General features: G+C 36.6%; 1 protein-coding gene across 1 annotated transcript; it reads left to right on the forward strand.

The window, feature by feature from the left end:
* Positions 1-9,504: 9,504 nt before the first annotated feature.
* On the forward strand, positions 9,505-60,612 carry NME8 (NME/NM23 family member 8). The gene is made up of 15 exons (XM_045827262.1): positions 9,505-9,537; positions 9,616-9,673; positions 9,868-9,974; positions 12,949-13,020; positions 17,157-17,273; positions 26,539-26,605; positions 28,086-28,159; positions 38,199-38,291; positions 39,389-39,576; positions 50,459-50,634; positions 55,986-56,130; positions 56,821-56,928; positions 58,864-59,015; positions 59,584-59,728; positions 60,375-60,612. Exons 1-15 carry the CDS (start codon positions 9,505-9,507, stop codon positions 60,610-60,612), a joined length of 1,773 nt encoding a protein of 590 aa, XP_045683218.1.
* Positions 60,613-60,948: the final 336 nt, after the last annotated feature.

Consider the following 60,948-nt stretch of genomic DNA (forward strand, 5'->3'; position numbering starts at 1 on the left):
GTAGCTGAATGGATAAGGAAGCAAGAGCCATATATATGCTATCTATAAGAGATCCACCTCAGAATGAAAGATACATGAAGGCTAAAAGTGAAGGGATAGAAAACAATATTTCATGCAAATGGAAATGAAAAAAAAAGCTAGGGTGGCAATACTTATATCTGACAAGATAGACTTTAAACAAAGGCTATAGTAAAATCAAAGAAGGATAATACATAATGATGATACAGACAGATCTGGTCAGATCACTGGAGAGGAGAAGGAAAGGAACATAGAAGGAAGTTGCCCAAGGAAATGGTAAACAGTTTAGAATAGGTTTGGCTGAGAAGCTAAATGAATGCCTCCAAGAGCGCATGGAATTAGGGGCCACAAGATATAAAATAAAAAAAAGGACAGAGATTGACTCTCAGGCTCTCTTCCTGGAGGATGCCTAGATGATTGTGCTGCAGCTGTTTGTGTTTCCTTAAGGATGGTATTTTGGATGGATTTTGGATTTTGGGAAAGAAACTCCAGGCATGGCCTAGGATTGTGCTGGCCTGCCAGAGCATGGCAGGGTTATTCTTCTTTCAATGTTCTAGAGGGGACAAGCTCTGAGGTAGAAGACTGCCATTCTTACAAAGTTGTATAGCTTTTGTATCTTATATTGTTTTACTTTGTAAACTAATCATATAGAAATATAATACTTAAAAATGAACATACAGAATAATAGGAGAACTCAGGTGTTAAAGGTTTTAGCCTTAATTGATAGGCTTAGTTATAGGGAACTGTTTCAAGTGGCATGGGGAATGTAGCCCAGCTCCTGACTCAGAAAATCCAATGGGGAGTGAGTCGACACACAGTACCCAAGCCCATGGATAGTTTTTCCCATGGGGAATCAGGCCTGCATTGTACCTAGGTTGCTATGAAGCTTGCTTTTGCTAAAAATCCCTTACTCTGGATTGAAGCAGCAAATATTTACTGCACATCTTTAAAGCAACTTCCTAAAATCTGTGCTGAACCTCCAAAGTATGGAGTGTAACCAGTTCAACCACTTTTCCCCTTGATCTGCAACATCCTTCTCTTTTAAGCAATTAGCAACATTCTTTCTTTTGTTATCTATAAAAGGTAACCACCTACAGCAAACCTGTGCATAGTAAATGAGGACCATCCTCCAGGTAATGTACCCAGAAAAGCAATAAAAGCCTGTCCAGGCAGGGGTTGGGGCCCTCTCTCTCACTTAGAGTGGCCATGCCATCCCTTTTTCTCCACAGGACTTCTGTAGTCTGTGTGAATTTGTTCATCACAGCCACAATACATGGACCCCACAGGCTGGAATCTGCATCACTTAGTGATTATAGGTGTAACTAAAGAGTTGGAGTTTAGCCTTAATTGATAGGCTTAAATGATTAAAGCTATAACTAAAGAGTTGAAGATTTTAGCTATAGATAAGTTTAAGCAATTAAAACTGTAAGTGACTAATACATGTGGAAAGCTCTTATTCCAAAATTGTGTAGCTTTTGAACAAAGACTCCTTTCCTTTATCACCAAATCTTTGCCTCCAGAATTTTGCCTAGAAGGTGGCAGTGGGCAGCAGGATCCCTCTTGTGCTGTTTGGTAACAATAACAGGAGCAATGTAACAAGAGGATATAACTTTGGGGAACATTTATATATCCAACATAGGAGTGCCTATATATGTAAAGTAAATCTTGATGGCTAAAAAACAGAGATTAACAGTAATATAGTTATAGTAGGTGATTTTAACACATCATTGATGTCAATGGATAGATCTTTCAGATATAAAATCAACAAGGAAACAGTGGCCTATTATGACACACTAAATCAGATGACTTCAGTTGATATCTTCAGAGCATTTCACCCCAAAGCAACAGGATATACATTCTTTTCAAGCATACATGGACATTTTTCAGAATCAACCACATATTAGGAGACAAAGCAAATTTCAATAAGTTTAAGAAGATTGAAATCATATAGAACATCTCCTTTAACTGTAATGATAAGAAACTAGAAATCAACCACAAGGATAACACTGAAAAACCTACAAACTCCTGGAGGCTAAATAATGTTCTACTAAATAATGAATGGGTTAACAATGAGATAAAGGAAGTAACAAAAATTTCCCTTGAAAAAAATAAAAGAGAACACAACCCAAAATCTATGGGACATAGTGAAAGGAACCCTAAGAGGGAAATTCATTGCATTACATGCCTCCCCTAGAAAACAAGGAAAAACTCAAACATTCAGCTCTATCTTTAACAAAGCTAGAAAAAAAAACCAACAACAAATTGGGTCCAGGGTGAGTAGAAGGAAGGAAATAATAAAGATCACAGCAGAACTAAACAAAATGAAGTCTAAAAAAATACGAAAGATCAATGAAACCAAGAGCTGACTCTTTGGAAAGATAAACAAGATTGATAAACCTTTAACAAGACTCATCAAGAAAAAAGAGAGAGAACCTAAATAAATAAAATCAGAAACGAAAGAGGAGAAGTAACAACTGACATCAAAGAAACACAAAGGATTTCAAGAAATGAACAACTACATGCCAACAAATTGGACAATTTTGGCAAAGTGGATAAATTCCTAGAAACATACATTCTTCCAAAACTGAATCAGGAAGAATCAGAGAATCTGAATAGATGGATTACAACTAGTGAAATTGAAGCAGTAAACAAAAAACTCCCAACAAATAAAATTCGTGGTATTGATTGCTTCACAGGTGAATTTTACCAAACATTGAAAGAACTAAAACCTATCCTTTTCAAACTATTCCAAAAAATTCAAGAAGACCCCCAAGCTCATTTTATAAGGCCAGCATTATCTTAATTCCAAAACACATAAAGACATTGCAAAGACAGAAAATTATAGGCCAATATCCCTGATGAACATAGATGCTAAAATTCTCAACAGAATATTAGCAAATCAGATCTAGCAATATATTGAAAAGATTGTACACCAATAGAGTGGGCTTTATTATGGGGTTGCAAGGTTCATACAATATTCACAAGTCAATAAACTTGATACATCATAAAAACAAAATAAAGAATGAAAATTATGTGATCATATGAATAGATGTAGAAAAAGCATTTGATGAAACTCAGCATCCATTCATGATAAAAAAACCTCTCCCCAAAGTGGAAATTGGCATAACATATCTCAACATAATGAGGGCTATATATGATAAGCCTACAGCCAATTTCACAGTCAATGAGCAAAAACTGAAAGTGTTTCCTGTAACAATCAGGAACAAGACAGGGATGTCTGCTTTCACCATTCCTATTCAACATAGTACTGCAAGTTCTAGCCACAAATAGCAATAAAACTAAAAGAAGAAATAAAAGGCATTTAAGTCAGAAAGGAGGAAGTAAAACTATTATTGTTCACAGATGTCATAATATGGTACATAGAACCCTAAAGACTCCACCAAAATGCTATCAGATCTATAAAGGAATTCAGTGAATTAGCAGGATACAAAACAATTATTCAGAAATCGGTGGCATTTTTATACACCAATAATGAACTATCAGAAAAAGAAACTAAAAAAAATTTCATTTACTATTATAACAATGAAAATAAGATACCTAGAAATAAATTTAACCAAAGAGATAAAAGACCTTTACTCAAAAAAAAAATTACAGGATACCAAAGAAAAAAAATGAGGAAGAAACAAATACATGGAAGCATATATCACGTTTATGGATCAGAAGAATTAGTATCATTAAAATGCCCATACTACCAAAAGCAATCTATAGATTCAACATAATTCCTATTAAAATATCAATGGCTATTTTACAGATCTGGAACAAATATTCCAAAAATTTACATGAATCCAAAAAAGAACCTGAATAGCCTCGTCATTCATGAGATAGAAGAACAAATTTAGAGGGATCACAATACCTAGTATCAAAGTATACTACAAGGTCATTTGACATACATTTATGAACTTTGACTTATAACTACTATCCGGCTATACTGTCAGGCTACTAGGAAGTCCTTCCACTCCTGAACAGAGACCTTTTTTAAAGCTGGGAACAACTGAGCTGCAGGATCACTTGGAAAGCTGTGAGTCCCAGACCTTTATGTATCTTACAAATGGGGGGTGTCATTTTGGAACTATGGTGGAAGATGATTGAGAAAAGACAATTCTTAGCCCTAGAATATGAGAGTATAGCTTTTTGTATCTTTATATATCTCTAGTTATTCTGCAGAGTATTAGTCCTCCAAATGGGCAGGGCAAGAGGGCTACAGAGGCTTGGCAACAAGATGTGGTCAGAGATGTTTGACTTCACAGTGAGCTGCTTCTCACCTGCCACCACAAAAATATAATCAGCCACCATATGGACTTTTTGATAAGTTGCACTTACACATTATTGCTTGTAAAATTCAAATAGTGCTGACAGTAAACAATGTCATGAGTTGTTTTTATAAATATGTGCAAAAAAATCAATTCACATAAAGGCCTCAGGCAGCATATATTTAAACAGAAAGTTTTGATTTAGATTTCACTAAAGATATTAAATAGTAGTAGCAAAAGAGAAAATTCTCAGAGCTCTTAAAATTTTTGGCATTTAGGAATTTGTCCTTTTCAAACTAGGATCCAAGAACATTTTATTAGAAAATTCAATTTCAGTTATTATACTATTTGTGACAACCAATTTTTTAAAAATTCTGTAGCTATTGTCAGGTTCTGTCTCAGAAGGGAAAAACCAAAGGAAGCAGAGGGAGAGAAGGTAAACAAATGTGCCAACCATGGACCACACTCTACATTAATTAGGCACTTTCTGTTATTTATGTTATTAATCTCATAAACATGTTACTATAATTCCCATTTGAAGATAGGTAAATTAAGGTTGGAAAGGTCATAGCAACTTGTTCTAGGTTAGACTAAGGATAAAGGGAATGGCCAGGGTTCAAACTAAATTTTTAGACTCCAAAGTCTATGCATGCTCAGACAGATCAAAGAGGGAGGAGAAAGTACTTTTCAAAGGTCACTAAGTTATCTAGTAAAGGTAAGAGGGTGGTATTAAGATGTTTCTGTAAAAATGGCTATTAATAATGGCCAAAAAAAAGATGTCTATGAAAAAATACCCATTGGCTTAAAAAAAGGGCAATATCCAGAAAATAAGTGAAATGCCACATTAAAGTAGTGAGGAAAACCAGATTAAGTGAAAATTAATCTTCATTATTAAAATAGTTGAAAGTACTTGAGAAAGAACCCAAGGACAATCAAAGAAAAACAACTATAAATATACTGGGAAAAGTGGATTTAAAAATATTTACTGCTTTTTCTGATTCTAAAATAAATATAATTGTGTAAATTATGGAAAATATAGAAAAAGTATAAAAAGTAAAAAAGATCAGAAGTAATTTTATCACTCAAGGATAAGTAGTAGTATCTTTTCAATGCATTCACTATATTCATCTGTAAGTATTAATCATCTTTAATATAATCTCATAATACTAATATGATTTGGGTCATTTATATTGCTTCCAATTTTCATTCTAATAAATAATCTTAAACATTAGCAATTATTTATTTAGAATTAATATATTTAATTATACAAGTTATACTTAATGCTTGACGATTTTCAGTGTCAGTATCCAAATATTGCAGATATATTTTATGGCTTATTCTATCTACCCTTTGTCACCACTCTATATAAAAGCTGCTGTAATCTGATATGTCTGTATTTTGGTATATTTGTATATATTTAAATGCACAAAACATCTATATTTTATAATAACTATTTAAAAAGGCAGGTTGCAGTTTCTGAAGAATTTTTATTTCATCTAAGTTTAAAAAATTGATAGCATAAAGCTGTTATAATATTTTATTATTGTCATTTTAATTGCTGTGAGATCACCAGTGATACCTCATCTTTTATTTGTGATGCTGGTAATTGCTGTTTACTCTATTGTTCTTGATCACTATAGTTCTGAATTTATCAATTTTACTGATCTTTAAAAAGAACTTTTGATTTTGTCAATATCACTTTATTTTTGGTTTTCTATTTAAAAGATTTTTTCTAGTCTTTTTTATTTTCTTTCCTCACCTTACTTTAATACATTCTTTTAGTTCTTAAGTTGTAACTTAAAGTTTCTTTAACCACTGAATTACCAACATCTAACAAATTTTGATATGTTGTGTTTTAATTATCATTCAATTTAAAATATATTCTAATTTCCCTTTTGATTTCTTGATTAATGGGTTATTTAGCAGAGTGTTGCTTAACTATTGGTTGTTTAATAATTTATCAAATATTTTATTGTTTTTGATTTCTAGTTTATTTCTATTGTGATTAGAGAAAATATGCTGAAAGATTCCAAGTTTTGAAATTTATTGTGCTTTTTAAAATTACCTACTATATGGCCCTGGGTGGTGTGGCTCAGTGGATTGAGTGCCATCCTGGGAACCAAAGGGTCACCCGTTTGATTCCCAGTCAGGGCACATCTCTGAGTTGTGGGCCAGGTGCCCAGTAGAGGGCATGAGAGAGGTAATCACACATTAATGTTTCTCTCCCTCTCTTCCTCCTTTACCCTCTCTCTAAAAATAAATAAATAAAACCTTTAAAAAACACAGGGTAAAAATTACCTACTATATGATTCATTGTAGAAAATATTCCAACTACGCTTGAAGAGAAGGTATATTTTGCAGCTGTCAGTAAATGTCAATTAGGTCAAGATGATTGATAAGTTTGTTTACATCTTCAAAAAGCTTCGTGATTTGTGTATACTTATTCTATAATTTACTGGGAAAGGGATGTTAGAATCTCTAATTATGATTGTGGATTTGTCTATTTTTTCATTTAATTCAGGCAATTTTTTTTACTCTATGTATTTTTGAGCTCTGTTGTTAAGTATATACACTTCAAAATATTTGTCTTCCTGATAAAACTTTTTATTATCAGGAAATGTCTATCTGTGAAAATACTCTTGTACTGAAGTCACTTTGTCTGATATTAATATGGTCATGTCAACTTTCTATACTTATTATTTATATTATATCTTTTTTATCATTGACTTTCAACTTATCTATATTTTTATTAGATGCTGCACATCATGGGGTATTTTAACTTTGCATTTTGAGTCCAGAGAAGAAAGTTAATCACCTGCTAGAACATTTAAATAGCAATGTTTAAAATAATACAAGAGCCCTGGCTGGTGTGGCTCAGTGGATTGACTACTGGCCTGTGAGCCAGAGGGTCAATGGTTCGATTCCCAATCAGGGTACATGCCTGGGTTGCCAGCCAGGTTCCCAGTAGGGGACACGTGAGAAGCAACTGCATATTCATGTTTCTCTCCTCTTCCTCCCTCCCTCCCTCCCCCTCTCTAAAAATAAATAAATAAAATCTTAAAAAAATAATACAAGAGAACTCAGCCAGTGTCTTTACAAGGCTAACATTATTATCCATAATGCCCAGTTTTTGACTAAAACTTACTAGATATGCAAAGAAACAGAAAAGTATACCTTTTGCTCAGGAAGAAAAAGGGCAATTAATGGAAATTGATTCTGAGTGTGCCTAAATGTTATATTTAGCAAAGATTTCAAAGCAACTGAACAAAGAAAGAAAAAACATTTTTAAATTAATGAAAATGTGATATCAATGAATGTATCAGATGGGATATCTCAACAGAAAATGCTAACTATTAAAAAATAGTATTGTAAAGTTGAAAGATAAAATAACTGAAGTAAAGCATTAATTAGATGGACTCAACACATGAGAAATGGCAAAGAAAATATTCAGTAAATTTGAAAAAAGACAATTCCTTTTCTCTGGGTCTTCATACATATTATGTTTAGACAGAGGATGAGTGAATATACAAATGAGACAGGTGGCAATAAATCTATGACCCAAGAAAATAATTAAATACTATAAGTAGTGCTGTGCTAGGAGGAAAAATAGGCAGAGCAATGTACAAAAAAACCACTTTCAGCCCTGGCTGGCATAGCTCAGTGGATTGAGCGCGGCTGCGAACCAAAGCGCAGGTTTGATGCCCAGTCAGGGCACATGCCTGGATTGCAGGCCACGGCTCCCAGCAACCCACATTGATGTCTCTCTCTCTCTCTCTCTCTCTCTCTCTCTCTCTCTCTCTCTCTCTCTCTCTCTTTCTCCCTCCCTTCCCTCTTTAAAACAAACAAACAAACAAACAAACAAACAAAAACACTTTCAACAAATCTTGAAAGATAATGTCAAATATATGCAAGGAGCAAATATTCTATTAGATCTCTTCAGGAATAACATCTCTCATAAGCCACTTGGCATGTATAATTTATGCTTTGTTTTAATAAAATACAATTGCAGTTTCTTATAAATAACATTTCGGAGTGCACTTGTCCTTGAAGTCAATTCTAGGAAGACCCAAATCAAAATCTCATCAGGTTTATGTTTCAAAGCTTTAACATTCAAGCTTTTTGTAATCAATAGCAGCGATGTTTAAAAACCTAATTTCACCTATTGTCTTGCATGGAGGGACCGAGACAGAGAGGACACAGCTGAGGGAGACCAGGAAACAGGTCTTTGTAGTCCCTTCAGGGTAGGGGCACAGGAGGGCTTGATTTTCCTGGCCAAAGGCCAACCGCTCTAAACCGTCGAAGGTCGAGGCGCAGGCCGCACGGAGGGGCCTGAGTGCTGGTGCGCTAGCTGGAAACATTGGCTCCCACCCCCTTCCCAGGCCACCCGGGTCCCTCTTCCGGCTGTTTGCCCGAATTAGGGTAGAAAGCGAAGCAGAAGCCCAGCCACCCTGCGGTCTTGCCTGTGGGGCATTCAGGTACACCGACTTGCTGGAGCTCATCCCACAAAGGCCAGAAGCTTCGGCAAAGGGGCCGATTTTGATCCTGTGAGGGTGGTTCCTTCCTATTCTTTAAATGTCCCAATCGTGTTTAAAGGAGGCTGTGTTTTGTGTAAGGCTTTTTGCAGATTCCAACATGCTTTGTTGAGATGTAGTCTGGTTGTTGGTGGGCACACCTCTGTTCCACACTAGTGTCTGCTATCACACACACAGACCACACTTTCAATGTCCCTGCTGCCACTGCATAGGGCATTTGGGCCTCACTGATTTAACAGGTGTGACAGTTTATGTTGTCACACAGTTGACTAGTGGCCTTATTCTAAAAACTAAATCTCCTTGGAGAGGGACCCAGAAAAGATCCATGGGCATGTCCATAGACAGTTAACGTGTGAGATTGACAAATAGAGAACACTCCATAATACTTCAGGAAAACAAACACAACTGTTTTTAAGAAATTGTAACTCCTAACATACTTAGCTTCAGGAATCTTGGGAAAGTAAGAAGTGTGACTGTTGTAAGTAAGTAGGTTTTAAAACAGCATGAAGAGCACTTCAGGGACACTGGGGCCTCTTTTTCTAGAGATGGGGAAGCACATAGCTGATATTGAAGGAAAATTTCTATGGTACATTAAGATGCTGTTTGAATGAATAAACAACATTATTTAAATGTATCTGAAATATTTTCTATTTTGCTTCCCTTTTTCATGTGATAGTGGATAAATGGCAGGCAAAAAGCGTGAAGTCCAGTTGCAGGTGGGCATGATGTATCAATAATTCTTTACTTGGTATATTGGAGCTTGAAGACCTTTTACAGCACCTTCATTTTTGCAGGCAGTCATCAATAATCAAAGTCTATGGGGTGAGATGTTGCAGAACAAAGGCCTAACAGGTACTGGGGCTACCCCCTTGTCCAGTCACCTGTAGTTTGGCCCAGGACACCTCATGGCACCTCAGCACAGAGCGTGTCTCCCTACTTCCAGCATAGAGCCTTGCTATGTACTTTGCCTTTGCCCCTGGAGCAATAGCCCCTGCTATTATAGAATTTTTGACTATGTTCTTTTCATAAATACCATCATCCTCTAGTGATTGATGTTTACCAAGCCTGGTGTGGACCTTGCAAAGCAATGCAAACTTTATTCAGAAAATTGAAAAATGAGCTGAATGAAGATGAAATTCTGCATTTTGTTGTAGTAAGGATTTAATTTCTATTAAACTATTGTTTTCTTGTTATTTTCAGTATTGAAGCATGCTCTCTAAGGATTGTTAACTCTTCAAAATGTATACTGTTTACTTGGTAGTTTTGCTATATGTTTAGTTCTATCTGATCTGAGAACAAATGTGATTTTCATTCCATTCCTATAGTGTTAAGCTTATTGACCATGGTTGTGAATTTTAGAAAACTATAAAAATGGCTGTCTATTGACCTGTTTCTTTTCACCTGATCGTATGCAGTGTGTCTCTTAGAATACCAGTTGCAAATGCTATTTACTAAATAGCTTTGGGATGGACTCAGGGCATATACCACATAGTGGTTTCCCTTACTTATTTGCCACCCAAATGTGACAAGAAATTAATTATATTGATTATTCAATTTATCCACATTGTTATTAACTACTTAGAGCTTTGTTATTTAATATGGTGGACACTAGGCAAAAGTGCCTTTGTAGCATTGAAATGTGGCTACTGTGACTGAGGAACTGAATTTTTACTTTTAATTGAGTTATTTAAATTTAAAAATATACTCAATTCAGTTATTGTAAAACTTTTAAAATTATTTGGGGAAACTTGGGTATGTGAATCTATTTTTTGACTAAATTTTATGAAATCAAATAAGAGATCAATTATTTATGGTTAAAATTTAACCCATAAATTCAGATGTACTGTAAGTATAAAATAAACATGTGATTTGAAGACTTAGTATGATGAAAAGAATGTGAAATATCTTAATAATCTTGACATTGATCATCTGTTAAAACTATCATATTTTGGATATTATTGTATAAGAAATTTGTATTATTAAATATATTATCACATTAGTTTCCCTCATTTCTTTTTAGGTTTTAATTGTGGCTACTAGCAAATAACTGTAGCTCACATTCTACTTCTATTGGACAGAAATATGTCCAAACAAGCTAGACCTAAGATGCAGAAGCAGATAACTGATTACATATCTTTATTCCTTATCCATAAAATGTATAGTCCCTGATGCAAACATGAAACCTCAACCCAGTGCATATTCTCAGGCTTTCCATGACCCCTCCCAACCCAGACATTGGGAATGAAATTCCTTACTGACCTTAACTTGTGTTTGTCTGTCCACCCCCTTCTACAGACACATTGTTTACAGGACCTTTTTTTCTTAGTTCTACATTACAAATAAGCAATATAAAGCTTAGAAACTCACCTCTTATTATTATTTCTCTTCAAGGCAGTAAGTGGCAAAGAAAAAACTAAGGAACCAACAGAGAAAAATTTTAAAAAAATGAAATAGAGGTTGGGGTTGCCTTATGAAAACAAGGCCCTGTAGTGTTTTAAAAGGCAACATTACATAATAACCTGCTTTATTTGCAATGAAGAGTCAGAACCACCTGAATGAGGCTGGAATTTGATTCCCTGCCAAGGATCAAATTCTAAATTTCACCTTGCTTTTCAAATTCTAAATTTGATCTTTGGCAGGGAAGAAAAGCTAATTTTAGAGGATAGAGAATGGGGTCTGAACAGGATTGCCACATGCAGTAGACAATACGTTGGCATAAGAAGTTAAAAGGCAGTATCAAGAGGATCTGACAGCTGAAAAATGGATTGCAGATAATTGAGCATTATTAGAAAATTCTCATGGATCCTAGCAGCTGTCTGGTTGTGGTAGGAGTGCAGTTTCATGTACCAGGAACCGTGGGGGAAATTCCCATGTCTAAAAGCAAGCTGGGGGTCAATAGAGAGAGGCTGACAACAAAGCAGGCCACCCTATTTACCTGTCAGGCTAGCTGGAAAGGAATTTGTGCAGGGGAAAGCAAGGAAGACATCCTTACGCAGTGAGGTAGTATAACTGGATATTGTGTTTCCAGGTGGTCTAGAGTCATCATATCTCTCCTTGTTTGTTGAATCTAAGTTGGAGCAAACCTGGGGTATGTGTGGGGAGGGGATGGTGATGGAGGCTGCCAAGTGGGTGCAGAAGAAAAATTAGACCATTTACATTGTTAGGCTCTCATCTCAGTGCAACTCAGAGCTGTGAGGATATAGGCCTGATGGTTATGACTGTCCTCCCACCAGTACCTGGATCAGATAGAACTCCATAGCCACGAGGCATCAGTCCTGTGACTATGTCGATCCCATTGGAAAGTCTGGTAGTCTCTCCAAAATATGTTGTATTTATAATACTAGCATCCATTGAATTTAGCAAAAAAAAATTTGTGCATTGTCCCTGAATGGTTTTGCTTCTGTTTGAGCACACTGAACAATGATCTAGTCACATAAATTGGTACTAGTTTTATGATATGACTTGCTTGTAAAGGGTGAAGAAAATTCATAGTTTCCAAACTCCACTGTAGCAATGGAGGGGCACCCTTTGCTGGGTATTTTTCTTAGCCAAGGAAAGGGAACCTTTCAGAACTTGTCATTTTAATCCAAAATTAAAGCCTATGAAGTTTATTAGGGTTATTGAAATAACCCTAAGCTAAATGGTCAACATAAATTTTATCTATTATGCCCCCTTTTAAAAGACTTTTACTAACATTATACCTATACATATAACAATTCAGTAAATATTATAGTTCTTTTACAATATTAAATGCTTTACTTGTTAGTACTTTATTACGATATAAACATTTTTTGTAATGATGATACCTAATTAGTTTTAAATATAATCTTTGCCTTCTGTTCTTTAATATTATAGTTTCTTTCAGCCCCTTTCGTTCTCTTTTTGGGTGGGTGGGTGGTCCATAAATGTGAACAGGCAGAAGTCAGGCTGAGGCCAACTGACAAAGGGCCTGACTTGCCAGTGTTTGCAATTTGATCCTTAAAACAACTATAACATACTAGAAGAATGTTGAGTAAGTATAAAAATAAAAATTATATGTGTATCTGTGTTTTTATATATAGTGTATCTAATGACTTGGATATAGTTTCCTTTACTAACATGAGAAAGATTAATGTTTTTTTTTCCAGGCAGAGGCCGACAACATTGTGACTTTGCAGCCATTTAGAGATAAATGTGAACCTATTTTTCTTTTTAGTGTTGTAAGTATAATATTTATTGTCTCAAATGTATTATCAGATTCCAATTTACAGTTAAAGAGCAAGTGGCATTGTAAAATTACCACAGAACTCCTTTTTGATGATATTAATTGTAGATTTTTTACTTTGTCTTTGCCTATCTATTAATGTATTTTATAACCTGACTTCTAAAAGCTAATAATGGATTGAGTAATTAGACTACCACACACTAAACTGATTGGGGAAAAGAAAAACGAGGTGTATTTATCTTTCTTAAGGAAATAATCAAACATTTGTATGATGAATTATTTAAAGAAGTGAAAAATCAGAAATTTCTTAGATATGCAGTAGGAGAGAATTGCTTATAGATATTCACATATATCAATCAAGGAAATAGCTGTATCATCACCATTGTGTAATATCTTATCACTTTTATCTCTGTATTTACAAATAAATGAAGACTGTGTAATCACGAAAATGTCACTAGTTTTCTATGTATGGAGGAAGATTGCATAATTTCAGTTTTCTTCTTTATACTTACCAATGTTTTCCAAATATTCTGTAATGAACACAACAGCTTTAACAATCAGAAACCATAATAAATGCTGTTTTCTAAAAGGCATATATACAGTTAAGTGCTAAATTGTGTGACACAGAGTATAGCTGCTACATAGAGAGCTGGAGAACTGGGATCCTAAGGAAAGGCTTCTCAGAGAGGGCCTGGACTGTTCCTGTGCTGCTGGACACTTAAGTTTTCATTTTTGATGATAAAAATACTTCTGGATATAACTTTTTACTTCTGTTAAGTACTACTCTTGCAATTATTTCAAGGAACCAAATTACTGGGTTACTTGAATTGAAAATTGCATTGTAGATCTGGGTAGGTAGATTTGATGAGTTAGATGAGGGGTCAGCTAGCTAAGTATTTTTAGCTTTCCCAGAATACTGGCTCTGTGTTGGGTCATAGTTTGCTGACCCTTGGCCTGGAGGTAGTTTAGGGAACCAGAATGAGTAACTGCATGAAGCAGAAATGGACTTAGACTCATGGGACAATGAGACTGCAGCAGTGGGAGCTGTTAGGAGCATGGAAGTGAGGAAAAAAGACTAGGTAGGTGAACTACCATGTAGAGTCTAGAGCTCTGGGATGACCATCATCCTGCCAAGTTAGTCAGGTCTGATCAAGGGACTCGTGTCCACCCTTCTGAACTGAACCATGCAGTCAATGTTCTTTTATGTGCAATCAATGCCCAAATTATAAGACCACCTCTCCTTTCAGCCGTGCATGCCCCATCCCAAAATTCAGAATACTTTTTCCTGACCCATTTCTCTAGTACTCCCCCATCTCTCAAACCCTTTCACTGTGTGACATCTGGAATTGTTATAAGTAATTATCAGACTTCTGAAGCTTTATCCTTGGCCTTGAACTTTTGTTCCACTTTCCTGACTTTCCTTAAGTCTGCATCCTTACATAGGACATTCTCTCTGCTGCCCAGAAATAGTGACTATTTTCTCAGATTCTTTCCTGAGGCCAGGTGTAGAATTGATGTTCCTTTACTTGTTACTACAATAACTTTCTTTTCCTTGTGTGTTGGAGGTCCACTCTATTTGACTTCTCCTTCCCCACCTTATTTCTGTCATTCTCTGGCCTTTGGATCAATTGTGTAGATGACTGAAGACTTTGGCATGTGGTTTAAAGTCTTCCTTTCACACCAAGTCCTGCCATCACCCTAGGACTTTACACTGACAACCAACCCAAAATCCTGGACTCTTAATTCTTGGCCACCTAAATTTCAATAAAATTTTCTTGCAGTTCACCTCATCCACTCACTTGTGTGCTTTATGCCTCAGACTTTGTTATCACTCATGTTCCTTATCTGTAATCATTAAGTGTCTCAATTGGTCAGGAACTACTATAAAGAACACATGGACAAAACCAAGGGGAACGGTGGAAGCAAGGGAGGGAGGTGGGTCTGGAGGGGGTTGGGGAAGGGGTGAGGAGAAAATATAGACAACTGTAATTGAACAACAATAAAATAATTTAAAAAAGAAAAAAAAAAGAGTCTCAATCTGTAATCACAAAACCACCATCAAACCCACTGTTTATTTGTTCAAATAGTTCCACAATGGCCCTTTGTATTGGTCAGCATTCTTAGCTGACAAAAAATTTATTTCAGCAAATTCCATCAAGATGGGCTTTTTCAAGGGACATTAGAAAGCTCACGGAATTGTTGGAAAGTTCCTTTCAGTGGGAAATGGTTATTAGAATGTCAGATTTCATTTAAATCTTTCTCAAATGGATTCTTCTGTTTGGTCTTTGGATATAATTCTTTTCTTTTAAAACAGAATACTTCTTTTTGCTATTATGTCCCTCTCTAACTTCTACCCATCTCTCTCTTTTAGTTCTCAGCTAAATTTATCAGAAGAGTTTTCAATTTATTTTTACTCCATTTCTTCTCATCCCATTAACTCCACACCCATTCAATCCAACTTATGTCTTATTATTCCACAAAATTTTTCTTTTGCTAATGTATCCTGTTACCAGCTTATTGCTAAATATACCAGATACTCTTAGGCCTTCATCATACTCTGCCTCTCAAGTGTATTGAATACAGTGACCATGTCTTTCTTTTTGAAACATTTGCTTCCTTTTTCGACTTGGTTTTTCTTTTGCTTTCCTAGATGCCACCCCCTCTCCATCTCTTTTGCAGATTCATCCTTCTTTATTCAACTGTTAAATATGGACTTCATCATGTCATGTACTTTTCTTAGAAAATCTCCTCTACACAGTTTCAGTTTCTCCTCATATATCGATGACAAGTTTACATCTTCAGCTAAATCCTCTTCCTGAGCTCCAGACCTGTGTATCTAACTTATGGCTTGACGTTTTCTCTTGGTTGTCTGAAGGACATCTCACAATGAACTGATTCAATCCTCCTCCTCCCAGAAAACATGATTTTCTAGTGTTACCTCTTCTTGTGAATAACCTCTTAATTTATCTAGTTTCTAAAGCCAGAACTGTAAAGTTATCTTAGCAACTTCTCTTTTTAACATCATACGTAATCCACACCAGAACTTGGACCTGTCAATTTTACCACCCAAGACTTCCTTACACTCATCTCTTCCTTTTCATTCTTTCCATCTCATCACCACTGCTGGAGACTCAGCAACCTTCCCTCTCATCTTCAATTCTAGAATAGCTTCTAATTTGTATATCTTCTGATTCTCCTCTAATTCTTTCTCCACATGGTAGGTGAAATGTTCTTAACAAAAAGCAGTTTTAATTATGGTCACTGCCTATTTAAATATTTTGAAGTTTTCTCAGTGCAGTGACAATAAAGGCTGCATTCTTCCATGACCACAAGGCTCGCTCTGCAGGGTCTGGCTCCCCTGGCTGTGAGCTTCATCTCAGACCTGTCATCCCCCACTTTCTTGGCTGGCCTTCTCATTTGGCATATTCCCTTTTGGCCTTTAGATGCTTTCATCTCTATTCCTTTTGTCTAGAATGCTCTTTCTTCTCCTTTTTGCCTAGTTATCTCTTGCCCATACTTCATATTTTATACCAAGAATCACTTCCTGGTGTTGATAAATACCTTCTGTGATCAACTTGATCAGGATCCAATTCTTATAGATGCTCCAAGCTCTTTTTTCCTCTTCTGATGGTGCCTGTCATGGTTGTTATTTTGTGTGTGTGTGTGTGTGTGTGTGTGTGTGTGGTAATTTAACTAGGTCAGGTATTAGTATGTCAGGTAGTAATGGGTAAGACTATTATTCCATAACATCATGCCTGGCACAGTGCTAGTAAACAAGTATTTAGTAAATATGCGCTGTAATACAGGTAAAAGCAATATATTGTCAGAGATAATTAGGGAGGGTAATATTGGTAGGCCTACAAAGGACCATTAAAATATAATGCAGGGATGGCCTGTCTTTGGTTGCAGGAGGACAGACAAACTGTAGGTAGAACTCAAAGAGTGTGGTTTACCAAATCAAGACATACTTTCACATCACTGATATAATATTTTAAAATGGCTAATTTCAGTTGTTAATAAAGTATTGGTGGAGGTGTGGGTCAGAGAGGGTTTACTTAGTTTAGTTCAAGTATTCATTTTTGACTTATCCTGAAAATGAAAGTTTTCTTCATGCTTTCTTTTCCTTTATAGAATGGCAAAATTATTGCAAAGATTGAGGGTGCAAATGCACCACTTGTTAATAAAAAAATTATTAGCTTGATCAATGAGGAGAGAAAAATTGCAGCAGGTAAAATGGTTCGCCCTCAGGTAATACTTTAGACTACTGACTATTTTGTTTTAAAAAATTGCATTACATCTTTTTGTTTGTTTGTTTGTTTCCCTAATTTTATAATTCTCTAGGTGTCTAAATGTTGCAAAATCTCTGGGAAGTATTGTGGCAATAAGAATCAAAGGCCTTAAAAAACACACATATCCTTTGACTGAATGATTAATTTTTTCTAAAAAGACAATGAGACAAATAGAGAAAAGAATATTTATCACAATGTTTTCTGCTATTAAAAATTTCGAATTAACCCAAATGCTAGCAACAGCCAATAGATTACATAAAATGTCTATAATTTATGTCATAAATTATACAAATTCATAGTAGGATGTTATTTAGTATGTTTTAACTCTATATTATTGATGTAGAAAGAAGCCAAGATAGATGAATTTAAAAAAGAGTACACTTAATAGGATATTTAGAAAAAGATCCTATGTATGTGAAGAATATTACCTATGTAATAAGAAATGAAGTATTTTAAAATCACAAAACAAACCATAAAATAAAGTATATGGAGGTATGAACATAATAGTACAGTAAATTAAGCCACATAAAAAAGTGATCAGAAATATAGGTATATAAATAGGAGCAACTGATGTTATTGAAATACACATATATACACATAAAACAAACAACAATAACAACAAACCCAAGGGAAATATGAATTTAAAAAACAGAAAGTTGATATTAGCCAAGAAATATTAAAAAATAGAAATGTTGAGAAGATATAAGCCCAAACTTTTATAAGGATTTGCTATAAAAATGTCAGTTTAAATCAGGAAAGGATACACAATTCAATAAATGGGCTTAGAATATTTGCTTTACTATTTGTATAAGAAGTTGTGTCATTTCCTCATACATAAATAAATAAATTACAGATGAATTAAAGAGCCGAATATGAAGAAACTAAGTATAAAAGTAGTAGAAGAAAATATTGTCAGATCCCTATATTGTCATAGATTGAGGAATGCCTTATAAGTATAACATAAACCAGAGATATCAGAAAGGAAAAATAGATTTAATTATTTAAAACTTTGAGGTGCACTCTAAAATGTAAAGGAAGGCAATAAACTGGGAAAAATATGCTGTGTGTCACTGTGCTAATATTGACATTATATACAAAGAACTTTATTAAGAGCATTAAAAACATTTTTATGGACAACTGAAAAATGACAAATGTAAGAAGTTTATATCTCTAATAGAGATTTTTATCATCCAAGGAAATTTTTCTTCACTTTTTCAGATTGTCTTGTTTTTCAGGGAATCTTCTTCCTTCTCTCTCTCTTCCCACTCTCCCCACTTCTTTTAAAAGTTACCATTACTAGGAATGATTGGAAACTTACTATTTGCTATGATTTGCAAACAGATCTCATTTAATCCTTACAGAAATCTTTTCACCTCTAGCTTTGTTGAGATATAATTCACAAATAACAGTGTATAGTTTAAGATGTAATGATTTTATATATGTGTATATTGCAAAATAATTATCACACCAAGGTTAGTTAATATCTGTCACCTCTCATGATTATATTTTTTTTTCTTGTAAGAACTTCTAAGGTCTCTCTTAGCAATTTTCAAAGATAAAATATTGTATTTAATTATAGTCACTGTACTGTATATTATACCCCAGAACTTATCTTAAACTGGAAGCTTGTACCCTTTGACCACCTTCACCCAATTCCCCCACTCCCCATCCTCCTCCTCTGGCAACAACCATTCTGTTTTCTGTATCTATGACTTCGGGTTTTTTAAGCTTCTACATATGAAATCATACAGTATTTGTCTTTCTCTGTCTTATTTCCCTTAGCATAATGCCCCCAAGGTCCATCCATATTGTCAAAAATGGTAAAATGTCCTTTTTTATGAATGAATAATATTTTATCATATTTATATACTACATTTTCTTTATCCATTCATCCATTTATGCACACCTAGCTTGTATTTATATCTTGGCTATTGTAAATACATTTGACACTTGGGCAATGTAGGGGTTAGGGGAAATGACCTTTGCACAGTTGAAAATCCCCATATAACTTTTGGCTCCTCCCAAACCCAGTCCTTCCTCTAAGTGGAATTGGTTCTAGAACATCCTGCAGATACCAAAATCTATTAATGCTCAAGTCCCTTATATAAAATGGCATAAAGCAATGCACATAGTCAACCCTCTGCTTCCATGGATTCCCATTCTTGGATTGAAAGGACTGTTTTTGATTTGAATGCCAAACCCAGGGATATGGGTGGCCAATGGTATGTTTACTGAAAAAGAAATCTGCCTATAAGTACTCATGCAGTTCAAATACAGGTTGTTTAAGCATCAAGTATAATGCTGTAATGAACAATAGAGTGCAGATAACTTTATGAGACAGTGATTTAACAGTTGGTCCTAGCAGTCTCTTAAGATTCTTTGTATTTCCTTGGTGTCAGTGTTACAGGGTGCAGCCAAGAGGGGGGACCCCAAATGGGCATTTGAAATGGGGTCCAGAACTTAAGGTGTCCAGGAGATTTTAAGATGTCTCCATCCCCCCACCCAGAGTGTGGGTTGGGGGAAGGGACAAATGGAGCAAGGCCATTGAGAGCTGTTTTGCATAGCAACAGCCTTGCAGCTACCCTCTGGCGTGGTCATTTAACATATCTATAGCCTTTGGCTGGTCGCTTAGACATGTTAAATAGCTGTGATCATCTCTGAGCCAGGGGAATGGAAGTAACTTCCCCACCAACACATGACTAGGGGGCAGATCCCCCCAAGCTACAGCGCCTGCGTGGGAGCTCGGAGAAGATTGGCTCCAGGACATGGGGGCCACACCTGCCCAGACTCATGATGGCAGCCCAGTAAAGCTGGAAGGATATGAATTCTGGCAAGTGAAGCCAAGTGTGGGAGGAGTCGGAAATGAGGCTGCAGAGGAAGATTGGCCGTGGGGATTTAAAACCCAGACTTGGCGGCCATTAGGAGAGAGAACCGTGCTGCTTGAGGAGGGAGAACTATGCGTTTTTAGCAGAGTGGAGACTCCCGCAGCCCTGACAGAGAGAGAACCATGTGGCTGTGGATGTGCAGAGAGGATCATGGCCATTGTGGAGAGAGACACACAGCTTTAGCAGAATATGGAGGACCTCAGCCATTGGGAGAGAACCATGCTGCTTTAGGAAGGAGAGCCATGCACAGCCCTGAGAAGAGAACCACGCGGCTTTGGCAGAGTGGGGACTCTCCCCTTCCCGCAGCCCTGAGAGGGAGAACCACGAGGCCTGGACAGAGTGGGGACCCCCGCAGCTTTAGAAGGGGAACCACCACCTGGTTTTAGCAGAGATCCTGGCGACTCAGCCGAGGGTGCCGAGTACCCAGGGAGGTCTCCCAGTCGAGAGGGAGTACTAACTGGGAAGAGCCAGAGGACTGCCTGAGCCGTGGACTTCTATTTCCTTTCCTGAGATACGGTACTCTGGACTGGGCAAAGCGGGGAGGAAGGAAGGACTGTGTCTGTTTGTGGGTGTTTTAAGAGACTTTAGGATTTTTGATGAAGACATTAGGTCACTACTTGAAGTCTGTATAGCATTAAATAAACATTTCCTTTCCTTTTCACGAATCTCTGGCATTGAGAGATGTCTTTCCTCAGGCAGCGGACATAACGGACCCGGGGTCTTCTTTCAATAATAGTATATTGTCTCAGGCCCCCCCTTGTTGTCTGTTCTGTAACATCAGGGGTATCATTTATAATGTCTGCCCTTTTATTTTGTTCTATTTGAGCTTTTCTTTCTTTTTTTCTTTCAAGTCCATCTAAAAGGTTTGGCCATTTCCTTTTTAAAAAAATAACCACATTTAGTTTCACTGATTTTTTCTATGTATTTATAGTTTCTATTGTATTTACTTCTGCTCTGATCACTGCTATTTTTTTCATGTGCTAACTTTGGCTTCATTTATTCTTGTTCTAGTTTTTTCATTGTTGTTGTTGTTCTAGTTTCTTGAAGTGTAAAGTTATAATGTTTATTTGAAATTTTTTTAAAACTGTAGGCATTTATTGCTGTAGAACTCTTTTGTTGTATTCTTTAAGTTTTTTAAAAAATATATTTTATTGATTATGCTATTACAGTTCCATTCCCCCCCCCCTTTATTCCCCTCTGCCATGCACACCCCCTCCCACCTGCATTCCCTCCCTTTAGTTTATGTCTATGGGTTGTACATATAAGTTCTTTGGCTTCTACATTTCCTATACTATTCTTAACCTCCCCCTGTCTACTTTTTGCCTACCATTTATGCTACTTATTCCCTGTACCTTTTTCCCCTCTCTCCCCCTCCCATTCCCCCACTGATAACCCTCCCTGTGATCTCCATTTCTGTGATTCTGTTCCCGTTCTAATTGTTTGCTTAGTTTGTTTTTGTTTTTAAGATTCTGTTGTTAATAGTTGTGAGTTTATTGTCATTTTACTGTTCATATTTTTTATCATCTTTTTCTTAGATAAGTCCCTTAAACATTTCATATAATAAGGGCTTGGTGATGATGAACTCCTTTAACTTGAACAAAAAGTTCAAGTTAAGTGTTCCCTTATCTGGGAAGGGCTTAGTGATGATGAACTCCTTTAACTTGAACAAAAAGTCAAGTAAAGTGTTCCCTTATCTGGGAAGCACTTTATCTGCCCTTCCATTCTAAATGAAAGCTTTGCTGAATAGAGTAATCTTGGATGTAGATCCTTGCCTTTCCTGACTTTGAATATGTCTTTCTTGCCCTTCTTGCCTTTTGAGATGTCTTTTGAGAAATAAGCTGATAGTCTAATGGGAACTCCTTTGTAGGTTAAGTATCCCCTTTTCTCTTGTTGCTTTTAAGATTGTCTCCTTATCTTTAATCTTGGGTAATATAATTATGATGTCCCTTGTTTTGTGCTTTCTTGGCTCCAACTTCTTTGGAACTCTCTGAGCTTCCTGGACTTCCTAGAAGTGTATTTCCTTTGCCAGATTGGGGAAGTTCTCCTTCATTATTTTGTCAAATAAATTTTCAATTTCTTGCTCTTCTTCTTCTCCTTCTGGTAGCCCTATGATTTGGATGTTGGAACATTTAAAGTTGTCCTGGAGGTCCCTCAGTGTTTCCTCATTTTTTTTCAGTTCTTGTTTCTTCATTCTGTTCTGGTTGAATATTTCTTTCTTCCTTCTGCTCCACACCATTGCTTTGAGTCCCGGTTTCCTTCCCATCACTGTTGGTTCCCTGTACATTTTCCTTTATTTCACTTTGCACAACCTGTACTTTTTCCTCTGTTTTGTGACCATACTCAGCCAGTTCTGTGAGCTTCCTGATTATCAGTGTTTTGAACTGTGCATCTGATAGGTTGGCTCTTTGTTGCTTAGTTGTATCTTTTTTGGAGCTTTGATCTGTTCTTTCATTTGGGCCATTTTTTTTTGTCTCGGTGGCCTGTTATGTAGTAAGAGGCAGAGCCTTAGGTGTTCAATACAGTGGGACAACCCAAGCCACTGCACTTTGGTGCTGTCAGTGGGGAGAGGGGTCTGAGAGGGAACAGTGCCACTTGCTCTGCTCTCTGCCGGTTTTCAGTCACTTCTGCTGCTACCCACAAGCAAATTGGGCCCTTCTGGTGCTGATTCAAGGGTGGATGGGTTTGTGTACATTCTAGGACCCTGTGGGTCTCTCCAGTGAACTCTCCTGTGAGGCTTGGAGTTTCTCCCACCACCACAATTCTCACAGGTTTTTTCAGTGAAAGGTTTTGAGGCTTTATTTCCCTGTGCTGGAACCCTGGGTTTTGTGGTCTGTCTCTCTCCCCAGTTGTTCCTCCCAGTTTATCTGCACACAAATGTGAGACTGCCTGCTCCACCAGCCACCACCTCATCCAGTACACCAGCTGCCACCTTGCCTTAACCTGAGTCCTGTCCACCCTGGCTGCCCATCTCCACCCCTCCTACTGGTCTGGATGAATATTTCTTCTTTAACTCCTTGGTTGTCAGATTTCCATACAGTTCAATTTTCTGTCACTCCTGTTTTTGTTGTTGTTGTTGTTTTGTTTTGTTTTTAAATTTTTTGTTGTCCTTCTTTTGGTTGTGTGAGGAGGCACAGTGTATCTACCTACACCTCCATCTTGGCTGGAAGTTGAACCATGTTCTTTACATCATATTTCCATTTTTATTTGCCTCAAGAACTTTTTAGATTTGTGTTTTGATTTCTTCTTTTGAAATCCATTCAAAAGATCTTCTTTGATCCATTCAGTAGCATGTTGTTTAATTTTTATATATTTAGGAATTTTCTAGTTTCTTTTTATAGTTGATTTCTAGTCTCATATCATTATGGTCAGAAGATGCTTGATATGATTTTCATCTACTTAAATCTGTTGAGACTTGTTTTGTGACCTAACACATAATCTATGTTTGAAGATGTGCCATGTGTATTTGAAAAGAATGGGTATTCTGTGGCTTTTGGATGCAATGTTTTGTACATGTCTATTAAATCAATCTGGCTGAACATGTAGTTTAAGTTCAATGTTTCCTTATTCATTTTTCTGTCTGGATGGTTTTACCCATTGCTGGCCCTTCTGGATCAACCAACAGCAGTCCTGCTGGGTGCTAGAGCCAGGCTATCATGGGATGTGTTCTCTGGGAAGTAGCCACAAAAGCTGATGTACCAGATGTGCACTCAATTTATCTTCAAGTTAAGACCAGGGACAGGGATAGGAGAAGAGGGAGAGTGCAAAGATGGCACTTGCTAGCCTCCCTGGATTTGGGGAAAGATTTCAGTTAGTTCCCATCTGTTTTTCAGACTAAGAGCCTGATGCTGAGGCTGTAGCCCCCCAGACATGGAAGTAAGATTCCCTCAGGGAAATATTGGGAGTTGGGTGCCTCTGGCTGCTGCCTCTTCACTGTGTTGAGGGGTAGCCAGTCAAGAACTCTTTTATTGTTAGTTACAGTCCTGAGGGACCTGTGAATGCAAGCTCTGCTGGCTACAAGAGCCAAGTGATCAAGGCGTTTGTTTCCTGCACAGTAACTGTAGAAGTTGGGGTGCCAGACATGTGCTCACGCTCCCTCCAGGGAGACATCAGCAACCTGGAGCAGGGCAGAGGGGCAGCATGAGATGGCTTCTGTTGGCCTCCCCAGTCGCAGGAGAAAATTACAGTCAGCCCTTAGACCTTTGTTAAATTAGGAGCCTGACTCTTGGGCTATAGCTTTTTAAAGATTTCCAAATAGGCCTCTTTCAGGGGAAAAAAGGGCATTTCAGTCTGCTGCCACTGCAGTGAGCCCTGGAAGGACAGTCACAGTGAGTCCTCAGGGGTGTGTTGAGAATTGTTAATTTACTGTAGTCTGGTGGATTTCATTGATGCAAGTCCCACTTGGCTTTCAGAACTAGGCTTTTAGGGGCCCATCTCCCAGTTGGAAGTCTTAAAATTGAGGGCATTACACATTCACTCCAAACCATTCACTCATCAAGAAAATGCTGGGAGTTGTGACTTCTCTCCTGATTGTATGTCATTTTGCCAAGGTTGAAGTTTATGGCCAGACTCTCAACCTCTCCCAACCATTACAATATGGTCGTGTTTTTTTGTTTTGTTTTTTTTTCCATTTGCCTGAGGGGTAGGAGTCACTCAGACAGTGCTTGGATTTCTTTCGGAAGGAATTGTGCCATATGTAGCTAAGATCTGGTGTGTCCATGGGAGGAGGTGAGTTCAGGAGCTTCCTTTGTTGCTATGATAAACTGGAACCTCAAGAAATCTCATGAGATATTTACCAATAAGACAATGCTTGACAACATTAAGTCCTTTCCCCTATAACAGGGAACTAGAAGGTCATGAGACCAGAATTTGAAGTCAGGCAGAATGACTCCTAAACATTCTAATTGCTATATTCTATTCAGTTTTCTCTACTGTGTTCTGTGGTTATATTGTTGTTATCATTTTACAGAATGAAATCCTGTTTTAATTAATAAGATATTAATTAATATAATTTTTATTTTATATTATTCCATTTTTGGGGACAAGTCTGTTCTTTACCTTTATTATTTAATTGCCTGATAATAATAAACTATAAGCCGCAATGTGAGCCACATACATAATTTAAAATATTCTACTAGTCACATTAGAAACAATAAAAACAAACAGGTGAAATTAATTTAATAATAATACAATTTTTATTAATCCACTATATTTAAGAGATTCCACTTAAAGATATACTTAATATAAAAATAAGGCATATTATCTTCACTTTTTAATACTAAATCTTTAGAATATGCTGTGTTTTTCACTTACAGTACATTTTATTTTGGACTAACCTTATTCCAAATGTTCAGATAGGGTTATGTCATTAGTAGCTACCCTACTGGCCAACAAGCCAACAAATACAATGTCAGATTCATTTTGAAGTTATACCTGGCATAATTTTCTCATTCCTGATTTTAATAAGGGTGGATGCTTCCAGTATAGTTATGTCCAAATATTTTTGAGTCTTTATTCTGTTAAGAATCTGAAGTTATTCTTTCTTTTGCCAAAACAATGTTTACATATAAATATATTAATATATACAGAATCACAGAAGAACTTTCAGGACTTCTCAAGTAATTAAGACCCTCCACTCCCTATCCGTTCTAGTATTTTACTCAATAGTAGGAAATTAGCTATTGTTTTGAGCAAGCTTTTTTTAAAAAAATAAGTTAAGGTGGTACCTTTCTGTTTCTGATCAATTAATAGCAATGTTCAGGAATGGACCATGAAACTTACTAAATGCCTTTTGATCTTTTAACATAATAATTATGTATTTATTATTTCCTACTTGTTAATTATGCTTCTTATTTTATTCATTGTGCTCTTCCAAAGTTATAAAGCTTTTTGTTTTTAATCATTTTCATACAACATATATGCATTATTTCTGATGGTCCTCCTACTCCAACTGTTTTACATATTCTTTTTTTAAAAGATTTTATTTATTTATTTTTTAGAGAGGGAAGGGAGGGAGAAAGAGAGAGAGAGAGAGAAACATCAATGTGTGGTTGCTGGGGGTCATGGCCTGCAATCCAGGCATGTACCCTGACTGGGAATTGAACCTGCGACCCTTTGGTTTGCAGCCCTCACTCAATCCACTGAGCTACACCAGCCAGGGCTGTTTTAAATATTCTTTATTTATTTTAATGGAAAGCTTGAGAAAAGTAGTGTTAGATAAATGAAGGCATATTTCCCACTTACCTTTTATCCCTTAGATTATAAATATTTATTATAAACAAATTTCTAAAAACTCACTATCACATTACAATATAACTGTTCTATTTGCATTTTCTTCCATAGTATCATGAAATTGCATTTGTAGACTCAGATGCAGAAGATACTGGGGAAGCATCCAATGAAAATGTTGGTAAGTAAATTTAAAGTAATGCAGAGTATTTGTGTACATGGATATTCATTACAGCATCACTTAAAGCAGCAAAGAGCTCATAATGACATCAATATTAATTGATAAGGAACTGGTAGGATAAATGATGAGTTGCACAATACTAGACTTAGCTATTAAAATGAAACCTCTTATAAGTGAGATCATATGTTATTTATCTTTTACTACCTGGCTTAGTTCACTTAACATAATGCTCTTCAGTTCCATCCATGCTGTCACAAAAGGTAGGGGTTCCCTCTTTCTTTCTTCTGTGTAGTATTCCATTGTGTAAAGGTACCACAGTTTTTTGATCCACTCATCTACTGCTGGGCACTTATGCTGTTTCCAGCACTTGGCTATTGTAAATGACACTGCCACAAATATATGAGCAAAATAGAAACAGAGACATGGAAATAAAGAACAACTGACAGTGACCAGAAGGGATGGGGGAGGGGGCTGATGAGGGGAAGAAGGAGAAAGTAGTAAGTAAAGGAACATGAATAGAGGACCCATGGGCATGGACATAGGGATTAACTGTGTCTAGGGGGAAAGAAGGGGCAGGGGAGAGCAATGAGAAAAAGGTGGGACAACTGTAAGTGAACAATAAAAAATAAAGATAAAAAATAAAATTGTACTAATTTATCGAACATTGGAAAAAAAAAAAAGAAAGAAACCTCTTTTGCTTCCCTCCCATTTCTCTTTGGTTTCTATGCCTGGAGCCTTTCAGAGGTTACCCAGGCAGGACCACAAGTAACTCATCTGAACAGCAGCTTTCTCTTATTTCATCCTTCAACTTTTGAAAATAATCACTTTCTTGAAGACCTACACTCCCAATTTAATTTACAGTTAACAATTTCCTGGGTTCACTGGATTGTCTATGTGGGTGTATGAGTATACATTCAATCCTACTTATGTAGTAGATGTAAAACATCTAAGAATGTGTAGATAAATGTGAATAAATCCATAGTGGTAAATTCTTTAGTGTGTGATGTTTGCTTGCATTTGAGACTCCACTCACAAACAATACTGAACTGAATGGATCATGGGTGTGATTCTAATTTATGTGAATTGTATTAAAATAACCAGTGCTTGCTTGATTCCTTCCTTCCTTCCTTCCTTCCTTCCTTCCTTCCTTCCTTCCTTCCTTCCTTCCTTCTTTCTTCCATCTATTTCTTTCTTCCTTTCCTTATTTCCTTGCATCCTTGCTTCCTTTCTTCCTTCCTTTTTTCTTTCTTTGACTGTTGACTATAAACTCTTGTGAGTATTTTTCTTGTATGCAAATATGAAAGTGCACTTTGGTTCTAAATAGAAACTCTTTGGTAGTTGAAATGCCATAATAAGAACAAAGCTGTCAATTGACAAAAATTCAGTGGGCATTAGTAGTTTACATTTTCAATTGCCAAAACCTTGATTATCTAGACTTTGTACCAAGAAAATAAAATTGGTGTATTTATTTTTTTCATAGACAAAGTGTGCAATATTGTTATTATCAAACCTGAGGCTATGATTACTGGGAAGACTATAGAAATTAAAGAAAAAGTAAGTAATATTTTGCCATAATGGTTTAAATTAGTTGAAAAATAACAGCCCCTTAATTGTCAATTTAGAGGCAATCTTATCATTTAAAGTAAGATAGAATATAATGAACTTCTGGTGCCTCCAATGGCTTTGAACAATTTGTCTTTACAAAGGCTAGACCAGGGGTGTCAAACTCATTTTCACCAGGGGCCACATAAGCCTCACAGTTGCCTTCCAAGAGTCAAATGTAAAGCTCCTTGCCCCTAGTTAAAGAGTAGTTACATTTATACAGTCTGAAAATTATATTTAGCCGTTTGAAGGCAACTGTGATGCTTATATGGATCCTGGTGAAAATGAGTTTGACACCCCTAGGCTAGACCTACTCAAGTATCTTTACTTAAAGAACTCTGCTCTACCAGCATCAAATATAAATGATAAAAATTATAGTTATTTTTTTTTAAAGTAAGAGTTTATTTGAGCCAAACAAAAGACATGCCTGGAAGCAAGATTTCGAAGAATTGAGAAAAATGGTTCCAAAACTATAGTTCTTACGTTGGATCATAGCAATTTTTTTCATGTTGAGTAATTAGCAATTGATATATGTTAACCATTGTATAACACATTTGTTATAAGCTCACATTAGCTTGCTTTATTTCCCAGTATGTTGTTAGAAATGAATGATTCTTTTTATGTAGATGATAGCTTAAGAACCCTTTTAATGTTTTGCTTTAGAGCATTCTAATGCAAAGGTCAGCAGACATTTTCTTTATTTTTTATTATTTTGTTGTTGTTCAAGTACAGTTTTTTGCATTTTCCCCCCACAACTCCTCCCCACCCCAGCCATCCACACTTCCCTCCCCTGATTGCAACCCCACTGGTTTTGTCCATGTGTCCTTTATAGTGTTCCTGAAAACCCTTCTCCCTTTCCCCCATTATCCCCTCCTACTTCCTCTCTGATTACTGTCAGATTGTTCTTAATTTTAATGTCTTTGGTTATATTTTGCTTCCTTGTTTGTTTTGTTGATTAGGTTCCACTTAAGGTGAGATCATATGGTATTTGTCTTTCACCACCTGGCTTATTTCACTTGGCATAATACTCTCCAGTTCCGTTCATACTGTCCCAAAGGGTAGGAGCTCCTTCTTTCTTTCTGCTGCATAGTATTCCATCCTGTAAATGTACCATAGTTTTTTGATCATTCATTTACTGATGGGCACTTAGGTTGCTTCTAGCACTTGGCTATTGTAAATTGTGCTGCTATGAACATTGGGGTGCATAGGTTCTTTTGGATTGGTGTTTCAGGGTTCTTAGGATATAATACTAGCAGTGGAATTGCCAGGTCAAAAAGCAGTTCCATTTTTAGTTTTCTGAGGAAATTCCATACTATTTTCTGTAGTGCCTACACCAGTCTGCATTCCCACCAGCAGTGCACGAGGGTTCCATTTTCTCTACATCCTTTCCAACACTTGTTGTTTGTTGCTTTGTTTATGATGGCCATTCTGACCGGTGTGAAGTGGCATCTCATTGTGGTTTTAATTTGCATCTCTCTGATGGCTAGTGATACTGAGCATCTTTTCATATGTCTCTGGACCCTTTGTATGAGCCTTTCTTGGAGAAGTGTCTGTTTAAGTCCTTTGTCCATTTTTAATTTTTTTTGTTTGTTTTCCTAGAGTAGAGTTGTGTGAATTCTTTATATATTTTGGACATCAAACCCTTGTCTGAGGTATCATTGGTAAATATGTTTTCCCATATGGTTGGTTCTCTTTTCATTTTAATACTGTTTTCTTTAGCTGTGAAGAAACTTTATTTGATGAGATCCCATTCACTTATTCTTTCCTTTATGTCCCTTACTCTAGGGGACATATCAGTGAAAGTATAGCTGTGTGGAATATCTGAGATTTTCCTGCCTATGTTCTACTCTAGGACTTTCATAGTGTCATGACTTATATTTATGTCTTTTATCCACCTTGATTTTATTTTTGTATATGGTGTAAGCTGATGATCAAGTATCATTTTTTTTTGCATGTAGCTGCCCAGCTCTCCCAACACCATTTGTTGAAGAGGCTATTTTTATTCAATTTTATGGTTCTGCCCTCTTTGTCAAATATTATTTGACCATAGAGACTTGGGTTTATTTCTGGGCTCTCTATTCTGTTCCATTGGTTCATGTGTCTGTTCTTATGCCAGCACCAGGCTGTTTTGATTACAGTGGCCTTGTAATACAATTTGATATCAGGTATTGTGATTCCTCCTACTTTTCTCTTCTTTCTCAAAATTGCTGCAGCTATTTGGGGTTGTTTATGGTTCCATATAATTTTTTCAAGTGTTTATTCTATGTCTGTGAAATATGCTATTGGTACTTTAATAGATATTCCATTGAATCTATAAATTGCTTTGGGTAGTATGGACATTTGGATGATATTAACATCAAAATGTTAATTCTTCTGATCCATGAACATGGTATGTGTTTCTATTGGTTTGTGTCTTCCTGAATTTCTTTCTCAGTGTTGTGTAGTTTCCTGAGTACCCATCTTTTACCTCCTTGGTTAGGTTTATTCCAAGGTACTTTATTTTTTTTGTTGCTATATCAAATGGAATTTTTTCCCTGATTTCTGTTTCTGATATTTCATTGTTAGTATACAAAAATGCTTTTGATTTCTGAATATTGACTTGGATCCCACTGTTTTACCAAGTTCACTTACTAGGTTGAATAGTTTTTTGGTGGAGTCTATAGGATTTTCTATGTACACTATCATGTCATCTGTAAACATTGACAGTTTTGTTTCCTCTTTTTTCCAATTCGTGTGCCTTTTATTTCTTTTTCTTGTCTGATTGATGTGGCTATAACTTCCAATACTATGGTGAATAGGAGTGGTGAGAGCGGACATCTTTGTCTTGTTCCTGTTCTTAGTGGGAAAGCTTTTAGTTTTGCCCATTGAGTATGATGTTGGTTGTAGGTCTCTTGTATTTGGCCTTTATTATGTTGAGGAATGATCCATCTATTCCTAGTTTGCTGAGTATTTTTATCATAAATTGGTGCTGTACCTTATCAAATGTTTTTTCTGCATCTATTGATATGATTATGTGATTTTTGTCTTTCCTTTTGTTTATGTAATATATTACACTTTTTGATTTGCAAATATTATACCATCCTTGCATCTCTGGTATGAATCCTACTTGATCATGGTGTATGATCTTTTTAATTATTGCTGGATGAGGTATGCAAATATTTTGTTGAAGATTTTGGTGCCTATGTTCATCAGTGATATTGGCCTGTACTTTCTTTCTTTGTTATGTCTTTATCTGATTTTTGGAGTAGGATGACACTGGCTTTATACAAAGAGTTTGAGAGTCTTCCTTCATGGATTTTTTTTTTTGGAATAGTCTCTGAAGGGTAGAGGTTAGCTCTTTTTTAAATGTTTTGTAAAATTCCCCTGTGAAACTATCCAGTCCAGGGCTTTTGTGTGTTGGGAGTTTTTTTTGTTACTGCTTCAATTTCGTCAGCTGTTATTGGTCTGTTCAGCCTTTCTGCTTCTTCTTCATCTAGTTTTGGAAGATTGTATTTATCTAGAAATTTGTCCATTTCACCTAGGTTTTCAAATTTCTTGGCATATAGTTCTTTGTAGTAATTGCTTACAATCCTTTGTATTTCTGTGGTATCAGTTGTAATCTCTCCTCTTTCATTTCTGGTTATGTTTATTTGTATCCTCTCTCTTTTTTTCTTGATGTGTTTGCTTAAAGGCTTGTTGATTTTGTTTATCTTTTCAAAGAACCGGCTCCTGGATTCATTGATTCTCAGAATTGTGCTTTTAGTCTCTATGTTGTTTAATTCTGCTCTGATCTTGATTATTTCCTTCCTTCTACTTGCTCTGGGTTGTCTTTGTTGTTCCTCCAGTTCTTGTAGGTGTAGGGTTAGGTTGTTTATTTGAAATGTTTCTATCTTTTTTTAGGTAGACCTGCATTGCAATGCATTTCCCTCTCAGGACTGCCTTTGCTGTGTCCCATGTTTTGCATTGTTGTGAGTTCATTTGAACTTGTTTGCAGACACTTTTTGATTTTCTCCTTGATCTCATTCTTGACCCATTCATTGTTTAATAGCATGCTATTCAATCTCCATGAGTTTGAGTGTTTTTGAGTTTTTTTCCTTGAGGTTAGTTTCTAGTTTCAGTCCCTTGTTGAATGAGAAAATGCTTGATATGATTTCAATATTCTTGAATTTGTTGAGGCTTGTTTTGTGTCCTATCATGGGTCTATCTTTGAAAATATTCTATGTGCATTTGAAAAGAACCTGTATTTTGCTTCTTTGATGTGAAATGTTCTATATATATCAGTTAAGTCTATTTCATCTATGACATTGTTCAATGCCACAATATTTTTGTTTATATTTTGTTTAGAAGATCTATTTTTGACAGTGAAGTGTTAAAATCCCCTACTATAATTGTGTTGCTGACAATAACTTTCTTGAAGTCCTCCAAGTATTTTTCCTTATATATTTGAGTGCTCCTATGTTGGTTGTATATATGTTTACAATGTTTATGTCTTCTTGATGGGTTCTTTCCTTGAGTATTATGAAGTGACCTTCTTGGTCTCATTCTATGGCCCTTGTTTTGAAGTCTATTTTGTCTGATATGAGTATTGCTATCCCAGCTTTTTTTCCTGTCCATATTCTTGAAATATTTGTTTCCAGCCCTTCACTTTCACTCTGTGTAGGTTTTTTGTTCTGAGGTGGATCTCTTGTAGGCAGCATATGCATGGGTCATGATTTCTTACCCATTTAGCTATTTCATGTCTTTTGATTGGAACATTTAATCCATTTACATTTAAGGCTATTATTGATAGGTACTTATTCATTGCCATTTTACTTCTTTTGTACCGGTATTCCTCTCTTTCTCCCTCTTTTTCTTCCGTTTATTAGAGCCAAACCTTTAGCATCTGTTGCAGTGCTTGTTTGGACAAGGTGTATTCTTTGAGCCTTTTTTTGTATGCAAAGCTCCTTATTTGGCCTTCCATTTTAATTGAGAGCCTTGCTCAATTAAAGTAGTCTCGGTTGCAGGCTCTTGGTTTTCATTACTTGGAATATTTCTTTCTATTTCTTCCTGGATTGGAGCATTTCCAGTGAGAAGTCTGCTGCTAGCCTTATTGGGGCTCCCTTGTGTGTTACTTCCTGTTTCTTTCTTGCTACCTTTAAGATTCTCTCTTTCTCTTGGAATTTTGCCATTTTAATTATGATGTATCTTGAAGTGTGCCTCTTTGGGTTCCTCTTGATTGGGACTCTCTGTGTTTCCTGGATTTGTGTGACTTGTTCTCTCATCAAAATAGTGAAGTTTTCCATCATTAGTTTTTCAAACAGGTTTTCTATCCCTTGCTCTTCTTCTCCTTCTTGTTCCTAACTACATGGATATTATTATGTTTGATGTTGTCCTGTAGTTCCCTTATCACCTCTTTGTTCTTTCTGAGTGTTTTTTCTTTTCTTGCTCTTCCTGCATTTTTTCTATCTTGTCCTTCAGCTTGCTGATTCAATCCTTTGCTTCATCTAGTCTGCTTTTGATTTCTTCTACTGTTCTTCAATTCAGAAATTGTATTCTGCATTTCCTTTTGACCCTCATGGATAGTTTCTATTTCCTTTTTCATGTTGATATAGTTTGCAGTGAGTTTTTTGTAGTTTCTCTGTAGTTTTTGTTAATTCTCAGTGAGCTTATTGAGCTTCCTTATAACCATTGATTTGAACTCAGTGTCTGATAGTTGAGTTGGCTCTATTCATTTGGCATTTTTTTCTGAAGCTTCCTCCTTTCCTTTCATTTGGGGATTGTTTCTTTGTCTTTCCATTGTTTGTGAGACTCTTTGTGTTAGCCTCTGCTTCTTGTGTTTGTGGTGTGAACTTCTATGGTAGGAGACCTGAAGGAATGATGCAGTCTCCTTGATTTCCTAAACTTGCTGATCTCAGGCTGTTATTTATGTTGGCTCTCTGGATATTTGGGTTTTGATTGTTGTTGGGTCTTTATTTGGTGGGTCCTTCCCTACAGCCAGTTAGCTGAGGTTCACTTTGCCCACCATGTCTTGTGTCTGTTGTGCAGGTGTAGACAGGTTGTGTCAAAGCTGGTTCTTCTGTCTGTCCAACATTATGAGGCTTCTCTTTTGCTGTTGTTCAGTTGTTTGTTTTGGATAATTTTTCTACCATTTACTTGCAACTCCAAATTGGTCCTGGGTGATGGTTAGTGTTGGTTTTCTCTCACTCCTCCACCTTCTTCCTTTAATACCTGTTGGTGGTTCCTTTGTTGGTGGGTTTCCTCTTCTAGCAGGTATATTGGTGTTTACAGCTACCACCTAGTCTTTTGGTGATCAGTTGGAGGAGGAAGGCAAAATGGATTAAGACATTGGGAGAGTATTCTAGTAAAGTACCAACCCCTAGAAAAGAGATAGGAGATCCTTTGGATAAGTATTGTGTTAACTGTGATATTTCACCCAACTAGCCACTTTTTAGAAAGTATGGAAAAGAGATAAGACTCTTGTTAAAAGGGAAAAGTTTTGTGAGTTGAATCTAGAAAATAGAGAGCTTATGGGAGGTCAGAATAGGAGATATACTTAGAGTAAAGGATAGAAAATAGGCATAGAGTGCGAGAGAATAGAATTAACCACAACAGTAATAAAGTCCAGAAGATAGTGAAATGGGCTAAGATCTGTGAGGGGTGGGGTTTGCTGTGTAGTATTTACAATTATATGGAACAACAGTTATTTATAATACTGGAACAATAATCATATTACAGGAACAATGTTATCTGAATAAGAAGAATAGGAAGTACATGACCTATAGTAGTGTGCTATTGAAACACAAGTGAAGTGAAAGATGGAAAATTAAAATACACTATGACAGAGAGAACCAAGGAAAACCAGTCAATGCAATTAAACAACAAATAAAATGAAGAAAACTAAATAGAAAGAACAATAAAAGATACTAATAAAATAAAAAGTAAACATAATGAAAAATAATAACGAATAAATAATAACATACAAGTTCTCTGGAATAGCAAAGTGAAATTTGTGTTGGTTTCTCAGTTGTTGGGATTAGCTTTGTGATCCCTCTTTGGGTCTCACTCTGGTCATTTCACAATTCCAGGTCTTACTGTCTCATTTGTGGGGGAAAAAAAAAAGAAAAGCCTCCTGCTGACTTTAAACTGGCCAAGTGGATTCTGTGGGTCTTCCTGACTGCCTCAGGCAGAGGGGGCTTAGGCTAAGATTTTCTCCCTTCTTATGGTTTTGTGAGGATGGGGGCCAGGTATGGGCCTCAATATTCACAGTTGCCCACCCTCTAGCCCAGTTCCTCAGTTCACTGCCACACCCCCACTGCCCATCTGTGTCAGGCTGGCACCTTCAATCCACCAGTTGTGCTGTCCTTGAGGTACACTAATTAGGGGCAAATCATACACCACCTTGTTGCTCTTTGCTGTCCTAGTGCTAGGCAATCTCAAAGTCTCTTCAGGGTAGTTCAGCTCCCCCACTGGGGACTGCTAACATCCTGAGCCCTGCTGCTTTCTTCTGCAGGTGTACCTCCTCCTTCCTCTTATCAAGTCAGCCTGGCTGGGGGTCAGAGGAGGGCGGGGGCGTGTGCAGGGCCTAGTCTGCTGTGGGGGTACAACCTCTGCTGCTGAGGGGTGGGGGCAGGGGCATGGCCTCAGTTGTGGTGGCGGGGTGTGGGTGTAGCTACCATGGGAGACTTCCCTAAACAGCCACCAAGAAACTTTTTTTAAACAAAATCCTTCTGTTCAAGTCTGCTGCTCCTAACAAGTGCTTGGCCTCTCACACAGCCCAACTTTCTAATCAGACCAGAGGCTATCTGAGTCAGGGTCTGTCATAGCCCAACTTATCTCTTCTCCAGGTATCACTTGGCTCCTCAATTTCTCTGGTAATGACCCAGCCAGCATCCACAGACTCAGTGGGTGAACACTGCCTCTGTGCATCTCCCACTTCATTTTTATTTCCCCCAGTGACTTCAAGCATCCAAGTCTATCCTGGTGCCATTTTATCCTCCCTTTTCTGTAGGGGAGGGAGCCATTGGCCTGGCTCTCTTCCAAGGATCCTGTGGCAGGTGGCAGATGCCAGCAGATGCTGGGCCAGGGGCTTCAGCAGCCCTGGTCCCCACGCTGGTTCCAGGGACCTTACCGTCCCAAAGCAATTTCCTTACCATCTGTTTTTCAATGTCCTCTATAATTTTGGCCTCCAACCTTCATATATGCTGTGATACCTTTGGCTGTTCACTCTGTTCCTCAGAGACTGGCTAGGTGTTCTACCTGTATGCAGGGGGAAGTGGGCTCTGCTCCCACCTACCTCACCACCATCTGCAAAAAGATCTCAGAAGACATTTTCTATAAAGAGCCATTTGGCAACTACTTTCATGTTTGTGGGACATATAATCTCTGTCACAACTGCTTAAGTCTGAGATCATATGGAGAAAGCACCTGTAGGCACTCTGTAAACAAATGGGCATGACTATGTTCCAATAAACTTTATTTCCAAGAGTAGGCATTGTGCCAGATTTTGACTGAAGGTTATAGTTTGCTGACCCCTGAACAATGACTTTGTGTTGAAACAACAAAATTATATAGAAATTTGAAAGAATGTTTCATGCATAGTAGATATCACATAGGGAGCTATGTCAGGAGGGGTTGGGTATCTCTTGATGAACTTCCCATCATGCATTCTTTCTTTAGGTATAGTAGCATTATCATTGATTATGGTCCATGAGTCAAGGTAAACATAGTCTCTCTCCAACTACCGGTTGATTTAATTAATATCACTCCCTAAGTATAGCTCCCCACCCCCCTCCCCTTTTCCAGATTCTAGTGTATACGTGGAAGAGGGTGTTCCAGACCATATCTCAGACCCCATATATTGCTTATACTTTTTCAAGTTTTCAAAAATAATATAACATACCAATGGTTTACTCTTCCTTATTTCAGTATAATTTTTAATAACTGTAATAGAGAAGATTTTTAAAATCATATCTTTTTTACCTGAGGCAATACTATTAATCACGTTTTTTTTTTGTTTTGACATACTAAATGACATTTCAGAAATATAAATTATGAATATCTATTAAATACCTTTGCTCTTTGGAATACAATAAAAGCTACATAAATTTTTTTTCAATTTTTGAATAAAAAGAAAATGAACACACTGCATTTTCAACTATAGTAAAGGAGAAGCTATCAAGTTTCAATGTTGCTTGGATATTATTTTCTTTTGTCAGACACTTAGTAACTTAACAGGCATGATTTGAATATTTAGAAATTTTTCAAATTGGAATGTCAGGAGAGAGGTCACTAAGATGCAAGTACAGCTCTGCAATATCATACAAGCCCATGGAACCAGTTCAGGGCTTGCTTACATGATAGAAGCAGAGATAGTTGATGCTGGGTACTCCCAAACAAAATTGAGATCAAATTATTGGTATCATTTAATGTAATTACTAAGTTGCTTTGACCCCAGGCAACACTTATATTTAATTGTTTAATAACTCATTGGACTTGTTATATTAGCTTCAAAACTTCTACCTGTTACATTTTATTATACTTGAATGACATGCAAGTTGAATTTGTCATTAAATTTTCTTTGAGACAAGTAAAGCATCTCTAAATCTTAAATTCTGTCCTTTCCCATAATTTGCATAATTTTTGTTGCAAAGAGGAAAATATAATAGATTATAAGTTATAGCCTTAACAAAGTAAAGCTTTAAAGAAGTTAAAATGATTTTGAAAATAGATTATTAAAAAATGCTTGTAGATTTATTATTTTTATGAATGATTCAGAAATCTATGATACTTTTTTTGGAATTCAGTTAGTTTTTTAACATCTTGAGGCAACTCAAATAATATAAATATTATGGAGTTTCTTTGTTTATATATTTTTGAGGCTCTTCAAATCTAGTGCCCAACAGATTGTGTTGAGTTTCTTACATGAAATACATTGAAATCAGGATGGTATGTTAAGCCTAGGGAACAAATCTCTTTGACTTGTTTTGTATGTGGTCCCACAATGTCTGGATCTGGCCATACTCTCTCATTGAAGATTATCAATGGAGGATTTGTCATAGAAGCAGAAGATACAAGAGTGCTCACTGAAACGGAAGTGAGGGACTTCTATAGTCAAATAGTAGACCAGGTAAGAAAGTTTAAAGAAAGCCACTGTGTTTTCAAATACAATAGATTCTTATAAGTTTTAGATCTTCATTATAGAAAAACAAATGAATAAGTGTGACCAACCAAATAACCTCCCAGTGTCGCTGTTGATGTTCATATCATGGTAGTACCAAAGACAGTGACTCAGGAGAAATCTCTAGTAGAAATAGTAGCAGTCAAGCAAAAGTGGATGGATGATCTGATGGTGTTATTTTGGAGTGAAGACCTTGTTATGTTATGTACTTTAAGGCTCCCTGCATCAGCCCTGGAAGTTAATATCTAGGTACTTCCTATAGATTTTTATCCTAGGTTGAAGTTTTCTTGTCATACACTTTATAGGAAAGTTTTAATTCTTTCTGTAGTCAAAGGCCTTTCTTTCAAGCTATTTTTGAAATTCCTTCTTGCCCAGGGGAATATGATAAAGGCAGTGCTGTATATTGGTGAGGGCACTGGCTTGGGGGACAGGAGACATAGCATCTACAAATTTACTGTCCAATATGGTGGCCATTAAGATACTTTTGTCCATTTTAATTTAAATTCATTAAAATTAAATAAAAATTCTGTGTCATTTTCACTAATCACATTTCAAGTGCTCAATAGCTGCATGTTGCTATGTATGTTAAAGAGCACAGAATATGTTTGTCATCACAGAAAGTTCTACTGAACAGCACTTTGTAAACTAGCTGCACCACTCAAAACATCTCTCTTGGCCCCAGGAAAGGGTTGGACCAGCAACATCAGCATCACCTTTTGTGAAAATCCAAATCTAAGGCCCCTCTAAGTTTACTGAATCATAAACTCTGGGACCAGACTCCAGAAACTGGTGTTTTAACAAGCCCTTCAGATCATTTGGAAACATCCTAAAGTCTGAGAATAGTTATTAGACTATCTTTAAGGTCAATCCATGCTAGCTGTGAACTTTTATCCTTGAAAGACGTGTTTGTTAACAGAAGCTTTATAAGGATACCGTACTCTTGCCCACTGATTATAATGGGGAAGATGCCATTTAACAGAGGAAGTAGCTGCCATGTTAGTCTATCCATTTCAGGAGACTGAACAGTTTATCACTTTATTTTGTAGCCTGAATTTGAAGATTTTGTCCCTTTAATGACAAATGGCCTAAGCTGTATTCTAGTTATATCTCAAGGCAATAAACAAGAACTTCCCCATGAAGAAAATGTACCTAATCCTGAGACTGAACATAAAGAACCATCTGAGGATCAGCATGAGATGGCCACACCTACAGTGATGAAAAAGAAGCGGGACAGGTAGTTCAAGACCAGGAAGTGATTTACAATGTCTTAGTAGATAATGAAGTATAATATCCAAATATTTCAAAATCTAAAGGAAAACACTTATGTTGAAGCCACCAGTATTTCTCTCAGTCAATCTAGAATACCATATATTCAGCAAAACTGGGGTTGCCCTGAAAGTTTATATCAAGAGGATTAGCAAGAGAAAAAAACTCAATTCATCTTTCCATAGCTGGGCACACCAGTCTGGCCTCATTGGCTGGGTCTGCAGAGGTAGGCTAGGACCATCCATAATCCCTCCCAACCCTGTCTCCTCTCCCATTTCCCCACATTCCACTTCTACCTTCCCTGTGTCCTAAAGACATCAAACATACTCTGCTCTTCTATTTAATGTAGTTAGGGGTTAGACATTAAGAATTAAGTAGTTATATGTTTTTGTTAATGCATTTTTAAATATTTGAAACAAAATGTAAGTAATTTTTAGAATGTTGGTTTTATGCACTACTATTTGAGCCTTTTATTTCTCTGTTGACTCAGAAAATCCAGAATTTAACACAAAGGTTGTCTGAGTTGTGCCTGAAGGAAAGGTGGTGAATGGGAACATACTGAAATTAGTTAAATCTTGAGGCTTCATTGTTACCAGATGGGGACCAGGCTGGAGTGGGTCTGCCTTGGGTCTGCTGATAGTATGTGGACTCTTGACTCCATGCAGGAAAGATTTCACAATATGAATCCAAGTGATTTTGAGGGTATGTTTATTAAATATGGGGACAGTGAAACAAAGGGCTTAAGGTATAGGAAAGAAGTGAGTTTAGGCAGAGTTGCTTTGGCTTACTGAGAAATAAAAGTCACAATGAAAGAAGTGAGCCAAGGCAGGGCTGCTTTTAGTTCACTAGAAAGTCAGAGAATGTTGCGTGGGTCACTGGCCAGCAGTGATCATGGAACGCTGTGGATGGTTCGACGAAAACACGCGAGAAAAAACATGCACAGAGACAAAGTAGTTTCTGTGGAGAAGTAGGGACGAAATGGCCACCCCTTCTAGTGAGGAGCACCCCGATTTACCGTCCATACCTGCTTTTATTGGGCTCATTTTGCATAATAATTCAGGTAAAGTACAGCACTCATTAGAGGGAAGTAAGGAACCATAGAAAACAAGGAAGTCTGAGGGTCTATTTTGAGTCGGGGTCAAAGAGCTGTAAGACTTTGAGGAACAAACTAACTTCCTCCTTGGACCCTTCTCATTCAACTGAGAGCATTCTAAACAAAGAAGGTTTCACAGTAATTTACATATTCTTTCTTAGGCCTGATCACCCAGGGAATCTGCCCTTTTCAGCACAGAGCTGCACCACCCTGTCATTGTTTCAGGCTTAGCACGGGAACTAAGGCAACCAAGAGATAAGGAGATTTTTTCCCAGATGATGAGAACTCAGGCTATGTCAAAGCCGAGAAGCGAGGGTCCATCACCCCCTTTTGCTGCAGCCCCCCAAGTCCTTCTTTTGGTGGGGCTCCCAAAGTGATCGTGCCTGTCTTAGGTCGTTCCCCCCGTGGGGAATCTTACCCGTCTTTGGCTAACCGACCAAGCTTTTTGGGGTTCAGTTATGAATAAAGCAGCAGAAGCAGCATTCCTGCCAGGGAGATAAGCTTTTGTCTTCTTGCTGGCTTACGGTTCCAAGGGCGTTCCCTTAGCCTTAGCCTAGGTGGGGGTTTCAGCTTCTGATACCAGTCAGGGCAGTTCCCAACAAGAGAAAAAGGAGACAGACTCAGGGGGTAAGCATGAGATAAGCTGCCACTGCCTACTTCTCCTCCGGTTGCAAGCCTTATGGAGACCCTTTGAGTTTAGCAAAGATACAAATTATGGGTGTATTCTAGTGACAGTGATCTGTAGGTCCTTTGTCTTGAGGCTTTTTATCTATTTTTAGCCAGAATCCTAGGGGAGGTCTTTACAGGATATTTATTAGATTTTCAGGTATTTCCTTCAATATGTTGATTCATCAACATGTGCATAAAGAGGGGTCAAGGTTTATTTTCTGTTTAGTTTTATTTTCAAAGAATGTCATCAAGAACATCATTGAAAATGGACTGGGATCAAAGCTGATCTGTCCCAGGAAGATCTGGAATGTATAAACCATTTGTTTCTAAGTGTCCTTGATTAGGGAAGATAAAACCTTGTGATTCATTAGCTGGCTGTAAATTGCTCAAATTATTTTGCCTTGTTTAATTATTTTTGTCTCAGTTTCTCTCATTCCACTTGTCAAGGAATTTCCCTGGCTTCTTACTATCCTGCTTCATTTCCCCCTTAGTGACTTCTATCCCTAAAGTCTTTTAGGGTAGATTAAGGAAGATGATTTGTCTTCAGTAACTTCTTCCTGCCAATAAGGTATGTGGTCCATGCCTATATAGGGTATGGAAGTTTCTCCCTATCTGACCTAAGGTGGGCAAGGGAATCAGGTCTGAGACCAGACCAGAGAGGCCATTGGCTGCTTCTTTTAAAATACAGATGGTTTGAAATTTTTGAAGTGTCATCATCTTGGCGTGTAATTATAGCATAGAGGTGACAAATTTGACAAGAAGGTTAGTGGAGTGGAGAACCTAGGACTTTATCTGATAAGGGTTAAATCCAACAGGGACAAAAAAATTCCTTTCCAGGGGAAGGAGGCTGAGTTAGAAAGAGTGTCAGAAATTTGAGAAAGAGAATTATATTAAAGCTCCGCTATTAGCCCTGGCTGGTGTGGCTCAATGCATTGAGTGCCAGCTTCTGAAACAAAGGGTTGCTGGTTCAATTCCAAGTCAGGGCACATGCCTGGGTTGTAGGCCAGGTCCCCAGTAGAGGGTGCATAAGAGGCAACCACACGATGATGTTTCACTACCTGTCTTTCTCCTTCCCATCCTCTCTGTGAAAATAAATAAATATATTTTTTAAAGCCCAGCTATTATATTACTTATCTACAACAGGTTTTTGTTTCTTGAAAAGGAGTTTGAGGTCTTTGATGGGTTCGCAAAACAGGTTTCAGGTTGTGATTCCTGTGGGGACTCACAAGAAACAGGTTTAATGTGAGATAAATGAACATAACTGCATATCCCTGCGAGCTTTACTACAGTTGAGGTGCTTAGTGGGACCTTATGTGGACCTTTCCATCTGAATTGTAACTAGGACTTAGGACAGTTGTACCTCCAGGTTTTTTAATAGACCACATATACCCTGGTTTAATTCATTTGTATTTGTGGTCTTTATTGTGGGCAGGTGGAATTTCTTTCTATATTCCCATAACACTCTTTGTACCTGCACTAGATTAATGGGGTAAGACAACAGTTGGAGGGCTTCTTCACCTATTAGCAGGTCAGATCTGAGAAAGGGAATGCCTGACCCTTCTATACTCACATTGCATTTTCTGGCTGGGAATCTCTAGAACTTTCCTTGTTGTGTTGCTAATGAATTGTATTGGCTTTTCACAAGTAGTTACATCTGCTGATTCCTAGCAATGTCATAGATTTTTAGGTAACAGAGAAACCCTAACATCACTCATTCCAATTCTTAAGTAGGGTAGAGGGACTCATTAAGGTAAGCCAACTGCTGACAAAGGGCTTTGTAAACAGTGATACCTATTTTCAGAGTTTTAAGAAAAAAATGATAATCAGTTATCAGAAAGAAGGTTTGGATGGGCAGAGTTAGGCTCAAAACAATACCAGATTTTTGGACAATAAAGAAAAGAAGAGTTCTGTGCAATTCTCATTAACGCAACTGACATGAGAAGTTGGTATTGCATTGGTGGCATTGCTCAGGTAAGTCTCCATTACATCTAACTTTGAGAAGGAGTTGTCTCCAGTTGTTCAGTAACCACATAATGGAATGAACAACTTATGCAATTGGCAGGGTGGGAGTGAAGTGAGATGCACTAATCTTGTTTTGACAAAGTCTGCAGTATTTTCTTTCTAGACTTAGAGATTCCTTTCGCCTTTGGCCGTGTTTATCCTGAGCAGTGGCCACAAGGGGGTAGCATGGAGTGGTGAAGAGCTTGTTGGTGGGACTCGGATTTCACAGCTCTTGTTCTGGAGGCAGGGCCTAACAGTTGCAGTGTACTTCCACTTGCCATCTTTTAGTAGATCTGGAAACTAAAGAATCAAGGACAAAATCTCTCATGAGTAATTTACACATTTGCTCACTGTTCTTTTTCTTGCCACCCTCTCCTACCTCAAAGCTTCCTTGCCTTCCTCTCTAGGTGGTAGGGGATGGGGGTGAGGCAGAATGGAAGTTAAAAACAGATCAGTTATGCTGTGGGTGATAGGTGGCTCCTTGTGTAAACATGAGCTAGTCCCAGGACAGCAGAGCCTCAGGTCTGTCAGGTTGGTTATCCCTGCAGAGAAAAAACACAGGTTGTGAACCCACATGGTGTGGGAAAACTGTCCATGCTAACAATAACCCACTTGATCCAATAGTTGGCCAGGGAGGAGTGAGAAAGAAACAGGAAAATAGGACACAGGAACCCAAATTTTTCACCCAGATCCCAAATTCATTTATGATGCTTTTTTATCACATAATTTGTGTTATCTGTTTACATGTCTATCTCCTTAACCAGTCTGTGTATTAATAACCCGAAATACAATATCATTTATCTTTGTTTTCCAGTCATCCTTCAGAAGGGGAAGGTGTGGTTCCTCAGCTGTATTGCTCAGTCATATAAGTAGTTTCAGGCAGTCTTCACTCACTCACTCATTCATTCATTCACTCACTCACTTATTTATTTTGTTTTGCATCCTTTCATTCATCTCATATTTATTAAAGTCTTATGTACCCAGTCCTGAAGATACAACATGAGGAAAAAATTAGATGATTTCTAAGGTCCCTTTCAGCTTTACATCTTTGTGACTGAGTGCAGATAACAGTTCCTACTTCCTATAATATATTGTATTTCTCTCTATATAGAATATATATGCTATATGTATCCTATTCTTGGTAACCTATTTATTTCTGTACATGTCATAGCTACAGACATTTACTTTTTCCTTTACAAAATTCTCTTTTAAAAGCGTTTCTGGGATCAGAGCAGTCTGAATTCTATAACTTCACTCTCTACTCCTAACTCCAGACCTTTCTTGCCTCTTTAGAATCAAAAGAAATCTGTACTAATAAGCAGCTGGCCAAAGGTCAGGCCTGGAGTTCATTAGTCTTCCTGACTCCTGAAAGTCCAAGATAGAGCTAAGCAGGGTTAGTGAATTCCTTGCCTTCGAAGTCCAGCTCTCTATGGGCTTTTTCCAATTGTTTCTGTAGGGAGATGACACCCTGCTGGCTTGTAGCCTAGAGGCCATTTTTGCCTTCCAAATGAGTATAGGATTTTTAACACACCAAAAACCAGACATTAATCCTCAAAAAGCTAATGCAGAAAAATGACTATCCACCTAAGGGAGCCCAGCATCCAGAGAAAGGAAGATGTACACAGAAATCAAAACAAGCCAAGTGAAAATTAACTGCTAGGGACAGAAAAATCCTTAAATGAAATAATAGTAATACTGCTACTACTACTGACAGTAAACTTTCAAATTTGCATTATGAAAATCACAATCTGAATTATAAATTAAGTGAAGAATTAGAGGGCATGATAGTCATTTGAGACTTGAATTAAGGACTTGGAAAATGAGCTGCAAGAAATAACTCTAGATACAGAAAAAAAAATGAGACAGACATTCTGAGAACAGACATAAGTAATCTGAAGAATATGCTGGAGAATCATGTTGTAATAAAAGACTCCATACAGAGAAGAAAGGATAGATGGACAAGCTATAAATCAACAAGTAATAGGAGGAAAATTCCCTGGAATGTAGAAACACATGCAGATATCCTGGGGAAAACACTGTACACTATTTCTAAAGAGAAAGAACAGGCAGTGGTATACTTAATGTTTGAGACTTAACACCCCTTTCCATTACATGGCAATGTTAAATTCAATTATTGAGTGAGACAAATTATAATGGACAGAAAAAAAGACATAGTGAAAATTGTCTTTTATGGCATTTTGTGTATAAATGAACAAAAATCCCCACAAAAATGGAAACAATAGGTTACTACTGTTTAGTTACATTAATGCATTTTTAAAAAGTATAGTTTTTTTTGATAAGCCTTAACATTTGAAGACTTGTCAGTGACAGTCTCAAAACTGATCTCCGCTATTTGAAGTCTGTCCAGGAAGTACTCAGCCATGTAATATGAAAAATGGAGACATTTATTGATGAAGGTACAAGATACAAGAAATATTGTACCTAGGACAATGATGCCTCACTCCCTATAAAGTTGGCGTCATGGGACCTCACACAGTTCTCCTAGCATCTCTTCCACTGTTCAAAACATGGCAAAATCCTTTGTTAGAATTGCCATCATCTGCCACATCATATTTTCCTGAATCTCATTGACATATAAAACCTCTTCCTTTTCAAAGGTGATTCTAGTTTTGGGAAAAAGCAGAAGTCACTAGGGTGCCAAATCTGAACTGTAGGGGAACTGAGTCACCTGGGTGATTTGATGCTTCACCGAAAAACTCTACACAAGATGTGAAGCATGAGTGGGTGGGTTGTTGTGATAAAGCAACCAATCACCAGTTGCCCATAACAGTGGCTGTTTTCATTGTATTGCATCACTCAGTTGAGAAAGAACATTGAGGTAATACTCCTTATTAATTGTTTGGCCTGGAGGGGTGTACTCATGATGGACAACATCTTCCCAATCAAAAAAACACAGTTAACGTGGTCATGATCTTGCTGTGACTTTGCCACACCTTTTTCAGGCATGTAGAACCAAGTAATTTCCATTGGGATGACTGGACTTTCATTTCTGAATTGGAGCCATAGACCCACGATTCATCTCCTGGTTATGACCTTGAGGAAATCCGGTTCATTGTTAATCGTTTGAATCAAGTCATTAGCAACTGTAGCACGATATATTTCTTCTCTGGTAGCAGATGCTGTGGAATAAATTTTGCCATGACACATTTCATGCCAAGATCCTGCATCAAAATCTTGGACACAGTAGTTTTTGGAATCCCTAGATCAGCTTCTAGTTCTTGTACTGTCAGTCACCAATTTTTGTTGATTGTAGCCCATACACATTCAACATTCTCAGGTGTTCTGCTTGTTGCAGGCCTCCAGAACATGGATCACTTTCAACAGATTCTCGACCATCTTTGAAGCATTTGTGCCACACTTTTATTTGTGCTGCACTTATTACATTGTCCCCAAAATCCTCCTGAATCATCCAAATAGTTTCTGCAGAGGAATGTCCAAGCTTAACACAAAATTTGATGCAGACTCATTTCCTCTACTTGCTCAGTCATTTTGAATACATTGGCCACACAGTACACATGCTAATTCAATGGTGTCTATTGCCCCACTGACTAGTACAGTGAAGTTGTCATTGTTCACATATGCACATTCCAGTCTACTTTCCTTGGCTACTAATTTACATTGATGTTGCGCAGATTGTTCTCATTATATTAACAATGGCTGGACTTTTTTGTAAAGACCTTGTATATTGATGTTTAATAAACAGATACATAAAATTCCTGCTTCACAATAAATTCCAAAAATTCAAATATTCCCAACAGCTGTTATTTTAGGGTTGATTCTTTCATGCAGAGTATAATGTCAAGTATGCTGTTTATTAAAGATAACTAACTTGAAGCCTAATTATACAATATATTTAAAAAATTCAAAATATGGAATTGAATTCCATATTTTGGAATGGAATAAACAATCACAGGAATTGTTTAGCATGTAGATAAACAAAATATTCTTTTCAAGAAAGAGTAGTTTATCACCAATATTGTTTAGAGTTGCTGGTGCATGATGATAATAAAGCAACTCAGCTTTTAGTTGGTTTTACTATTGGCTTAAAATTTCCCTACAAACAACACAACCTGAAGGTCACCCCTTCCACCAACTCCATTGTTGGCAGCCTCTGAGTTACTTACAAAGGAAAAATCTCTGACTGCAGTAGGACTTGTTATCAGGCTACTAAGAGTTGTTGTTGGACTACTAAGAGAAAAAGACTCCAGCACCTGCATGCTTTTTTTTTTTAAATCCTCACCCAAGAATATGGTTTTTAATTGATTGCGGGGAGAGAAAAGGGAAGATAGAAAGAAACATCAATGCAAGGGAGAAACATTGATTGGTTGCCTCCTGTATGTGCCCCAACTGGGGATCAAACCCACAACCTAGGTATGTGCCCTAACCAGGACTCAAACCCACAACCTTCTGGTGCAGAGGATGTGCAGAATGATGTTCCAACCAACTGAGCTATCTTGTCAGAGCCAACTCCCACATTATTAACAAAGCTAAGATATCACTTACCTGGTGGAGCAAAGGAAGATGTTCAAGGAGTGTTTAGGAATATATCACCTATGTAATCTTTCCATGGAAAATGTTTGAGGAAGGACTCAACAAAGCCAAAAATAAAAAGTGACACCTTAATATGAGGATAATAAAAGAAGGAAAACAGTTGTTACCAGTGAACCTTGGAATTTATGAACACAGATACCCCCCATCCCATGTAACACACACACATTGCATAATTCTGGGTTATAATATAATAGCTAATGAAGGATGCTTTAAACAAAAGAGAACTCTGATAGGTCCTAAATTATCTTAACACAGCTAGCAGTTACATAGTATGTGTGGCAAAATGGTTAAAAAATCCCAGAGAGGAGAAGGGAAAGATGAGATGAATACGGTAATGGAACTATTTTAAGATTCTTATTTGAATTTGCAGAAAGGGGATGAATGGAGTGTGAGTTACAGAAATAGTGTGCCAGAATGCAAGAAATATTTGGCATGTATGTGTTTATGGAAGCAGGTAAAAGATGGCAAAAATTAGCAAACATTGGTGCGGTGGATTAATATAATAAAATTGCTACATTAACAAGGAGGAAAACATGGAATGAATAGCAATTTATTCAGACCAGCAAAATAAGGGAAAGAACCCCCCCCCCCGACAATACCCTTTTAAAGTAAATAGTACATATAAAATAAGATGGAGGGAACATAGTCAAGTATATGGTTATTTTACTAGTTACAGAAAGGTTAATTATCCCATTAAATACAGAGGTTATGAAGCCAAGATAAAAAAAAAAACTAAATTAAAAAACATTAAGTAAATTATTGATGTAGAAAAGAATCATCAGTGGGTGCTAAAACCATTGTGTGAAAAATATATAGTTTCAAACAGTGTCCTCAAAGATATCTTATTATTTACAAAGTGGAAATTGTAAGTTTTCAGTGGAGAAAACTAGGGGGTACCACTTTAACCATATTAATATCACCAGTAATAGGGAAAACTGGCATAGTGTACTCCTACTGTGATGTACCAAGAAGAATACAGCACAATTTTTGCAGTATTCCTGCCAAAGGTTCATACATGAATGTAACAGGAAACTACTGGGCCATCCAAGACTTTGAAACCATTCAAAATGAGGAACAGTGTACAGAGCAACTGACTTGGATTCCAAAATATCACTGTTTTGAAAGACAAAAACAGCTGAGGCACTGGAGATAAAGAAAGATTAGGGAGATAGGACAACTACATGCTAATGTAATCCCAGATTAGGAAAAAATTACTATAGATAAGACCTTATTATAAAATTGATGAAATTTGAATGAGGACTGTGTATGAGATACTAGTATATGACAAAATGTTGACAGTTGGTGAATTTAGTGCTCATTATCCTAGTCTTGAAACTTTCTGTCATTTCAAAATAAAGCTTTAAAAACTGCAGTCATATTGTTTAGAAAAAACACACAAATAAAAAGAAACTAAAGGGATGGCACCCCCCCCAAAAAAAAGCCAGGAAAAATAATATATTAGAATTCAGCATTAAAAGTCTTAAACTTGATTTTAAAAAAGCATGATGTAAAAGGCGACATTTATGAAGAAGATATAGTAGTCAAAATGCCCCAAACAATGTAACAGTTAAAAATACAAAAATGAAAGTATTAGAAGAATAAGGAGTAGACAAAAATATCTTGGTAAAAAATTTCAATACATAGCAGGCAAAGATAAATAAGGATATATGTGAATGGAAATGCACATTCAATAGTTATATATAATAACCTATAATATATGAAATATAAATATAGTTACAAATAAAATTTTCTTTGTTTACAAAGAAAACCATAACAGGTTTTTAAAAATTTATTGGACTGACATTGGTTGACAAAGCTACAGTTTTTAGGTGCACAACTCAACCAAAATTCATCTGCACACTGCATTGTGTGCCCATCACTCAAAGCAAAGTCTCCTTCCATCTCCACTTATCCCTCCTTTGCCTACCTCCATCTACCCCCATCCCTTTCCCTCTGGTTATCACCACCCTGTTGTAGTTTTGCTTAATCACTTCACCTTCTTTTATCTAGTCCCCAACCCCCCTTCCCTCTGACAGATGTCAACATTTTTTTATTAAGATTTCATCACACACATTTTCTGATTATAATCCAATTACATGGGAAATAAATAATTAAAAAATGAGCAAAATGTCTTACCTATTTGAAAATATGAAATGTGCTCCTTAATAACTCTTGATTCAAAGACAAAATAAAAAAGGAAAAATAGGAACCATCTGAAAATCTTTACAGAGAGAAAAGAAAAAATGTTAAGCATTTTATTTTGGTCTTTTTTATCTTCTCATGAAGTGAAATATACATGATTTCATTTGATTGATCTGTGGATTGGCTCAATAAAAAGTTGAATTAAATATATTATTCTTTGATGTGATAAATGCAACTTATTTTTATGTGAAATTATATTTTTGTTTGTTTTACTAAACCCCAAATTATTTGTGAACTTATTATTGGTTTTAATTTTCTGGCATGGTTATTAAACTTCAGTTTATAATCTTAAATTATGTTTTGATTTCAACAGTTTACAAGAATATCTGGAAAGACAAGATATAACTCAATTTTGTGATGTTGAAGAGAATGTAGATAATGTTAATAAGCTTATTGATATCTTCTTTCCTGATTTTAAAAGTACGACAAGCTTAAAGTTAGAAAGGATACTGGCATTACTTCGACCAGATCTCTTTCGAGAAAAGGGAGGTAAGAAATAAGGTGTAAATTGTTAGAGTATTTCATACATTGATTTGAATAAACCCTAGTGTAATTACATTAACATATATTATTTTAGAATTTTAAAAATTACCTAAAGTAAGAAATTTAGTTAATACTAATTTAATAATTTCTCAATAGTAAATAATAAAACATTTCTGCAGTTTGAGAGTTTACAAAGTATTTTTTAACCTATGAATTTGTAAGAGTAAATTTCAATGTGGCAAGAATTATTACATAATAATGATTGGAAGCTTTCATGTCTGAAATGCCTTAATTCAAATCTAGGATCAACCCCTTATTAATAGTGTGATTTGAAAAAGATGCTTTAGCAAATCTATTTCTTCTAATACAGAATAATATTGAATGCAAACTTTAATTGAAAAATAAGTTTAAAAAATCCAGATGTAAATGAGAAAACATAAATACAGTGCCTACACTTAAAAAGTTCTAGTCATTTCCTAATTCTGTATTCACATAGCAGAGTGAACATGGTGGCAGAATAAGAGCGCAACCATAAATTTACACTATTAACTCCTTTTCATCGCTAGTGTGTGAAAATACTGTGATATTTTTATATTGACTTTGTATGACTTGCTGAACTCAGTTTTAGAAGTTTTGATGTGGTCTGCTTGGGAATTTCTGTGGAGACTAGAACTTCTTACTCTCAGACCTATTTACATTTGGGGCAGATAATTCTTGGTTGAGGGAGGCTGTGTCATGTGCGCTGTAAAATGTTTACAACACCCTTGGTCTCAACTGAGTAGATGCCAGTAGCACTCACCCGTTGTCCCGGACAACAAAAAATGACATGGTCATGTGGACTCTTGGGGAAGAAAAACTTTGGCCCAGAGCTACTGATGTAGACAATATCATTGCAAATCAAGATAGTTATAACTTTTCCTTTCCAATCTGTGTACCTTTATTTCCTTGGCTTGCTTCAATATTCTGACTAGCTAGAACTTCCTAATTGATGTTGACTGGGAGAGGTGAGAATGGACAGGCTTGCCTTGTTCCTGACCCTATAGTGAAAGCATTCCATTTTTACCATTAAACATTATGGCATTGCTATATATTCTTTATCAAAGTAAAGAAATCTCCACTTATTCCAAGTTCTGGAATTTTTTATCATGAATGGATGTTGCATTTTCTCAAATTTTTTTTCTGTACCTACTGATATAATTTTTTTTTGAGTTTCATAATATGGCAATTACTGTGATTTTTGAATGTTGAAGCAGCTTTGCATTCTCCAAATGAACCACATTTGGCTGTTATTTATTTTTTTACATACTTCTGGACTTGGTATTTAAATATTTTGTTGAGGACTTTTGTGTTTATATTCATGGGGGTTATTTGTTGTTTTCTTGTAATGCAGGCCTCATCAAATGAGGTGCGTTGTTACTCCTACTTTCTGGAAGAGACAGTGTATAATTAATATATCTTTCTTAAATGTTTATCAGAATTTACTAGTGTAACTATCTGGGCCTAGAGTGTTGTTCTTTGGAATGTTTTGTTTGCCTTTAAAATCTTTCTTAATATTTACTTGCTTGTTAAATGGGTAGATTTTTATAAATTAAAACACTTGTAGCTTTATAGAAAAATTAAGATAGTACAGAGTTCCCTCATGCCTGCTTAACAATTTCTCCTATTAACATATGACTGTGATATATTTTTATAATTAATGAACTGATATTGATACATTGTTAAGACTAAAGTTCATAGTTTACATTAAAGTTCTTTATTTTGTAACTTCTGTGGGTTTTTACAAATGCATAATGTCATGTGTCCTCTTTACAGTATCATACAGAATAGAATCACCTATTCATTCCTCCCATCCTCCTCCCAACCCCAGGCACCCACTAATCTTTTTGCTATTTCTATAGTTTTGCCTTTTTCAGAATGCCAAATAGTTGGAGTCACACAGTATGTAGCCTTCAAAGACTAATTTCTTTTACTTAATACGCATTTCCTTTTTTTAGGATAAATAAGTAGAATTTATTTACTTTTATTGTTCAATTATACTTGTCCCCATTTTCCCCCCATTACTCCCCTCTGCCTTACCCACCATCCCACCTCCCACATTCAATCCTTCTCCCAACCCCCAATGTCTTTGTCCTTGTGTCCTTTATACATGTTACTTGACATGAACCTTCCACTTCTTTCCCTCATTATCCCCTTCCCCACTCCCCTCTGGTTACCTCCAGTTTGTTCTTTATTTCCATGTCTGTGGTTCTACTTTTCTCACTTATTTGTTTTGTTGGTTAGGTTCCACTTATAGATGTTATCATATGGTATTTGTCTTTTACCACCTGGCCTTATTTCACTTAGCATAATGCTCTCCAGTACCATCCATGCTGTCAGGAAGGATAGGAGTTCCTTAATTCTTTCTGCTGTGTAATATTCCATTGTGTAAATGTACCACAGTTTTCTTATACATTCATTCACTGATGGGCACTTAGCCTGTTTCCAGCACTTGGCAATTGTAAGTAGCGCTACAATGAACATTGGGGTGCATAGGTTCTTTTGAATTGGTGTTTCAGGGTTTTTAGGGTATAATCCCAGCAATGGAGTTGTTGGATCAAAAGGCAGTTTTATTTTTAGTTTTCTGAGGAAGTTTCATACTGTTTTCCACAGTGGCTACACCAGTCTGCATTCCCACCCACAGTACATTAGGGTTCCCTTTTCTCCACATTCTCACCAGCATTTGTTTTTTGTTGATTTGGTTAGGATGGCCATTCTCACTCGTGTGAAATAGTACCACATTGTGGTTTTAATTTGCATCTCTCTGATGGCCAGTGATGCTGAGCATTCTTTCATATGTCTCTGGGCCCTTTGTATGTCCTCCTTGGAGAAGTGTCTATTCAGGTCCTTTGCCCATTTTTTAATTGGACTGTTTGTCTTCCTGGTGTGGAGTCATGTGAGTTCCTTATATATTTTGCAGATCAAACCCTTGTCCAAGGTATCATTGGCTAATATATTTTCTCATACAGTTGGTTCCCTTTTGTAGACTGGACAGCTACATTTTAAAAAATGAAACTTGACTGCCAATTTACACCATACACAAAAATAAACTCAAGATGGATAAAATACTTAAATATAAGCCACAACACCATAAAAGCCCTAGAGGAGAACATAGGCAGGAAAATTTCAGATATTCCATGCAGCAATATTTTCACCAATATGCCCCCTAGAGCAAGGGATATAAAGGAAAGAATAAACAGATGGGACTACATCAGATTAAAAAGCTACTTAATATAAATTTCAGTTCCTCCATGTCTTTTTGTGATCTGTTAGCTCATTTCTTTTTATTGCTGAATAATGTTCCATTTTATGGCTGTGCCAAAATTTACCCAGTTACCTATTAAAAGTCATCTTTGTTGCTTTTAGTTTTGTTTTTTTATGAATAAAGCTGCTATAGGCATTAATATATGATTGTTTTACATGTGTAGACAGAAGTTTTCACCTCAACTGGGTAAATATTTCACCTAGGAGCATGAATACTGGATCGTATGGTTAAACTATGTTTAATTTTGTAAGAAACTGTCAAATGCCTTCCATAGTAGCTGTTGCATTTTCAACTTCAAACAGCAGTTAATGGGAGTTCCTGTTGCTCCACAGATTGTTGTTTAGATTTTTTCTATTTTAATAAGTATATAATGGTATCTCACTGTTGTCTTGATTTACAATTCCCTAATGACATATGATACTGAGCATCTTTTCATATGGTAACTTCTATTTCTGTATCTTCTTTGTTGAGATATCTCTTTAGATTTTTGCCCATTTCTTAAGTGAGTTGTTTGTACTATTGAGTTATTAGTTCTTTGTATATTGTGACCATGTCCTTTATATACTCATATATGTGGTATCTGCAAATATTTTTCTAAGTTTTTAATTCTGTGGTTTTTAAACAATGTTTTTCACTGAAAAGTTTTTATTTTTAATATAGTTCAACTTATCAGAGTTTTTTATTGTTCTTTTAGTGTTTAAATTAAAATATCATTGCTAAACCCAAGATCACCAATATTTTCTCATCTGTTACCTTTTAGAAAGTTTATAGTACGGTGTTTTATATTTAAGATTATAATCCATTTGAGTTAATTTTGGCAAAAGGTATAAGGTGTATGTCTAGATTTTTTTTTTTGCATGTTTATGTCCAGTTGTTCTATCACCTTTTGTGGAAAAGCTATCATTGCTCCACTGTATTACCTTTGCTTATTTGTCACAGATTAGTTGACATATTCATGTGTGAATATGTGTGGGTTCTCTGTTCAGTTCTGTTGATCTATGTGTCTATTGTTTTGCCTATCCCTCTCTGTCTAGTTTTGTAGTCAGTCTTGAAGTGGGTAGTATCAGTCCTCCAACATTACTTTTCTTTTTCAATACTAAGGTGGCTATTCTGGGTTTTTGCCTTACTATGTAAACTTTAGAATAAGTTTGTCAATATCCATATCCATGAAGTAACTTACTGGGCTTTTGATTGGGATTATATAGAACTTAGAGAACAACTTGGGAAGAATTGAAACCTTAACAACATTGAGTCTTCCTAGCCAGGAACAATGAATATGTTCCCAATATTTAAGATCTTTGATGCTTTTCACCAAAGGTTTGTAGTATTTCTCATTTAAGCCCTATATATATATTGATAGATTTCTACTCATGTATTTCATCTTTTGAAATACTAATGTAATTGGTATATGTGGTTTGCAAATATTTTTCATTTAATACAGTTGTAATACTAATGTACTAATGCAAATGGTGTTTTAAATTTCAAATTCTGATGTTCATTGTTAGTGTATAAGGAAGTCATTAACTTTTGCATATTAATTATAACTTGAAACTTTGCTATAATAGTTTCTTGTTAGTTATTTTCAGGAATTTTATTATTGTTTCTTTGGGATTTTCTACATAGACAATGATGTCATCTGTTTTGACAATAAACACAGTTTTATTTTCTCCTTCCCAGTCTATATACCCTTTATTTCTTTTTCTTGTGTTATTTTACTAGCTAGGTTTTCCAGTATGATGTCAAATAGGAGTGATGAGAGGGGATAGCCCTGCCTTGATTCCAGTCTTAGAAACAAAGCATATATTATAGAAAATATTTGCTAATGAGATACTTCAATGTGTATGTGTATGAATGTTATATCATGAAAAACTGGACACAGCATTATAATTTGATATGTTAAGAATATTGTTCACTTTAAATTAAAATCTAATGAGTATTTTTGCCAAGTTTTAAATTGCATAATAGGATAAAATTATTATATGCCACATGATAATATATTCTATATTGTGTGTATAAAAATAACTTAGCAATTTAAAACATGTGAATTTTTGTTTAGAGGATGTCTTGAATATTATTCAAGTTGAAGGTTTTAAAATATTGATGCAGAGACAAATAGTATTATCAAAAGAAGAGGCACAGACACTTTGCAAGGAATATGAAAATGAAGATTATTTTGGAAATCTTATAGAAAACATGACCAGGTAAAGTAGATTTCAGCTGTAGAATGCATACTCTGATTTACTTTTGAATAATTTAAATCTTCTTTTAACCTTTTTTTTCTGCTCAAGTTGCCATACCTCTCAATTCTGCAAATAAGTGCTGAGTCTGCTTTTTTTCCAATTTGTCTCCCATGTTGATACTCTGTTCAACTGTCTGCCTTCTCTGGTCCTCCTGGAATGTTATTGGAGTAATGGAAATATCCCAGGTGAAGTTGCGGAAGTCTGCTTGAGTTGAATGCCAGAAATTCAGGGTGTACAACATCATCAAGTCCAAACAGAACTGACTGACTCTCAAGGACGTTTGTAATCCTAAAATTCACTAGTTCTAAGAGAGGCATGCAATGCTAGGCATCTATCAGGTTTCTAAAAGAGTAAGTGAAATAGAAACTGAGGTAGAAATCCAGCAAGAGTATGTAAATCAGCAGGAGTATGGGAACTATACAGGAACCACTCTGTTAGAACCAAGACCCTTCTTTTCCCTTCATTTCTGCTTTCATCCAAAAATTTTATAAATATGCTCTTAAGAATACACCAACAGAAATTAACTTCAGACTTTTGATAAAAGGATTACTTTGACATTTTATAGTCTATTTATAAATATGCTTGTATTATCTATGTATAATTAGCTACTGAGTCACATTTTTATTAGCTTGTTTTTTTCTTTTCTAACAGTGGTCCATCTCTAGCCCTTGTTCTATTAAGAGAAAATGGTTTACAACACTGGAAAAAGTTAATTGGACCAAGCACTGTTGAAGAAGCAAAAGACTATCTTCCAGAGAGGTAGGATCCCCAAATGTTATCAGGGGAGCCATTATAATTTCCTTTTGATATGGAGTACAGAAAGAGCTCTAGCTTAGGGGAGGTTCTCAGGATGGCTACTTTTCCTGGGTCAGGAGTGGACTGCTGTTGATCGGAGGCCCAGCCCAGTGCCAACCTGAATGTTGCCAAAGCTTTGTAAGAGAAGGTTGTGAGCTGTTTGGTTTGGAGCTGTGAAATAAGTGGTGCGTAGCCAGCCCAAAGACCAACTTTTGGCAGAAATAACTACTGCATCCACTGTTTGGGAGAAATTCTTTTGAGAAGGATGTGATGGCAGCTGAAGGTTATTTAGTTGACCATAAGCTTTTTAAGACAATTATGATTAACTTGATGTGCAGTCTGTAATTTGGTAGAAACCATTACTAAGTTAGTTTACTGATGAACCTTAGATTACAGCTAAACTTTGTAATCAATTTAACACATGATATATTACCTGGCACATAGGGGGCACTTTGTAAATATTTTTTTATCTTAACTGTCAGACTTACTATCACCTGGAGGATGGGGATAGTATCTCATGCATCCCCATTCTTGGGATGTCACTGATGTGAAATTAGCTTGAATTCTTTGCGCCAATCCTTAATTGAAGAATTCAGTTTAGGGGAAGAAAGGCTCTGCCTTCAAGTGAGCAAGAATAGAGATGCTCTATTAGGCAGAGCAAGCTTAACACATATTTATTCAATAAATAACAGTGCTTATGAAACATCACTTATATAAAAGTGTGCTCACTCTGGGCCTCCTGGAAGATGCAGGCCAAGATCAGCTGTTGCCTGTGCCCTGCCCTAGAGCCACCCAGCATGAACTACAGAATGATCTGTAGGTGCCTGCTTCTTGTGCTGGGCTTGGAGGTGCCCAGAAATGGCAAAACTGTGAACTGAGTCTGGCTGCCATGAGTGCTGGGTCTAGGGCCACTGTGCAAGAGGTATGGGACATACTGAGGACAGATACTGTTTGTTTGAGGTTTGTGAACCTTTGAGAGATTTTAAGAAAGTCTGTGGCAAGAGCCAAGACAGGTTGTTTTTATGGAAAGGCCACTAGAAAGCTTGACTGGACCTGCAAGCTGATCTTGGCCTGTGTCTCTTAGGAGGCACAGAGCAAGCACACCTGGTGCACAACTTCAGACCCTGCCAGAGCACCACCCAACCACCTCCACGAGCGAAACACTCAGGGGCTGATTAATTAGCCACCAGGACCCCAAGGAAGTGAGTTCTGCTTTGGGCTATTGCCCTCTGCACAGCAGCTCCTTAACTGTGGTCATAGTCATACCTGGGTTCCTCTTTTTTTGCTGCTCTGGCTTACCAGGAGGGTTCCATTGTAGTTTCATTTGGATTTACAGTTGATAGTTTGGTATCTTGGGTGTAGAGTGAAATGCCATCTCTGGTGCTTGATAATAGTGGTAAAAGAAGGGAAAATGATATTTATTGAGAGCTTAACCTGTACCATATATTTTAAATATATCATCTGATTACACCCTCAGAGTCACTTTCCAAAACAAGTTTTATTGTCATTTTTATATGGGAGACAACTAACACACAGAGAAGTAATATCACATAGCTAGCAAGTAGTGAGATCAGGATTCTGTCACTGGGCCAGGGCATCCATTCCTCTATTCACAGCTGTCTGTCAGTATCCATGATCAGGATTATTTAAATGTCCATGTCCTTTCTTCCTAAAGACTACTATATACTTAGAATGAAGTAGCTTGCCCCAAGTACTCAGCAATTACTTCCCTTTCCACTATATCTATATCAGGAATGAGTTACTATTGCTTGGTAATTTTTGAACAATTTATATAAATAGTGTTACATTGTGTTTGTTATGTTATGTTATGTTATGTTATGTTATGTTATGTTATGTTATGTTATGTTAACAGTTTTTAACTTGATTTCTTTTCCAAAGTTTATGCATACAATTTGCAACAGAAAGTTTGCCTATCAATCAGTTGTATGGAAGTGACTCATTAGAAGCTGCTGAAAGGGAAATACAGCATTTCTTTCCTCTTCAAAGCACTTTAGCACTGATTAAACCTCATGTAACACATGAACAAAGAGGTAAATATTTAAAAATAAAAGCCAGTGCATACATTTCTCCAAATTGAGCAAAGTTTTTCAAACAGAAAAGTTGAAAGAATAATGCAATGAACACCTTCCGCTGCAGAATATAGCCACCAGAGTTTAGGCTGTGTAGATTTTAACAAGATTTGCTTTATTTGATTCCCTCAGTCGTGCCCTTATACTTTAGGGAGAAGAGTTCAGATTGGTTCTCACCTCCAATCCACCTCTAGCAAGAAGTTCCTTGGCATTTGCAGCATGGAGATGTAATAAGTCTTCACTTGTAGCACAGGAGCAGATCTCCTTCTCTCCCACTTCTGTAGTCTACCAGACATTTCAGGTGGTTTCTGGGAAGATGGATCTGAGGGACTGAATATCTATAATAACATATTAAAGTGCTTCTGAATGTCAGTCTGGTGCTTTTTAAGTTCCAAAGTTTAGCATAGCTTTTTTTTTTAATCACAGTCATGCAATAAAAGTATTACTTTCCTTAGTTATTTCAGTCTTCTTGAATATGGAACAAAAATGGAGGCAATCTGTATGATTAACATATATCTGTTTTCCCTAGAGGATATCTTCAACCTTATCAAAGAGGCTGGATTTGATATAACACAGATGAAGGAAATGCTACTAACCAAAGAGCAAGCAGACAAAATTTATTTTAAAATTGTAAAAAAAGACTTTTATAAAGATGTACTGGAAGTGCTGTCTGAGTAAGTTTCTGACATATATTTCTGTTCATTATTAAGTAGTAGATGTTCATTGTAGAAACTGAAAAATATAAAAATTAATTAAAACATTCCATCTAATCTCATTTGTGAACAGACACCTTGTTAATATTTTGGGTTCATTTTTTTCTATTTCCTTCTTTTCTTACTTTTCTCCCCTTTCTTCCTCCTCTCCTTATTACTTCTTTCCTTCCTTTCCCTTCCTTCCTTATTTCCTTTCTCTCTTTTATTTAGGTCTTCACATTGGATATAGAGGCTATTTGAGTTTAAATCCCTGTTACCAACAAAAGTTATCTGTGTCTTAGTTTTCTTTTATGTAAAATGGGGATAATAATATTACCTACCTCCTAGGTTTGTTGTGAAGGATAAAAAATGAATACACTGAAAGTACTTGAACAGTGTCTGGCACGTGTCCCTAGAATTAAACCACAGCATTTTTTTAAGTGTACACACAGATAATGTTGAAAGAGGTATAAATGAAATGGAAAAAAAAAGCACAAAATCTCACTGGTAAGTACAAAGAATAAAGAAAAGGTCTCTGGATGAAGTTATAGCATTCTGTCTTTAGCCATGTATGCAATTTGTACAGTTGTAAATAGCCCAAGTCTTCTGAAAGCATTGTTTTTTGCAGGGGTCCATCTTTGGTCATGGTTCTGACCAAGTGGAATGCTGCTGCAGAATGGAGACGATTGATGGGTCCCACAGACCCAGATGAAGCAAAACTATTGTCCCCAGACTCCATCCGAGCCAGATTTGGAAGAAGTGTTTTGAGAAATGCTGTACATGGATCATCTAATCCCTATGAAGCAATGGAGACAATTAACAAAGTGTTTGAAAAGTTTGTTCCTGCAAGTACTGAGGCAAACTAAAGCACAGTACCTCTTTAGCAATTGTTATTTCCTTTTCTTTGGTTGTTATAGTGACCCTGTCTAGGACAAGATTGTTCTGATCAGAACATTCCCCATGTTCCTGTGTTAAATGATTTCCTGCCAGACAATAATATTACACTGTTCCATAGCAGCCTTGAAGCCTCAAAGTCAAGTCTTATAGATGTCAGGGACCTGGGACATAGTAAGGCAAGCAAGATACGCTTGGGTTTGAAAGCCTTGGTCCCAAAATCTTTGTGCTGTCATGACAGTTTCATGAAGTCCCTCTCCTTGAGTCCCCTTCATTTCTTCTCTTTGAATTGCCAAGGTCTCATTCAG

This window comes from Phyllostomus hastatus, unplaced genomic scaffold (assembly GCF_019186645.2).
Source record: "Phyllostomus hastatus isolate PE091 unplaced genomic scaffold, TTU_PhHast_1.1 phas_scaffold_78, whole genome shotgun sequence".
Lineage (NCBI taxonomy): Eukaryota > Metazoa > Chordata > Mammalia > Chiroptera > Phyllostomidae > Phyllostomus > Phyllostomus hastatus.

Bases quoted from the DNA above. Each gene is read 5' to 3' on its own strand.
- NME8 (XM_045827262.1), top strand. From the start codon at position 9,505: ATGGCAGGCAAAAAGCGTGAAGTCCAGTTGCAG. The intron at 9,674-9,867 runs GTACTGGGGCTA...ATCATCCTCTAG, and splicing joins GCAGAACAAAGGCCTAACAG to TGATTGATGTTTACCAAGCC. The intron at 39,577-50,458 runs GTAGTTCAAGAC...TGATTTCAACAG, and splicing joins ATGAAAAAGAAGCGGGACAG to TTTACAAGAATATCTGGAAA.